The following is a 72,089-nucleotide window of genomic DNA, read 5'->3' on the forward strand; positions in this document are numbered from 1 at the left end:
CAACACATCTGAGGTAAATGTTGACGTTCGGGATGACTCTGTCATTTCCACTGTCACTGTGTTAGCAGTTTGATGTTAAGTGTAATTACAGTGTAATTTAAGTATTTTCATAATAATTTTTCAATGCATCTGAGGTAAATGTTGACGTTCTGCATGACTCTGTCATTTCCACTGTCACTGTGTTAGCAGTTTGATGTTAAGTGTAATTACAGTGTAATTTAAGTATTTTCATAATAATTTTTCAACACATCTGAGGTAAATGTTGACATTCGGGATGACTGTCATTTCCACTGTCACTGTGTTAGCAGTTTGATGTTAAACGTTATTACAGTGTAATGTAGGTATTTTCTCATTAATTTTTCAACATATCTGAGGTAAATGTTAACATTGTAGGTAATTCTGTGTCATTTCCACTGTCACTGTGTTAGCAGTTTGATGTTAAGTGTAATTACAGTGTAATTTAAGTATTTTTGTAATAATTTTTCAACACATCTGAGGTAAATGTTGGCGATCGGGATGACTCTGTCATTTCCACTGTCACTGTGTTAGCAGTTTGATGTTAAGTGTAATTACAGTGTAAGTTAAGTATTTTCATAATAATTTTTCAATGCATCTGAGGTAAATGTTGACGTTCTGCATGACTCTGTCATTTCCACTGTCACTGTGTTAGCAGTTTGATGTTAACTGTAATTACAGTGTAATTAAAGTATTTTCGTAATAATTTTTCAACACATCTGAGGTAAATGTTGACGTTTGGGATAACTCTTTGTCATTTCCACTGTCACTGTGTTAGCAGTTTGATGCTAAATGTTATTACAGTGTAATGTAGGTATTTTCTTATTAATTTTTCAACATATCTGAGGTAAATGTTAACATTGTAGGTAATTCTGTGTCATTTCCACTGTCACTGTGTTAGCAGTTTGATGATAAGTGTCATTACAGTGTAATTTAATTATTTTCGTAATAATTTTTCAACACATCTGAGGTAATTGTTGACGTTCTGGATGACTCTGTCATTTCCACTGTCACTGTGTTAGCAGTTTGATGCTAAATGTCATTACAGTGTAATGTAGATATTTTATGATTAATTTTTCAACATATCTGAGGTAAATGTTAGCATTGTTGGTAATTCTGTGTCATTTCCACTGTCACTGTGTTAGCAGTTTAATGTTAAGTGTAATTACAGTGTAATTTAAGTTTTTTCGTAATAATTTTTCAACAAATCTGAGGTAAATTTTGACGTTCTCGATGACTGTCATTTCCACTGTCACTGTGTTAGCAATTTGATGCTAAATGATATTACAGTGTAATGTACGTATTTTCTTATTAATTTTTCAACATATCTGAGGTAAATGTTAACATTGTAGGTAATTCTGTGTCATTTCCACTGTCACTGTGTTAGCAGTTTGATGTTAAGTGTAATTACAGTGTAATTTAAGTAATTTCGTAAAAGAATTTCAACACATCTGAGGTAAATGTTGACGTTCTGGATGACTGTCATTTCTACTGTCACTGTGTTAGCAGTTTGATGTTAAGTGTAATTACAGTGTAATTTAAGTATTTTTGTAAAAATTTTTCAACACATCTGAGGTAAATGTTGACGTTTGGGATGACTCTATGTCATTTCCACTGTCACTGTGTTAGCAGTTGATGCTAAATGTTATTACAGTGTAATTTACGTATTTTTGTATTAATTTTTCAACATATTTGAGGCAAATGTTAACATTGTCTGTTATTGTGTCATTTCCACTGTCACTGTGTTAGCAGTTTGATGATAAGTGTCATTACAGTGTAATTTAAGTATTTTTGTAAGAATTTTTCAACACATCTGAGGTAAATGTTGATGTTCTGGATGACTCTATGTCATTTCCACTGTCACTGTGTTAGCAGTTTGATGCTAAATGTTATTTCAGTGTAATGTAGGCATTTTCTTATTAATTTTTACACATTTCAGAGGTAAATGTTAACATTGTAGGTAATTCTGTGTCATTTCCACTGTCACTGTGTTAGCAGTTTGATGTTAAGTGTAATTACAGTGTAATTTAAGTATTTTCATAAAAAATTTCAACAAATCTGAGGTAAATGTTGACGTTCGGGATGACTCTGTCATTTCCACTGTCACTGTGTCAGCAGTTGATGCTAAATGTTATTACAGTGTAATTTACGTATTTTCCTATTAGTTTTTCAACATATCTGAGGTAAATGTTAACATTGTAGGTAACTGTGTCATTTCCACTGTCACTGTGTTAGCAGTTTGATGTTAAGTGTAATTACAGTGTAATTTAAGTATTTTCATAATTTTTCAAAACATCTGAGGTAAATGTTGACGTTCTGGATGACTCTGTCATTTCCACTGTCACTGTGTTAGCAGTTTGATGCTAAATGTTATTACAGTGTAATGTAGGTATTTTCTGATTAATTTTTCAACATATCTGACGTAAATGTTAACATTGTTGGTAATTCTGTGTCATTTCCACTGTCACTGTGTTAGCAGTTTAATATTAAGTGTAATTAGAGTGTAATTTAAGTATTTTCGTAAAAAAAATTTCAACAAATCTGAGATAAATGTTGACGTTCGAGACGACTCTATGTCATTTCCACTGTCACTGTGTTAGCAGTTGATGCTAAATGTTATTACAGTGTAATTTACGTATTTTCCTATTAATTTTTCAACATATCTGAGGTAAATGTTAACATTGTAGGTAATTGTGACATTTCCACTGTCAATGTGTTAGCAGTTTGATGCTAAATGTTCTTACAGTGTAATGTAGGTATTTTCTTATTAATTTTTCAATATATCTGAGGTAAATGTTAACATTATAGGTAATTCGGTGTCACTTCCACTGTCACTGTGTTAGCAGTTTGAGGTTAAGTGTAATTACAGTGTAATTTAAGTACTTTCGTAATAATTTTTCAACACATCTGAGGTAAATGTTGATGTTATGGATGACTCTGTCATTTCCACTGTCACTGTGTTAGCAGTTTGATGTTAAGTGTCCTTACATTGTAATTTAAGTATTTTTGCAAGAATTTTTCAACACATCTGAGGTCAATGTTGACGATCGGGATGAATCTATGTCATTTCTACTGTCACTGTGTTAGCAGTTTGATGTTAAGTGTAATTACAGTGTAATTTAAGTATTTTCTTAATAATTTTTCAACACATCTGAGGTAAATGTTGATATTCGGGATGACTCTGTCATTTCCACTGTCACTCTGTTAGCAGTTTGATGTTAAGTGAAATTACAGTGGAATTTAAGTATTTTTGTAATAATTTTTCAATACATCTTTGGAAAATTTGACGTTCTGGATGACACTATGTCATTTCCACTGTCACTGTGTTAGCAGTTTGATGTTAAGTATAATTACAGTGTAATTTATGTATTTTCGTAATAATTTTTCAACACATCTAGGGAAATGTTGACGTTCGGGATGACTCTGTCATTTCCACTGTCACTGTGGTAGCAGCTTGATGCAAAACGTTATTACAGTGTAATGTAGGTATTTTCTTATTAATTTTTCAACATATCTGAGGTAAATGTTAACATTGTAGGTAATTCTGTGTCATTTCCACTGTCACTGTGTTCGCAGTTTGATGATAAGTATCATTACAGTGTAATTTAAGTATTTTTGTAAGAATTTTTCAACACATCTGAGGTAAATGTTGATGTTCTGGATGACTTTATGTCATTTCCACTGTCACTGTGTTAGCAGTTTGATGCTAAATGTTATTACAGTGTAATCTAGGCATTTTCTTATTAATTTTTCGACATATCTGAGGTAAATGTTAACATTGTAGGTAATTATGAGTCATTTCCACTGTCACTGTGTTAGCAGTTTGATGTTAAGTGTAATTACAGTGTAATTTAAGTATTTTCATCGTAATTTTTCAAAACATCTGAGGTAAATGTTGACATTCTGGATGACTCTGTCATTTCCACTGTCATTGTGTTAGCAGTTTGATGCTAAATGTTATTACAGTGTAATGTAGGTATTTTCTGATTAATTTTTGAACATATCTGACGTAAATGTTAACATTGTTGGTAATTCTGTGTTATTTCCACTGTCACTGTGTTAGCAGTTTAATGTTAAGTGTAAATAGAGAGTAATTTACATATTTTTGTAATAATTTTTCAACACATCTGAGGTAAATGTTGGCAATTGGGATGACTCTGTAATTTCCACTGTCACTGTGTTAGCAGTTTGATGTTAAGTGTAATTACAGTGTAATTTAAGTATTTTTGTAATAATTTTTCAACACATCTGAGGTAAATGTTGGCGATCGGGATGACTCTGTCATTTCCACTCTCACTGTCTTATCAGTTTGATGTTAAGTGTAATTACAGTGTAATTTAAGTATTTTCGTAATAATTTTTCAACACATCTGAGGTAAATGTTGACGTTCGGGATGACTCTGTGTCATTTCCACTGTCACTGTGTTATCAGTTTGATGTTAAGTGTAATTACAGTGTAATTTAAGTATTTTCGTAAAAAAATTTCAACACATGTGAGGTAAATGTTGACGATCGGGATGACTCTATGTCATTTCCACTGTCACTGTGTTAGCAGTTGATGCTAAATGTTATTTCAGTGTAAGTTACGTATTTTCGTATTAATTTTTCAACATATCTGAGGTAAATGTTAACATTGTAGGTAATTCTGTGTCATTTCCACTGTCACTGTGTTAGCAGTTTGATGATAAGTGTCATTACAGTGTAATTTAATTATTTTCGTAATAATTTTTCAACACATCTGAGGTAAATGTTGACGTTCTGGATGACTCTGTCATTTCCACTGTCACTGTGTTAGCAGTTTGATGCTAAATGTCATTACAGTGTAATGTAGATATTTTATGATTAATTTTTCAACATATCTGAGGTAAATGTTAACATTGTAGGTAATTCTGTGTCATTTCCACTGTCACTGTGTTAGCAGTTTAATGTTAAGTGTAATTACAGTGTAATTTAAGTTTTTTCGTAATAATTTTTCAACAAATCTGAGGTAAATTTTGACGTTCTGGATGACTGTCCTTTCCACTGTCACTGTGTAAGCAATTTGATGCTAAATGATATTACAGTGTAATGTACGTATTTTCTTATTAATTTTTCAACATATCTGAGGTAAATGTTAACATTGTAGGTAATTCTGTGTCATTTCCACTGTCACTGTGTTAGCAGTTTGATGTTAAGTGTAATTACAGTGTAATTTAAGTATTTTCGTAAAAAAATTTCAACACATCTGAGGTAAATGTTGACGTTCTGGATGACTCTGTCATTTCTACTGTCACTGTGTTAGCAGTTTGATGTTAAGTGTATTTACAGTGTAATTTAAGTATTTTTGTAAAAATTGTTCAACACATCTGAGGTAAATGTTGACGTTCGGGATGACTCTATGTCATTTCCACTGTCACTGTGTTAGCAGTTGATGCTAAATGTTATTACAGTGTAATTTACGTATTTTCGTATTAATTTTTCAACATATCTGAGGCAAATGTTAACATTGTCTGTTATTGTGTCATTTCCACTGTCACTGTGTTAGCAGTTTGATGATAAGTGTCATTACAGTGTAATTTAAGTATTTTTGTAAGAAGTTTTCAACACATCTGAGGTAAATGTTGATGTTCTGGATGACTCTGTCATTTCCACTGTCACTGTGTTAGCAGTTTGATGTTAAGTGTAATTACAGTGTAATTTAAGTACTTTCGTAATAATTTTTCAACACATCTGAGGTAAATGTTGATGTTATGGATGACTCTGTCATTTCCACTGTCACTGTGTTAGCAGTTTGATGGTAAGTGTCCTTACATTGTAATTTAAGTATTTTTGCAAGAATTTTTCAACACATCTGAGGTAAATGTTGACGATCCGGATGAATCTATGTCATTTCTACTGTCACTGTGTTAGCAGTTTGATGTTAAGTGTAATTACAGTGTAATTTAAGTATTTTCTTAATAATTTTTCAACACATCTGAGGTAAATGTTGATATTCGGGATGACTCTGTCATTTCCACTGTCACTCTGTTAGCAGTTTGATGTTAAGTGTAATTACAGTGGAATTTAAGTATTTTTGTAATAATTTTTCAATACATCTTTGGAAAATTTGACGTTCTGGATGACACTATGTCATTTCCACTGTCACTGTGTTAGCAGTTTGATGTTAAGTATAATTACAGTGTAATTTAAGTATTTTTGTAAAAATTTTTCAACACATCTGAGGTAAATGTTGACGTTCGGGATGACTCTATGTCATTTCCACTGTCACTGTGTTAGCAGTTGATGCTAAATGTTATTACAGTGTAATTTACGTATTTTCGTATTAATTTTTCAACATATCTGAGGCAAATGTTAACATTGTCTGTTATTGTGTCATTTCCACTGTCACTGTGTTAGCAGTTTGATGATAAGTGTCATTACAGTGTAATTTAAGTATTTTCGTAAAAATTTTTCAACACATCTGAGGTAAATGTTGATGTTCTGGATGACTCTGTCATTTCCACTGTCACTGTGTTAGCAGTTTGATGCTAAATGTTATTTCAGTGTAATGTAGGCATTTTCTTATTAATTTTTCGACATTTCTGAGGTAAATGTTAACATTGTAGGTAATTCTGTGTCATTTCCACTTTCACTGTGTTAGCAGTTTGATGTTAAGTGTGATTACAGTGTAATTTAAGTATTTTCGTAAAAATTTTTCAACACATCTGAGTCAAATGTTGACGTTCTGGATTACTCTATGTCATTTCCACTGTCACTGTGTTAGCAGTTTGATGTTAAGTCTAATTATCGTGTAATTTATGTATTTTAGTAATAATTTTTCAACACATCTGAGGTAAATGTTGACGTTCGCGATGACTGTCATTTCCACTGTCACAGTGTTAGCAGTTTGATGCTAAACGTTATTACAGTGTAATGTAGGTATTTTCTTATTAATTTTTCAACATATCTGAGGTAAATGTTAACATTGTAGGTAATTCTGTGTCATTTCCACTGTCACTGTGTTCGCAGTTTGATGATAAGTATCATTACAGTGTAATTTAAGTATTTTTGTAAGAATTTTTCAACACATCTGAGGTAAATGTTGATGTTCTGGATGACTGTCATTTCCACTGTCACTGTGTTAGCAGTTTGATGCTAAATGTTATTACAGTGTAATCTAGGCATTTTCTTATTAATTTTTCGACATATCTTAGGTAAATGTTAACATTGTAGGTAATTCTGTGTCATTTCCACTGTCACTGTGTTAGCAGTTTAATGTTAAGTGTAATTACAGTGTAATTTCAGTATTTTTGTAATAATCTTTCAACACATCTGAGGTAAATGTTGACGTTCGGGATGACTCTGTCATTTCCACTGTCACTTTGTTATCAGTTTGATGTTAAGTGTAATTACAGTGTAATTTAAGTATTTTCGTAAAAAAATTTCAACACATCTGAGGTAAATGTTGACGATCGGGATGACTCTATGTCATTTCCACTGTCACTGTGTTAGCAGTTTGATGCTAAATGTCATTACAGTGTAATGTAGATATTTTATGATTAATTTTTCAACATATCTGAGGTAAATGTTAGCATTGTTGGTAATTCTGTGTCATTTCCACTGTCACTGTGTTAGCAGTTTAATGTTAAGTGTAATTACAGTGTAATTTAAGTTTTTTCGTAATAATTTTTCAACAAATCTGAGGTAAATTTTGACGTTCTGGATGACTGTCATTTCCACTGTCACTGTGTTAGTAATTTGATGCTAAATGATATTACAGTGTAATGTACGTATTTTCTTATTAATTTTTCAACATATCTGAGGTAAATGTTAACATTGTAGGTAATTCTGTGTCATTTCCACTGTCACTGTGTTAGCAGTTTGATGTTAAGTGTAATTACAGTGTAATTTAAGTATTTTTGTAAAAATTTTTCAACACATCTGAGGTAAATGTTGACGTTCGGGATGACTCTATGTCATTTCCACTGTCACTGTGTTAGCAGTTGATGCTAAATGTTATTACAGTGTAATTTACGTATTTTCGTATTAATTTTTCAACATATCTGAGGCAAATGTTAACATTGTCTGTTATTGTGTCATTTCTACTGTCACTGTGTTAGCAGTTTGATGTTAAGTGTAATTACAGTGTAATTTAAGTATTTTCTTAATAATTTTTCAACACATCTGAGGTAAATGTTGATATTCGGGATGACTCTGTCATTTCCACTGTCACTCTGTTAGCAGTTTGATGTTAAGTGAAATTACAGTGGAATTTAAGTATTTTCGTAATAATTTTTCAATACATCTTTGGAAAATTTGACGTTCTGGATGACACTATGTCATTTCCACTGTCACTGTGTTAGCAGTTTGATGTTAAGTATAATTACAGTGTAATTTATGTATTTTCGTAATAATTTTTCAACACATCTAGGGAAATGTTGACGTTCGGGATGACTCTGTCATTTCCACTGTCACTGTGGAAGCAGCTTGATGCAAAACGTTATTACAGTGTAATGTAGGTATTTTCTTATTAATTTTTCAACATATCTGAGGTAAATGTTAACATTGTAGGTAATTCTGTGTCATTTCCACTGTCACTGTGTTCGCAGTTTGATGATAAGTATCATTACAGTGTAATTTAAGTATTTTTGTAAGAATTTTTCAACACATCTGAGGTAAATGTTGATGTTCTGGGTGACTTTATGTCATTTCCACTGTCACTGTGTTAGCAGTTTGATGCTAAATGTTATTACAGTGTAATCTAGGCATTTTCTTATTAATTTTTCGACATATCTGAGGTAAATGTTAACATTGTAGGTAATTATGAGTCATTTCCACTGTCATTGTGTTAGCAGTTTGATGCTAAATGTTATTACAGTGTAATGTAGGTATTTTCTGATTAATTTTTGAACATATCTGACGTAAATGTTAACATTGTTGGTAATTCTGTGTTATTTCCACTGTCACTGTGTTAGCAGTTTAATGTTAAGTGTAAATAGAGAGTTATTTACGTATTTTTGTAATAATTTTTCAACACATCTGAGGTAAATGTTGGCAATTGGGATGACTCTGTAATTTCCACTGTCACTGTGTTAGCAGTTTGATGTTAAGTGTAATTACAGTGTAATTTAAGTATTTTTGTAATAATTTTTCAACACATCTGAGGTAAATGTTGGCGATCGGGATGACTCTGTCATTTCCACTCTCACTGTGTTATCAGTTTGATGTTAAGTGTAATTACAGTGTAATTTAAGTATTTTCGTAATAATTTTTCAACACATCTGAGGTAAATGTTGACGTTCGGGATGACTCTGTGTCATTTCCACTGTCACTGTGTTATCAGTTTGATGTTAAGTGTAATTACAGTGTAATTTAAGTATTTTCGTAAAAAAATTTCAACACATGTGAGGTAAATGTTGACGATCGGGATGACTCTATGTCATTTCCACTGTCACTGTGTTAGCAGTTGATGCTAAATGTTATTTCAGTGTAAGTTACGTATTTTCGTATTAATTTTTCAACATATCTGAGGTAAATGTTAACATTGTAGGTAATTCTGTGTCATTTCCACTGTCACTGTGTTAGCAGTTTGATGATAAGTGTCATTACAGTGTAATTTAATTATTTTCGTAATAATTTTTCAACACATCTGAGGTAAATGTTGACGTTCTGGATGACTCTGTCATTTCCACTGTCACTGTGTTAGCAGTTTGATGCTAAATGTCATTACAGTGTAATGTAGATATTTTATGATTAATTTTTCAACATATCTGAGGTAATTGTTAGCATTGTTGGTAATTCTGTGTCATTTCCACTGTCACTGTGTTAGCAGTTTAATGTTAAGTGTAATTACAGTGTAATTTAAGTTTTTTCGTAATAATTTTTCAAGAAATCTGAGGTAAATTTTGACGTTCTGGATGACTGTCATTTCCACTGTCACTGTGTAAGGAATTTGATGCTAAATGATATTGCAGTGTAATGTACGTATTTTCTTATTAATTTTTCAACATATCTGAGGTAAATGTTAACATTGTAGGTAATTCTGTGTCATTTCCACTGTCACTGTGTTAGCAGTTTGATGTTAAGTGTAATTACAGTGTAATTTAAGTATTTTCGTAAAAAAATTTCAACACATCTGAGGTAAATGTTGACGTTCTGGATGACTCTGTCATTTCTACTGTCACTGTGTTAGCAGTTTGATGTTAAGTGTAATTACAGTGTAATTTAAGTATTTTTGTAAAAATTTTTCAACACATCTGAGGTAAATGTTGAGGTTCGGGATGACTCTATGTCATTTCCACTGTCACTGTGTTAGCAGTTGATGCTAAATGTTATTACAGTGTAATTTACGTATTTTCGTATTAATTTTTCAACATATCTGAGGCAAATGTTAACATTGTCTGTTATTGTGTCATTTCCACTGTCACTGTGTTAGCAGTTTGATGATAAGTGTCATTACAGTGTAATTTAAGTATTTTTGTAAGAATTTTTCAACACATCTGAGGTAAATGTTGATGTTCTGGATGACTCTGTCATTTCCACTGTCACTGTGTTAGCAGTTTGATGTTAAGTGTAATTACAGTGTAATTTAAGTACTTTCGTAATAATTTTTCAACACATCTGAGGTAAATGTTGATGTTATGGATGACTCTGTCATTTCCACTGTCACTGTGTTAGCAGTTTGATGGTAAGTGTCCTTACATTGTAATTTAAGTATTTTTGCAAGAATTTTTCAACACATCTGAGGTAAATGTTGACGTTCGGGATGAATCTATGTCATTTCTACTGTCACTGTGTTAGCAGTTTGATGTTAAGTGTAATTACAGTGTAATTTAAGTATTTTCTTAATAATTTTTCAACACATCTGAGGTAAATGTTGATATTCGGGATGACTCTGTCATTTCCACTGTCACTCTGTTAGCAGTTTGATGTTAAGTGTAATTACAGTGGAATTTAAGTATTTTTGTAATAATTTTTCAATACATCTTTGGAAAATTTGACGTTCTGGATGACACTATGTCATTTCCACTGTCACTGTGTTACCAGTTTGATGTTAAGTATAATTACGGTGTAATTTAAGTATTTTCGTAATAATTTTTCAACACATCTAGGGAAATGTTGACGTTCGGGATGACTCTGTCATTTCCACTGTCACTGTGGTAGCAGTTTGATGTTAAGTGTAATTACAGTGTAATTTAAGTATTTTCATCATAATTTTTCAAAACATCTGAGGTAAATGTTGACATTCTGGATGACTCTGTCATTTCCACTGTCATTGTGTTAGCAGTTTGATGCTAAATGTTATTACAGTATAATGTAGGTATTTTCTGATTAATTTTTCAACATATCTGACGTAAATGTTAACATTGTTGGTAATTCTGTGTCATTTCCACTGTCACTGTGTTAGCAGTTTAATGTTAAGTGTAAATAGAGAGTAATTTACGTATTTTTGTAATAATTTTTCAACACATCTGAGGTAAATGTTGGCAATTGGGATGACTCTGTAATTTCCACTGTCACTGTCTTAGCAGTTTGATGTTAACTGTAATTATAGTGTAATTAAAGTATTTTCGTAATAATTTTTCAACACATCTGAGGTAAATGTTGACGTTCGGGATGACTGTGTCATTTCCACTGTCACTGTGTTAGCAGTTTAATGTTAAGTGTAATTACAGTGTAATTTAAGTATTTTTGTAATAACTTTTCAACACATCTGAGGTAAATGTTGGCGATCGGGATGACTCTGTCATTTCCACTGTCACTGTGTTATCAGTTTGATGTTAAGTGTAATTACAGTGTAATTTAAGTATTTTCGTAATAATTTTTCAACACATCTGAGGTAAATGTTGACGTTCGGGATGACTCTGTGTCATTTCCACTGTCACTGTGTTAGCAGTTGATGCTAAATGTTATTTCAGTGTAAGTTACGTATTTTCGTATTAATTTTTCAACATATCTGAGGTAAATGTTAGCATTGTTGGTAATTCTGTGTCATTTCCACTGTCACTGTGTTAGCAGTTTAATGTTAAGTGTAATTACAGTGTAATTTAAGTTTTTTCGTAATAATTTTTCAACAAATCTGAGGTAAATTTTGACGTTCTGGATGACTGTCATTTCCACTGTCACTGTGTAAGCAATTTGATGCTAAATGATATTACAGTGTAATGTACGTATTTTCTTATTAATTTTTCAACATATCTGAGGTAAATGTTAACATTGTAGGTAATTCTGTGTCATTTCCACTGTCACTGTGTTAGCAGTTTGATGTTAAGTGTAATTACAGTGTAATTTAAGTATTTTCGTAAAAAAATTTCAACACATCTGAGGTAAATGTTGACGTTCTGGATGACTCTGTCATTTCTACTGTCACTGTGTTAGCAGTTTGATGTTAAGTGTAATTACAGTGTAATTTAAGTATTTTTGTAAAAATTTTTCAACACATCTGAGGTAAATGTTGAGGTTCGGGATGACTCTATGTCATTTCCACTGTCACTGTGTTAGCAGTTGATGCTAAATGTTATTACAGTGTAATTTACGTATTTTCGTATTAATTTTTCAACATATCTGAGGCAAATGTTAACATTGTCTGTTATTGTGTCATTTCCACTGTCACTGTGTTAGCAGTTTGATGATAAGTGTCATTACAGTGTAATTTAAGTATTTTTGTAAGAATTTTTCAACACATCTGAGGTAAATGTTGATGTTCTGGATGACTCTGTCATTTCCACTGTCACTGTGTTAGCAGTTTGATGTTAAGTGTAATTACAGTGTAATTTAAGTACTTTCGTAATAATTTTTCAACACATCTGAGGTAAATGTTGATGTTATGGATGACTCTGTCATTTCCACTGTCACTGTGTTAGCAGTTTGATGGTAAGTGTCCTTACATTGTAATTTAAGTATTTTTGCAAGAATTTTTCAACACATCTGAGGTAAATGTTGACGTTCGGGATGAATCTATGTCATTTCTACTGTCACTGTGATAGCAGTTTGATGTTAAGTGTAATTACAGTGTAATTTAAGTATTTTCTTAATAATTTTTCAACACATCTGAGGTAAATGTTGATATTCGGGATGACTCTGTCATTTCCACTGTCACTCTGTTAGCCGTTTGATGTTAAGTGTAATTACAGTGGAATTTAAGTATTTTTGTAATAATTTTTCAATACATCTTTGGAAAATTTGACGTTCTGGATGACACTATGTCATTTCCACTGTCACTGTGTTACCAGTTTGATGTTAAGTATAATTACGGTGTAATTTAAGTATTTTCGTAATAATTTTTCAACACATCTAGGGAAATGTTGACGTTCGGGATGACTCTGTCATTTCCACTGTCACTGTGGTAGCAGCTTGATGCAAAACATTATTACACTGTAATGTAGGTATTTTCTTATTAATTTTTCAACATATCTGAGGTAAATGTTAACATTGTAGGTAATTCTGTGTCATTTCCACTGTCACTGTGTTCGCAGTTTGATGATAAGTATCATTACAGTGTAATTTAAGTATTTTTGTAAGAATTTTTCAACACATCTGAGGTAAATGTTGATGTTCTGGATGACTTTATGTCATTTCCACTGTCACTGTGTTAGCAGTTTGATGCTAAATGTTATTACAGTGTAATCTAGGCATTTTCTTATTAATTTTTCGACATATCTGAGGTAAATGTTAACATTGTAGGTAATTCTGAGTCATTTCCACTGTCACTGTGTTAGCAGTTTGATGTTAAGTGTAATTACAGTGTAATTTAAGTATTTTCATCGTAATTTTTCAAAACATCTGAGGTAAATGTTGACATTCTGGATGACTCTGTCATTTCCACTGTCATTGTGTTAGCAGTTTGATGCTAAATGTTATTACAGTATAATGTAGGTATTTTCTGATTAATTTTTCAACATATCTGACGTAAATGTTAACATTGTTGGTAATTCTGTGTCATTTCCACTGTCACTGTGTTAGCAGTTTAATGTTAAGTGTAAATAGAGAGTAATTTACGTATTTTTGTAATAATTTTTCAACACATCTGAGGTAAATGTTGGCAATTGGGATGACTCTGTAATTTCCACTGTCACTGTGTTAGCAGTTTGATGTTAATTGTAATTATAGTGTAATTAAAGTATTTTCTTAATAATTTTTCAACACATCTGAGGTAAATGTTGATATTCGGGATGACTCTGTCATTTCCACTGTCACTCTGTTAGCCGTTTGATGTTAAGTGTAATTACAGTGGAATTTAAGTATTTTTGTAATAATTTTTCAATACATCTTTGGAAAATTTGACGTTCTGGATGACACTATGTCATTTCCACTGTCACTGTGTTACCAGTTTGATGTTAAGTATAATTACGGTGTAATTTAAGTATTTTCGTAATAATTTTTCAACACATCTAGGGAAATGTTGACGTTCGGGATGACTCTGTCATTTCCACTGTCACTGTGGTAGCAGCTTGATGCAAAACATTATTACACTGTAATGTAGGTATTTTCTTATTAATTTTTCAACATATCTGAGGTAAATGTTAACATTGTAGGTAATTCTGTGTCATTTCCACTGTCACTGTGTTCGCAGTTTGATGATAAGTATCATTACAGTGTAATTTAAGTATTTTTGTAAGAATTTTTCAACACATCTGAGGTAAATGTTGATGTTCTGGATGACTTTATGTCATTTCCACTGTCACTGTGTTAGCAGTTTGATGCTAAATGTTATTACAGTGTAATCTAGGCATTTTCTTATTAATTTTTCGACATATCTGAGGTAAATGTTAACATTGTAGGTAATTCTGAGTCATTTCCACTGTCACTGTGTTAGCAGTTTGATGTTAAGTGTAATTACAGTGTAATTTAAGTATTTTCATCGTAATTTTTCAAAACATCTGAGGTAAATGTTGACATTCTGGATGACTCTGTCATTTCCACTGTCATTGTGTTAGCAGTTTGATGCTAAATGTTATTACAGTATAATGTAGGTATTTTCTGATTAATTTTTCAACATATCTGACGTAAATGTTAACATTGTTGGTAATTCTGTGTCATTTCCACTGTCACTGTGTTAGCAGTTTAATGTTAAGTGTAAATAGAGAGTAATTTACGTATTTTTGTAATAATTTTTCAACACATCTGAGGTAAATGTTGGCAATTGGGATGACTCTGTAATTTCCACTGTCACTGTGTAAGCAGTTTGATGTTAACTGTAATTATAGTGTAATTAAAGTATTTTCGTAATAATTTTTCAACACATCTGAGGTAAATGTTGACGTTCGGGATGACTCTGTCATTTCCACTGTCACTGTGTTATCAGTTTGATGTTAAGTGTAATTACAGTGTAATTTAAGTATTTTCGTAATAATTTTTCAACACATCTGAGGTAAATGTTGACGTTCGGGATGACTCTGTGTCATTTCCACTGTCACTGTGTTATCAGTTTGATGTTAAGTGTAATTACAGTGTAATTTAAGTATTTTCGTAAAAAAATTTCAACACATCTGAGGTAAATGTTGACGATCGGGATGACTCTATGTCATTTCCACTGTCACTGTGTTAGCAGTTGATGCTAAATGTTATTTCAGTGTAAGTTACGTATTTTCGTATTAATTTTTCAACATATCTGAGGTAAATGTTAACATTGTAGGTAATTCTGTGTCATTTCCACTGTCACTGTGTTAGCAGTTTGATGATAAGTGTCATTACAGTGTAATTTAATTATTTTCGTAATAATTTTTCAACACATCTGAGGTAAATGTTGACATTCTGGATGACTCTGTCATTTCCACTGTCATTGTGTTAGCAGTTTGATGCTAAATGTTATTACAGTGTAATGTAGGTATTTTCTGATTAATTTTTCAACATATCTGACGTAAATGTTAACATTGTTGGTAATTCTGTGTCATTTCCACTGTCACTGTGTTAGCAGTTTAATGTTAAGTGTAAATAGAGAGTAATTTACGTATTTTTGTAATAATTTTTCAACACATCTGAGGTAAATGTTGGCAATTGGGATGACTCTGTAATTTCCACTGTCACTGTGTTAGCAGTTTGATGTTAATTGTAATTATAGTGTAATTAAAGTATTTTCGTAATAATTGTTCAACACTTCTGAGGTAAATGTTGACGTTCGGGATGACTGTGTCATTTCCACTGTCACTGTGTTAGCAGTTTAATGTTAAGTGTAATTACAGTGTAATTTAAGTATTTTTGTAATAACTTTTCAACACATCTGAGGTAAATGTTGGCGATCGGGATGACTCTGTCATTTCCACTGTCACTGTGTTATCAGTTTGATGTTAAGTGTAATTACAGTGTAATTTAAGTATTTTCGTAATAATTTTTCAACACATCTGAGGTAAATGTTGACGTTCGGGATGACTCTGTGTCATTTCCACTGTCACTGTGTTAGCAGTTGATGCTAAATGTTATTTCAGTGTAAGTTACGTATTTTCGTATTAATTTTTCAACATATCTGAGGTAAATGTTAGCATTGTTGGTAATTCTGTGTCATTTCCACTGTCACTGTGTTAGCAGTTTAATGTTAAGTGTAATTACAGTGTAATTTAAGTTTTTTCGTAATAATTTTTCAACAAATCTGAGGTAAATTTTGACGTTCTGGATGACTGTCATTTCCACTGTCACTGTGTAAGCAATTTGATGCTAAATGATATTACAGTGTAATGTACGTATTTTCTTATTAATTTTTCAACATATCTGAGGTAAATGTTAACATTGTAGGTAATTCTGTGTCATTTCCACTGTCACTGTGTTAGCAGTTTGATGTTAAGTGTAATTACAGTGTAATTTAAGTATTTTCGTAAAAAAATTTCAACACATCTGAGGTAAATGTTGACGTTCTGGATGACTCTGTCATTTCTACTGTCACTGTGTTAGCAGTTTGATGTTAAGTGTAATTACAGTGTAATTTAAGTATTTTTGTAAAAATTTTTCAACACATCTGAGGTAAATGTTGAGGTTCGGGATGACTCTATGTCATTTCCACTGTCACTGTGTTAGCAGTTGATGCTAAATGTTATTACAGTGTAATTTACGTATTTTCGTATTAATTTTTCAACATATCTGAGGCAAATGTTAACATTGTCTGTTATTGTGTCATTTCCACTGTCACTGTGTTAGCAGTTTGATGATAAGTGTCATTACAGTGTAATTTAAGTATTTTTGTAAGAATTTTTCAACACATCTGAGGTAAATGTTGATGTTCTGGATGACTCTGTCATTTCCACTGTCACTGTGTTAGCAGTTTGATGTTAAGTGTAATTACAGTGTAATTTAAGTACTTTCGTAATAATTTTTCAACACATCTGAGGTAAATGTTGATGTTATGGATGACTCTGTCATTTCCACTGTCACTGTGTTAGCAGTTTGATGGTAAGTGTCCTTACATTGTAATTTAAGTATTTTTGCAAGAATTTTTCAACACATCTGAGGTAAATGTTGACGTTCGGGATGAATCTATGTCATTTCTACTGTCACTGTGATAGCAGTTTGATGTTAAGTGTAATTACAGTGTAATTTAAGTATTTTCTTAATAATTTTTCAACACATCTGAGGTAAATGTTGATATTCGGGATGACTCTGTCATTTCCACTGTCACTCTGTTAGCCGTTTGATGTTAAGTGTAATTACAGTGGAATTTAAGTATTTTTGTAATAATTTTTCAATACATCTTTGGAAAATTTGACGTTCTGGATGACACTATGTCATTTCCACTGTCACTGTGTTACCAGTTTGATGTTAAGTATAATTACGGTGTAATTTAAGTATTTTCGTAATAATTTTTCAACACATCTAGGGAAATGTTGACGTTCGGGATGACTCTGTCATTTCCACTGTCACTGTGGTAGCAGCTTGATGCAAAACATTATTACACTGTAATGTAGGTATTTTCTTATTAATTTTTCAACATATCTGAGGTAAATGTTAACATTGTAGGTAATTCTGTGTCATTTCCACTGTCACTGTGTTCGCAGTTTGATGATAAGTATCATTACAGTGTAATTTAAGTATTTTTGTAAGAATTTTTCAACACATCTGAGGTAAATGTTGATGTTCTGGATGACTTTATGTCATTTCCACTGTCACTGTGTTAGCAGTTTGATGCTAAATGTTATTACAGTGTAATCTAGGCATTTTCTTATTAATTTTTCGACATATCTGAGGTAAATGTTAACATTGTAGGTAATTCTGAGTCATTTCCACTGTCACTGTGTTAGCAGTTTGATGTTAAGTGTAATTACAGTGTAATTTAAGTATTTTCATCGTAATTTTTCAAAACATCTGAGGTAAATGTTGACATTCTGGATGACTCTGTCATTTCCACTGTCATTGTGTTAGCAGTTTGATGCTAAATGTTATTACAGTATAATGTAGGTATTTTCTGATTAATTTTTCAACATATCTGACGTAAATGTTAACATTGTTGGTAATTCTGTGTCATTTCCACTGTCACTGTGTTAGCAGTTTAATGTTAAGTGTAAATAGAGAGTAATTTACGTATTTTTGTAATAATTTTTCAACACATCTGAGGTAAATGTTGGCAATTGGGATGACTCTGTAATTTCCACTGTCACTGTGTAAGCAGTTTGATGTTAACTGTAATTATAGTGTAATTAAAGTATTTTCGTAATAATTTTTCAACACATCTGAGGTAAATGTTGACGTTCGGGATGACTCTGTCATTTCCACTGTCACTGTGTTATCAGTTTGATGTTAAGTGTAATTACAGTGTAATTTAAGTATTTTCGTAATAATTTTTCAACACATCTGAGGTAAATGTTGACGTTCGGGATGACTCTGTGTCATTTCCACTGTCACTGTGTTATCAGTTTGATGTTAAGTGTAATTACAGTGTAATTTAAGTATTTTCGTAAAAAAATTTCAACACATCTGAGGTAAATGTTGACGATCGGGATGACTCTATGTCATTTCCACTGTCACTGTGTTAGCAGTTGATGCTAAATGTTATTTCAGTGTAAGTTACGTATTTTCGTATTAATTTTTCAACATATCTGAGGTAAATGTTAACATTGTAGGTAATTCTGTGTCATTTCCACTGTCACTGTGTTAGCAGTTTGATGATAAGTGTCATTACAGTGTAATTTAATTATTTTCGTAATAATTTTTCAACACATCTGAGGTAAATGTTGACATTCTGGATGACTCTGTCATTTCCACTGTCATTGTGTTAGCAGTTTGATGCTAAATGTTATTACAGTGTAATGTAGGTATTTTCTGATTAATTTTTCAACATATCTGACGTAAATGTTAACATTGTTGGTAATTCTGTGTCATTTCCACTGTCACTGTGTTAGCAGTTTAATGTTAAGTGTAAATAGAGAGTAATTTACGTATTTTTGTAATAATTTTTCAACACATCTGAGGTAAATGTTGGCAATTGGGATGACTCTGTAATTTCCACTGTCACTGTGTTAGCAGTTTGATGTTAATTGTAATTATAGTGTAATTAAAGTATTTTCGTAATAATTGTTCAACACTTCTGAGGTAAATGTTGACGTTCGGGATGACTGTGTCATTTCCACTGTCACTGTGTTAGCAGTTTAATGTTAAGTGTAATTACAGTGTAATTTAAGTATTTTTGTAATAATTTTTCAACACATCTGAGGTAAATGTTGGCGATCGGGATGACTCTGTCATTTCCACTGTCACTGTGTTATCAGTTTGATGTTAAGTGTAATTACAGTGTAATTTAAGTATTTTCGTAATAATTTTTCAACACATCTGAGGTAAATGTTGACGTTCGGGATGACTCTGTGTCATTTCCACTGTCACTGTGTTATCAGTTTGATGTTAAGTGTAATTACAGTGTAATTTAAGTATTTTCGTAAAAAAATTTCAACACATCTGTGGTAAATGTTGACGATCGGGATGACTCTATGTCATTTCCACTGTCACTGTGTTAGCAGTTGATGCTAAATGTTATTTCAGTGTAAGTTACGTATTTTCGTATTAATTTTTCAACATATCTGAGGTAAATGTTAACATTGTAGGTAATTCTGTGTCATTTCCACTGTCACTGTGTTAGCAGTTTGATGATAAGTGTCATTACAGTGTAATTTAATTATTTTCGTAATAATTTTTCAACACATCTGAGGTAAATGTTGACGTTCTGGATGACTATGTAATTTCCACTGTCACTGTGTTAGCAGTTTGATGCTAAATGTCATTACAGTGTAATGTAGATATTTTATGATTAATTTTTCAACATATCTGAGGTAAATGTTAGCATTGTTGGTAATTCTGTGTCATTTCCACTGTCACTGTGTTAGCAGTTTAATGTTAAGTGTAATTACAGTGTAATTTAAGTTTTTTCATAATAATTTTTCAACAAATCTGAGGTAAATTTTGACGTTCTGGATGACTGTCATTTCCACTGTCACTGTGTAAGCAATTTGATGCTAAATGATATTACAGTGTAATGTACGTATTTTCTTATTAATTTTTCAACATATCTGAGGTAAATGTTAACATTGTAGGTAATTCTGTGTCATTTCCACTGTCACTGTGTTAGCAGTTTGATGTTAAGTGTAATTACATTGTAATTTAAGTATTTTCGGAAAAAAATTTCAACACATCTGAGGTAAATGTTGACGTTCTGGATGACTCTGTCATTTCTACTGTCACTGTGTTAGCAGTTTGATGTTAAGTGTAATTACAGTGTAATTTAAGTATTTTTGTAAAAATTTTTCAACACATCTGAGGTAAATGTTGACGTTCGGGATGACTCTATGTCATTTCCACTGTCACTGTGTTAGCAGTTGATGCTAAATGTTATTACAGTGTAATTTACGTATTTTCGTATTAATTTTTCAACATATCTGAGGCAAATGTTAACATTGTCTGTTATTGTGTCATTTCCACTGTCACTGTGTTAGCAGTTTGATGATAAGTGTCATTACAGTGTAATTTAAGTATTTTTGTAAGAATTTTTCAACACATCTGAGGTAAATGTTGATGTTCTGGATTACTCTGTCATTTCCACTGTCACTGTGTTAGCAGTTTGATGCTAAATGTTATTTCAGTCTAATGTAGGCATTTTCTTATTAATTTTTTGACATTTCTGAGGTAAATGTTAACATTGTAGGTAATTCTGTGTCATTTCCACTTTCACTGTGTTAGCAGTTTGATGTTAAGTGTGATTACAGTGTAATTTAAGTATTTTCGTAAAAATTTTTCAACACATCTGAGTCAAATGTTGACGTTCTGGATTACTCTATGTCATTTCCACTGTCACTGTGTTAGCAGTTTGATGTTAAGTGTAATTATCGTGTAATTTATGTATTTTAGTAATAATTTTTCAACACATCTGAGGTAAATGTTGACGTTCGCGATGACTGTCATTTCCACTGTCACAGTGTTAGCAGTTTGATGCTAAACGTTATTACAGTATAATGTAGGTATTTTCTTATTAATTTTTCAACATATCTGAGGTAAATGTTAACATTGTAGGTAATTCTGTGTCATTTCCACTGTCACTGTGTTCGCAGTTTGATGATAAGTATCATTACAGTGTAATTTAAGTATTTTTGTAAGAATTTTTCAACACATCTGAGGTAAATGTTGATGTTCTGGATGACTGTCATTTCCACTGTCATTGTGTTAGCAGTTTGATGCTAAATGTTATTACAGTGTAATCTAGGCATTTTCTTATTAATTTTTCGACATATCTTAGGTAAATGTTAACATTGTAGGTAATTCTGTGTCATTTCCACTGTCACTGTGTTAGCAGTTTAATGTTAAGTGTAATTACAGTGTAATTTCAGTATTTTTGTAATAATCTTTCAACACATCTGAGGTAAATGTTGACGTTCGGGATGACTCTGTCATTTCCACTGTCACTGTGTTATCAGTTTGATGTTAAGTGTAATTACAGTGTAATTTAAGTATTTTCGTAAAAAAATTTCAACACATCTGTGGTAAATGTTGACGATCGGGATGACTCTATGTCATTTCCACTGTCACTGTGTTAGCAGTTTGATGCTAAATGTCATTACAGTGTAATGTAGATATTTTATGATTAATTTTTCAACATATCTGAGGTAAATGTTAGCATTGTTGGTAATTCTGTGTCATTTCCACTGTCACTGTGTTAGCAGTTTAATGTTAAGTGTAATTACAGTGTAATTTAAGTTTTTTCGTAATAATTTTTCAACAAATCTGAGGTAAATTTTGACGTTCTGGATGACTGTCATTTCCACTGTCACTGTGTTAGCAATTTGATGCTAAATGATATTACAGTGTAATGTACGTATTTTCTTATTAATTTTTCAACATATCTGAGGTAAATGTTAACATTGTAGGTAATTCTGTGTCATTTCCACTGTCACTGTGTTAGCAGTTTGATGTTAAGTGTAATTACAGTGTAATTTAAGTATTTTTGTAAAAATTTTTCAACACATCTGAGGTAAATGTTGACGTTCGGGATGACTCTATGTCATTTCCACTGTCACTGTGTTAGCAGTTGATGCTAAATGTTATTACAGTGTAATTTACGTATTTTCGTATTAATTTTTCAACATATCTGAGGCAAATGTTAACATTGTCTGTTATTGTGTCATTTCCACTGTCACTGTGTTAGCAGTTTGATGATACGTGTCATTACAGTGTAATTTAAGTATTTTTGTAAGAATTTTTCAACACATCTGAGGTAAATGTTGATGTTCTGGATGACTCTATGTCATTTCCACTGTCACTGTGTTAGCAGTTTGATGCTAAATGTTATTTCAGTGTAATGTAGGCATTTTCTTATTAATTTTTCGACATTTCTGAGGTAAATGTTAACATTGTAGGTAATTCTGTGTCATTTCCACTTTCACTGTGTTAGCAGTTTGATGTTAAGTGTGATTACAGTGTAATTTAAGTATTTTCGTAAAAAATTTCAACAAATCTGAGGTAAATGTTGACGTTCGGGATGACTCTGTCATTTCCACTGTCACTGTGGTAGCAGCTTGATGCAAATCGTTATTACAGTGTCATGCAGGTATTTTCTTATTAATTTTTCAACATATCTGAGGTAAATGTTAACATTGTAGGTAATTCTGTGTCATTTCCACTGTCACTGTGTTCGCAGTTTGATGATAAGTATCATTACAGTGTAATTTAAGTATTTTTGTAAGAATTTTTCAACACATCTGAGGTAAATGTTGATGTTCTGGATGACTTTGTCATTTCCACTGTCACTGTGTTAGCAGTTTGATGCTAAATGTTATTACAGTGTAATCTAGGCATTTTCTGATTAATTTTTCGACATATCTTAGGTAAATGTTAACATTGTAGGTAATTCTGTGTCATTTCCACTGTCACTGTGTTAGCAGTTTAATGTTAAGTGTAATTACAGTGTAATTTAAGTATTTTTGTAATAATCTTTCAACACATCTGAGGTAAATGTTGACGTTCGGGATGACTCTGTCATTTCCACTGTCACTGTGTTATCAGTTTGATGTTAAGTGTAATTACAGTGTAATTTAAGTATTTTCGTAAAAAAATTTCAACACATCTGAGGTAAATGTTGACGATCGGGATGACTCTATGTCATTTCCACTGTCACTGTGTTAGCAGTTTGATGCTAAATGTCATTACAGTGTAATGTAGATATTTTATGATTAATTTTTCAACATATCTGAGGTAAATGTTAGCATTGTTGGTAATTCTGTGTCATTTCCACTGTCACTGTGTTAGCAGTTTAATGTTAAGTGTAATTACAGTGTAATTTAAGTTTTTTCGTAATAATTTTTCAACAAATCTGAGGTAAATTTTGATGTTCTGGATGACTGTCATTTCCACTGTCACTGTGTTAGCAATTTGATGCTAAATTATATTACAGTGTAATGTACGTATTTTCTTATTAATTTTTCAACATATCTGAGGTAAATGTTAACATTGTAGGTAATTCTGTGTCATTTCCACTGTCACTGTGTTAGCAGTTTGATGTTAAGTGTAATTACAGTGTAATTTAAGTATTTTTGTAAAAATTTTTCAACACATCTGAGGTAAATGTTGACGTTCGGGATGACTCTATGTCATTTCCACTGTCACTGTGTTAGCAGTTGATGCTAAATGTTATTACAGTGTAATTTACGTATTTTCGTATTAATTTTTCAACATATCTGAGGCAAATGTTAACATTGTCTGTTATTGTGTCATTTCCACTGTCACTGTGTTAGCAGTTTGATGATAAGTGTCATTACAGTGTAATTTAAGTATTTTTGTAAGAATTTTTCAACACATCTGAGGTAAATGTTGATGTTCTGGATGACTCTATGTCATTTCCACTGTCACTGTGTTAGCAGTTTGATGCTAAATGTTATTTCAGTGTAATGTAGGCATTTTCTTATTAATTTTTCGACATTTCTGAGGTAAATGTTAACATTGTAGGTAATTCTGTGTCATTTCCACTTTCACTGTGTTAGCAGTTTGATGTTAAGTGTGATTACAGTGTAATTTAAGTATTTTCGTAAAAATTTTTCAACACATCTGAGTCAAATGTTGACGTTCTGGATTACTCTATGTCATTTCCACTGTCACTGTGTTAGCAGTTTGATGTTAACTGTAATTACAGTGTAATTAAAGTATTTTCATAATAATTTTTCAACACATCTGAGGTAAATGTTAACGTTCGGGATGACTCTCTCATTTCCACTGTCACTGTGTTAGCAGTTTGATGCTAAACGTTATTACAGTGTAATGTAGGTATTTTCTTATTAATTTTTTAACATATCTGAGGTAAATGTTAACATTGTAGGTAATTCTGTGTCATTTCCACTGTCACTGTGTTAGCAGTTTGATGTTAAGTGTCATTACAGTGTAATTTAAGTATTTTCGTAATAATTTTTCAACACATTTGAGGTAAATGTTGATGTTCTGGATGACTCTATGTCATTTCCACTGTCACTGTGTTAGCAGTTTGATGCTAAATGTTATTACAGTGTAATGTAGGCATTTTCTTATTAATTTTTCGACATATCTGAGGTAAATGTTAACATTGTACGTAATTCTGTGTCATTTCCACTGTCACTGTGTTAGCAGTTTGTTGCTAAATGTTATTACAGTGTAATGTAGGTATTTTCTCATTAATTTTTCAACATATCTGAGGTAAATGTTAACATTGTACGTAATTCTGTCATTTTCACTGTCACTGTGTTAGCAGTTTGATGTTAAGTGTAATTACAGTGTAATTTAAGTATTTTCCTAATAATTTTTCAACACATCTGAGGTAAATGTTGATGTTCTCGATTACTCTCAGGGGTGGACTTACCATTAGGCAAACCAAGGTGGTTGCCTCGGGCCCCCAAAAATTGGTGGCCCCTAACAGTCAGCTCCGTCATGGTAAACACCAACAATATATATCTAATCTTAATTTGTCTCTGATATTAAGTAGTCAACGATGTAAATGGAAAAACACACCAAAATAGTATCAGAATATTGAATTCATGTGTATGTAGTATTTGTCCCAGCACACACACACACCCTGGTTGTTTTACATTGGACTAGTCCATGATCTGACGACGTAGACAGATGCACGCAGGAAATTCAAACCAAAGCAGCGGGAACTGTAAACAAGATGAAGCGCAGTTATGAGAGTGGTTGCGCTAAACGGAAAAAAAAGGGCACAAAGCAAAAAGAATGCAGCTGCACTTCTGAAACTAACTACAGTTTTCAAATTACATTTCTTATGTATAATCTGGAATATCAAGAGTATTAGCTGAAGTAGCCTGTTTATTTATTTATTCAAATCAATCTAATTATTATAGCTGTCAGTCAAATATGCAACCTTTTTCAAGAAACAACTTTAAAGCAATCTTTTTATTGTTGCAAGTTAGAGCATAAGTGGATATTGATTCAAATTGTGACTGAGGGGGAAAAGGTATCAGTCATAGCTTGACGGTTTTAGTTGCGGCGGCATCGTGGCAGCAGTTGACTTTCTACCATTTTTACACTCTTTTCTGGAGACCAGAAAGACAATAACAATAGGATTATATAGATGATGAAAGCCAGGAGAAGTACATGGAGAAGAGACAAGCAAGAAAGGCACAAAGGAGAGAGGGAGACCTGAAACATAAAGGCAAAACAGACACACAGATAAAGAAAAACAGGGATACAGACAAAGAAATGGAAGACAGGGACAAAGAGAAGGTATTCATTTTAACAATACATTTTGGGTATTTATTTCTACTGTTCCATGATTGATTTGCTGTTGTCTTGTGTCACAGTAGTGAAAGATAATACGAGACAAGACGGATGGACAACACCAACTTCTGCCAGTGAGCCCTTGCTGAACAAGGTATGCGATTTGACAAAGGATTACTTGTGTTCATAGATCATATCATCAAAGAAAAAAGTGTATTGAGTTGTTTTGTTATAATGCTATGTTGTTTATTGTAGTTTGGGTTCCATATCTCTGCACACCACCTTTCTATGAAGACTTTGGAGAAGCCAGCAACAAGTAGGACTTTCTTTCTCATATGATTATGATGAACAGTGGACATTTGGAGATTAAGGACTTTTCAGTAATGTACTGGCTGCAACCTTTAAAAACTCATACCTCTCTCTTTCTCTACCCCCCCCCCCCCCCCCCCCGCACACACACAAACTCTCTCTCTCTCTCTCTCTCTCACACACACACTCACCCACCCACCTACACCCCATTATGGAATGGTGATGGAATACATGAACAATGGAATTTTGAAGATTAAGGACATTTCAATAATGTACTGGCTGCATCCTTTACAAACTCACAATCCCTCTGTATCTGTCTCTCAACCACTGTATTGCCTGTCACTAAATGGCTCTCTCCCTCCCTCCCTCCCTCCCTCCCTCCCTCCCTCTCACACACACAAACTCTCTCTCTCTCTCTCTCTCTCTCTCTCTCTCTCTCTCTCTCATACATTTATCTTAGCATCAGTCTTATCCCATTGAAATGTAGAGGTTTCGATAGAGTAATATCCATTTGTGTTGTAGTTCTGATAACAGTAAGATCATTTTGTATCTCTGGTAATGTGTATCTGGTAATATGTATCCATTTGTGTTCTACTTCTGATAAGAATAAAATCATTTTACATTTCTGAATTTACAGCAAGGAGATATGGCATGTGCCAAGTAGGGATGACCATTCTGTATGTGTGTTTCAAGACTGACTTTTGAGGGCCCCATGTCTGTATTTCACCTAGGGCCCCAAAATGGCTAGAACCGCCCCTGATACTGATAGAGCTAGTTTTGGTGTGGCGATGTTCTAAAGCAGCCTGCAAAGCAGCTCATCTAGAATGACGAATCTGCACGACTTGCAGTTGCTGCTCTCTAACAGCTCCAATACAGCTAGTCAGCTGTTTGGCCCAGAACACGACACATCGGGAGTTTGTCATTTTCATCTTCGGCGCTGGGTCCATCTTAGAAACTCACTGCGCTCGCGACATCATTTGCTCTCGGACGTCATTTCCGTGGATTGAGCGGGACAGAAACTGCCCCTCCCCCACCTGGTGTTTTCCTCTGCTCTACACCAAAATCATAGCGGACATACTTTCTTATTTTCCACACAGAATGGCGAATTTGGCCGAAAATTGAGGGAAATATATAAAGTTTTCCAGGTGTTCGGTTGAAATGTTTCCCCTCGTGGGCCAAGTTGCAACAGGAGCCAAACCGTGCAGGCGATATTAAAGCTAAGCTAATGGAGCATGCGCAGTGCGCAGGCAGCTTTTTGCCACCACTTTACCATCAGCTGCCCTGTCGCTAGTGTATTGCTGTTTTCTTTCCTTGTCCAGACCGTTTGAATTGATCAGTAGAACTGGTTTCATAAGCCATGCTCGGCATTAATCACTGTTTGCCATCACTTCATCTTCATGTGCTGTGGGGAGAGCGGGGAAAGGCCCAGCGCCATTTTTGGATCCCAATTGTTTGTCATGTCTCGTTCACAGGGCTTTACACTAACTTTTTTTTTCAGCAGCACACGTGCTCCTAAGTTAAAAATTTTAGGAGCACAGGGAAAAAAATGGGGGCACAAGCACAAGTAGGTTTTCATTTTAAAGGTTTATTGCAGCGCAAACCTTAGACACACCAACACATAAAATGCAAAATTCAATTGAGAATGAATGAATGAATAACAAACAACTGAATGAATGAACAAACAGTAGCTAAACAGAGAGCAGAGCTAACAACATCATCAAGGACAGCTCCCACCCTGGCTCTGAGTTCTTTGACTTGCTGCCCTCAGGCAGGCGTTACAGGTGCATCAAAGCAAGGACCAACAGACTCAAAAACAGTTTTTTCCCACAGGCCATAACCACCTTGAACAATTAGCCTTTTTCACATTACGTCACTTGCAGGGGAACTCATATCCGTTTTCAGCCTTTTGAATGGAAGAAGAGGTATATGGCGGCAACATATGTTAACAAAACTGTGTCATTCACAGATAAGATTGATAATATTATTGCGCATTGTTGTTTATCATTACGTATTGTTAGCGACCATTCCAGTCACCTATCTGCCTTGTTTTGGAAAGAAAGTTTACTGACTTTCTATGGTTGCTACTTGTTAGCCAGCAGATTCGCATGCCGCCTCTTCTTCCATTCAAAAGGCTGAAAACGGATGTGAGGTTCTTCTGCAAGTGACGTAATGTGAAAAAGGCTAATTACACGCACTGACTGATGCCACTTCTGGCAAGTGTAACAATGCACCAACAAGGACCTAAAAGGAAAATATTCTCACACTGACCTGATACAGTGCAATACTTATTACAGTGCAACCTCACAGAGCAACTTTTTAGTTTTTATCGCTTTTGTATATTTTATGTTTATATTTCTACACTTTTACATCCATACCCAATACAATGCAATACCAAATACAGTGCAATATCCTGAGTTTTGTAGCTGAACTGAGTTTCTATAACTAATGTGCAATTAACATCTGCAACTCAACACGCCCAGTTGTATATATACTTTGTTTTTCTGCTGTGTTGTGACATGCACCATTTGTATATACTGTATATTATTTGTTTTTCTGCTGTGTTGTATGTTCCCATCTAAATGTTTGCACTGGGGTGTGTGCTTTCCATCTCATTATATAATTTTCCTGCACCTTCTCCCATTGTTCTAGCTTTCTTCACTACACTTTCTTCCTCGTCCATTCTTTTATTCTTGTTTCCACCATCATTGCTTTTAAAAAACGCCGTTATTCTCTGCATAGCGAATATATTTCTCAGCTCGGTCCGAACCAGCTCTCAGTTATCTCTCAGCTGAATGGTCTGATGAATCCCTAAAAAGCACTTTTCCCACCTAATGCCACACCCACAACATACAACCGTGGGAAAGAGGGGTAATCACAGAAAGATGAGTAGAAAATATTTATAGAAAATATTTATTGTGATAGTAGGCTATTGTAGCGTCAGCACAAAAGCACCAGACTCAACTTTAACTGAAAGTGTTATTCAGTAGCCTAAACTTATTCAAGCTACAGACCGAGAAGAATTAAAATGCTGAAATCTCATGTCCTGGTAAAACGCACGAGCATGGCAGAACGGCAAAAAAAAAAATGTAACTTTTTCACTCCCCCCCACGGCTACCGTGGGAACCACCGCAGTGCAAGACAGAGGCAATGCACGCAACTACAGACAGGGAGCAAGGCGCAGGCAGAACACACACACACACAACACTGAACACACACACTTACAACAATACAGGCCGTTACTCGTTACACTGCCATGAGGCTACAAGCATGTGTCTCTCTAAGAGGGAGCAGCCCCTCCCTCATGTGTGTGTGTGTGAGAGGGAGCAGCCCCTCCCTCGTGTGTGTGTGTGTGAGAGCGAGCAGCCCCTCCCTCATGTGTGTGCGTGTGAGAGCGAGCAGCCCCTCCCCCACCCGCGCGCTGAGCGCAGAGACACAGAGAGGCACAAAGAAAGTGAAGGATTTTCTCAGAGTGCTCCCTCCAAACAACGGGGATTTACACGAAAACGGAAGGAGATATTCACAAATTTCTTTCACATTGAGCACTACAAGTCTCTGATGAACACATTGATGTAATTTTCTTGTCTCGAGTGTAAAAAGTGATATTAGGTAGGCTATCCAGCGCTGGATTTACATACTTTGCAGTTTAACGTTTGATACATTTTAGAATGTTAACTCGTCGCGTCTGTGCTCAGTGCTTTCCTAAATTGTCGGCCGCAAGAAGCCCTCGCATGAATGCGCGTGTTTTTTTTTCGTCGTTCATGTGCCGAAAAATTTGCTCGCAAATGCGAGTGAAATGTGCGCACTGTAGAGCCCTGCTCGTTCAAAATGCTCATTTCATGCTCATTGTCATTTTACATCTCTCATCTGTGTTCACTTTGGCTAATATCAAGAAATGCAAATGTACACACGGGCTGTGAAAAACACCCTCATTTATTGGGTAAAACTTTGTGATGACATTTCCGTCTTCACTTTACTCACCGGCATTCAAACTCCGCTACTTCTGGGTTTAGGGGGGACCGAGGGACTGAACCACTTGGGTCAGATAGAGGGGTTTGGTGGGTTGAACCATTTTGACAGGGGTGGGATTTACAGCAAAATGTGTTGAAAACAAAAGAGAGAGGATTCATGAAAACACAGAGTGGATTCAGGGCAACTTGTCAGATCCCGAAGGATTTCGCAGTGATTTCAAAATCAGCATCACTATTTAGAATTAAATTCCTACAACTCATCATTTCTATTCATTCATTTTTTACCCATTTTCTTTCTCTTTCAGCTTGTGGCTTTTCTTGTGAAAGATTTCTTGGCCTTTCTCTCACTCTTTCACTGCTTCTTTCCTTCTCTTCCTCTGGCAAAACTCTCTTTCTCTTCCCGGGTTTCACTTCATCTTTCTCACCTTGGTGAACTGGTTCTGACATCTTTTTAAAGTGTGTATTAAAGTGTGTGAAAAGATTATTATTGTGTTGCGTGTTGTGTTACATCATAGCCAGACTCTTATAATATACATCATCTCCAAGGTTTTAACAGCAGGAGGCACTCTTCTGTTTTTTTTTAGACTATCACAGTTTTTCTCGATTGCTAAGACACATTTCTTGAAAGCTGCTCTCCTTTTCTCTAAACTGTGAACACAAAACCCAATTCTCTAGCTACATTCACAAAACCTCAGACTCTTCTTGCAAAACCAAACTTTCACCTCAAAACAGTTCAATCTGTGCTCAAAACTGAACTATGTTGTCAAATCGTGCCCCGAGTCAATCAAAATTAAAAACACTACTGAGCAGTCACTAAACACTACATAGAAAAATAGAAAACACAATGCTCAGGACATGAAGCTGGAGAAATAAATGTTTATTGTTCACTGTAGGCTAAATGCATGTTGCAAAACAAAAAACTGCATTTAGCACTTGTACAAAAAGACAAAAAGCAGAAATCTTGTTTTTACAAGTGCTACATGTAAATGCACAAGCAGAAATCTTGTGCATTTGCCACTTGGGTACAGTAAGCCCATGTAAAAATAAAGTACAAAAATATACAAATTAGTGCATTACTCAGCCACAGCATCATGTCTCCATACTGGGTCAGGCCACAGGACTTCATTCACATCACAGGCCACATTTTGTCTGGCCAGGCAACGGGGGAAAAAAACCCTGGCATGCCGTATCCAGGCTTGGCATGCCTCCACACCTATGTCACCACAGGCAAGTTCCATGGCTTGCAGGAGATTTACCCTGGTGTAAGGTTGGCGTTCATATACCTTCCACCGCCATGAGGAGAAGAATTCCTCAATGGGGTTTAGGAAAGGGGAGTACGGTGGAAGGCAAAGATTGATAAAACCTTGGTTCAGATTGAACCACTCTCTAACCTGGAGGGCTCTGTGAAAACTCACATTGTCCCAAACAACAACATAGATGGGATGCTCATCCTGCTGCCCTAACAGAGCATCTCGCATATGACTGAGGAAAATGAGGAGTTGGTGAGTGTTGTAGGGCCCCTGGTTGGCATGATGGTGGACAACCCCATGATTGCTGATGGCAGCACATAATGTGACATTGCCACCACACTGCCCAGGGACACCAACAATGGCCCAATGGCCAATCACATTACGGCCTCTTCTTCTCCTTTTGGTGAGATTAAACCCAGCTTCATCCATGTAGATGTATTCATGGGGTCTTTCCATTGCATCCAGTTGAAAAACCCTCTGTAGAAATAGATATAGTTTTGTAAGTGATACAGAAAAAGTGACTTAGGCCACTACAGTAAATCACTACTTAGAGTAATCAACATTGAATGTGTCTGGATATATACCAACCTGTACATACTGGAATCTTTGCTCTTTGACTCTGAGTTGCGATCAAAGGGTACTCTGTACAGCTGTTTCATGCGCAGTCTGTTGTGCTTGAGGACACGATCAACAGTAGAGAGGCTGACACTGTTGATACCCTCAAAATTTACATGGTCTTCAATGATCTTCTGCTCAATTTCACTCAGTTTAACGGCGTTGTTCTTATGGACCATATCAACAATTAGGGTCTCTTGGTGTGGGGAGAACATACCTGTCCTCCCACCCCCATGTGGCAGTCTTTCAATTCTACAAAAAGAGAACATGCAGTTACAAAAAATATACATGGAATACTAGGCCTACAAACAGTCAGACCAACCCTCCATTACAATACTACAGTACATTGGTACAGTGATGTACTGAAACATATATTTACTTAAAGTATACTGTGGTACAGTATATAGCATGTCATACAGTAATTGCTGACAACATTTACATACTGTACTATAATGTCAAAAAAGGTAATTATCTGTTCTCTTCTCTAAGTCTTCGGATTATAGTGGACACAGTGAATCTACTGATGTTTGGTTGTACCCTTTCTCCAGCCTCCCTCATGCTCATACCATGGACAAGAACATGGTCAATCACAGTAGCTCTGATTTCATCAGATATTACTGTTCTTTGTCTTCGCTGACCACCTCGACCTCCTCTCATGCAAACTCTTCCTCTCAGATTTCTATCCATTGTAGGGCCTCACAAACCAGTGCTCTCTGAACTGGCTTATATGTTCCCTCACATCATTAGCCAAATGTGTGATCAATTTTGAGTAGTTGTGTTCAAGTAGTGACACCTGTGCTTTAATTGCGTTTGACTTTTGTCACCTGTGCCCACCATTATGCAGCACGGGTGCATCACAATGAAAATGTGTTGGCAAGTTGTGTCTAAACAGGTGAAAAGTGCTTATGGTTTTGCCAAAAGAGTGATTGATTCAATCAGTGGGTTCAAGCAACTGAGCATTTGGTTCAGACAATAGGGTTTAGTGTTTTAGCAATTGAGAAAAACTGTATTATCATCACAAAGTGTACACATCTTTACACTATCAGCATTTAGAGTTCCACATAGATTTCAAATAAATTACAGATCTCTGTAGTTTTAATTTAGTTTTTATTGAGTCAGTGTAAAATGCCATTTACAAGACCTATGCAACAAGGTTTGATCAAAGCTTCTATGGTAAGCGGTCCGAGCTGAGTTAATAAAAAGCCAAGAGTTAACACTGTTGGGCCCATTGTTTCTGTGGTAAGCGCTAGTTTGCTTTGAAAACACTCTCTCATCTCATCATCTCTAGTCGCTTTATCCTGTTCTACAGGGTTGCAGGCAAGCTGGAGCCTATCCCAGCTGACTACGGCCGAACGGCAGGGTACACTGGTTAGGTTAACTGGTGAAAACACTATAATAAATAGAAACACACTTCTCCTCATTGGGCCCAACATTTCACAGTTGGAATGAGGTTTCTAGCACAAAAACTACAGGAGGAGTTGGGTGCTAAACCTATGGCAATAATAATAATAAGCGGAAGAAAAACATGTGAGAGAACATCCTGTGATTTCTGTCAGCAGCAATCACACAACTATCAGAAAGCAATAATGCATTTGCTTCAGTCACACTGATAAGCTGCTGTTACTGAGTAAATATAACTTTATTTATAGTTTTAGCACAACAAATAAGGTTACATTTAATGAATGTCAACATATTTAATTTTTCTTTGTTTCTAAATATATAGATTCATAAATAGCTGCTGTTAAGTAAATTTTACTATTTATCTATAATTGAACTTACATATTACATAGTTAACACATCATAACGCAAACCTATATGGCTGTTTAATGTTTATTGGCTCAAAAAAGATGAGATGTTGTAATAGAATATACAGTATAATAAAGTTTTTGTAACCTGTCATCTCGACTGCAAGTGCAGTTCTGCAGGGATTGTAGTGCTGCTGTTGGAGTGAAGTAGTAAGTCACCTCAACTACAAATACTAACAGCGCAAGGTTTTGAAAAATCCATGATCTTCCCACATGAAGAAAATGAGAATATCATTGAGACAAACATTTACATAGCTGTTGAATTCTGGACTGTGATTGATCAGAAGGTGTTGATAAATTTTCTCTAGTATAAATATGCAGGTGATTTATAGAAAATTGCACACACTGATTATCAAGAAATAGTCTGAATTTCTTGATAATGACCTCGAGCGACTCAGTAAAATGGCAGCCAATCGCTTCATCAATGTAAGTGAGGAAGATTTACAAATGATGAAAGAAAATGCTGTTACTAAAAGCACTAAAGATGCTGCAAAGTTTGGTCTAAAACTATTCAAAGGTGGGGTGGAATTGGGATTTACAGTGGTGCAGTAAATTTAAATTTACAGTGGTGCAGTAAATGACCAAGTATAATATTTTTGTCTCATTTGTTTAACTGGGTTCTCTTTATCTACTTTTAGGACTTGTGTGAAAATCTGATGATGTTTTAGGTCATATTTATGCAGAGATATAGAGAATTCTAAAGGGTTCACAAACTTTCAAGCACTACTGTATTTTATTGGCTTCAAAACAAAATATTTTATTTGACGGCGTGGATAAGTGACAAGTCTGCACCACGACATTATTACATTTACATACTGCTTTTAAAGTTTTAAATAAATTTACATTCTTTAAGACTATTCCCAGCTAGCATGTATATAGTGGACCACTGGTGGCTTTTGGATGGCAAGCCGTTGGTGGTATGCCAGCCGTGGTCCGAAGTCAGGCCGCTGCCTAGCACAAATCACAGCTCGGGGCGTGAGTCGCTTTTGTTTGGCGCCCCGCGATGGTGCGCGAGGATTCGAATCCACTATGCGCAAGATAGTGGCAGCTCGCCATCCTTGGACCGCTGAAGGACCGCTACCCATAGACGACAACGGACGGAAGAACCAGCCACAACTTAATAGGACTAGGTAAGTACACCATCTTCTTATCTCTTCTAAAATTATCATATACAAAAACTTTAGTAAACGTAATGCTAGCCTACACTTCAAAACTTCGTGAACTGTTGTGGTATGACGTTTCTGACAGCAAGACAGAGACAAACTCATTAATTAGGACTCGTTCAGAAAACGGGCATGATGGCTTACCATAGTTTGACATAATTAGCCAACGAAGGATAAATAAAGTAGCCTACATATCACCCTCGTATATGTACCTGGGGTGAAGTGTTTTTATTCACATATGAGAAAGGGGGGAAATTACTTTGGCTATCCGAAAGTGTACTCGCCTGTATTAAGACACCCTCTGCCCCTTGGCTGTGCCTAGAAATTCTGTCCACGAAACTTTACTTAATTACACTAAACTTCACCTCAATAATGGTAACCTCTACCTCAGTAACTCTCCTTTACCTCAGTAAGGCTAAACTTTACCTCATTATTGCTAACCTTTATGAAATAACACTTTTTTGCCTCAGTAACACTAACATTTACCTCAGTAATGCTAAGTGTTATCTTAATGCTAACCTTTATTTAATAACACTAATTTTTACCTCAGTAACACTAACCTTTACTCAATAACACTAACATTTACCTCAGTAATGCTGTTATCTTAATAATGCTAACCTTTATTTAATAACACTAATTTTTACCTCAGTAACACTAACCTTTACTCAATAACACCAACATTTACCTCAGTAATGCTAAGTGTTATCTTAATAATGCTAACCTTTATTTAATAACACTAATTTTTACCTCAGTAACACTAACCTTTACTCAATAACACCAACATTTACCTCAGTAACGCTAATCTCTAATTTATTAACACTAAACTTACTAATTCTTCGTTACCCTAACTGACAATCAGTTTTGCATGTAGATTGATGTAGCCTTTGCTAGGCAAACCTGTCCGACTTTTTAAAAATGAAGGCAACTTTATTGGTTAATAGATGACAGGTGGGGTTTAACATTTGTCCTGTGACAAAAAAAAAGTTTCAGGTCAGCACAGCAACTTTCCTTGCCTTGGCTGTCCATGGTTGTTAGCCTAGCTATCATAGCTATCGCCCCGATATTGTTTTGTTTCTGGAGTTCATGTCTGCATCCACTGGTGTTTTGAGGCAGCTACTGCAACTGATGTGTAGACAACATCGGGGTTCCCGCGGGGTCTTAAAAACCCTTAAAACATTGAATTGAAGCGTTTGGAAACGATACAAATGCCAGCCAGTGTCAGTGTATTGCCAGCAGTGATTTGTTCTACAGGCTACTAGACGTGAACGAGTATAAAATTATAAAGAAGGAAGAACAGGACTAGGCATGTAAACCTGTTCACTTTACCACAGAAATTTTAAGGAATAATAGGGCTGTGACTTTACTCACTCCTTACACCAACTCTTCTTCAATGTCGTGCACCAAAATATCACAGTATCACAGTATCAATATTTCAGGTAGGCCTTCTTCTACCGGCAGTTATGCAGTAAGCTGTAACCAAAACACGACATATGTATTTGACAGAATTTAAAATATACGCCACTCAACATGATCCCAAATGCTGATTCACATATTTAATGTTTATGAACGTAGTAAAAAGAAATGTATAAAAAACATTTTGTGAACCTAGGTGATGAGAGAGAGAGAGAGAGAGAGAGAGAGAGAGAGAGTGTGTGTGTGTGTGAGAGAGAGAGAGAGAGAGAGAGAGAGAGAGAGAGAGAGAGAATGTTGATGCAGCTTTGTAATAAGACAGATGGTAATATGTTGTCTCTTTTCCCTTTACAGGTCACCAAGAGTACAAGTCTGTAAGGTAATTTGGGGTAATTTAAGGTAATAGGCAACACTTGTGGCGCAATGTCTAGTTACTGGAGTAAGAGAAGAAGGATTGCTAAAGGCGTTGAATCAGACTTACTGAGTATAGGCCTAACTTCAGCAGAGTGTGGGGGGGAAGGGGTGTCATGAAGTGACTGAGGTCCAATTTACTCATGGGGGCAGTGGGGTAGAACCCCTACCAGGACATAGTGCCCATTCAGGACAGAGCAGTGGTGGAGTTAGTGAGCAGGTCCATTCAGGACAGAGCAGTGGTGGAGTGAGTGAGCAGGTCCATTCAGGACAGAGCAGTGGTGGAGTGAGTGAGGATGAACAGTCCAGTGAACATGCACATGACAGTGATGGCAGCGAGGAAATCTGTTCTTCAGGCGAAGACACACGAAGTCACCTTGCTCAATGGGCAGTTAGGAGAAGGATAAGCCATGCTGCTTTGGCAGATTTATTATCTTTTCTCTCTGGAAAATTGCATGGCTTGCCAAAAAATCCTAGAACGTTACTAAAAACAAAAACCACGTATCATGTTAAAAATATTTCAGGCGGTAGCTACTATCATTTTGGCTTCGATCATGGCATTTCCTCTCATCTTGCTAACAAAAAAACTCCTTTGACTTGCTCGTCTTTAACAATCCAAGTGAACATAGATGGCCTGCCCCTCTATAAAAGCTCAAATGCACAGTTCTGGCCTATTTTAGGGCTCATTGAATGTTTTGAGAATCGGGTACAGACAAACAGGGAGCCATTTGTTATCAGGATCTACTTTGGAAATCAGAAACCTACAACACTAGAGTTTCTAGATGAGTTTGTCAGTGACGCACATGTTCTTGAGAGAGATGGCTTTTTTTACCAGGGTGCTTCTATCGCTCTAGCATTGTCAGCAGTGGTCTGTGACGCGCCTGCATGGGCATTTATCCGAAGGTCAAAGGGACACACTGGGTTCTACAGTTGTCACAAATGCCATCAAAAGGGAGTGACATACCAAGGAAGAATGACCTTTCCACAATCAGATGCACCACCTAGACTGGACAGCGAAACATTTGATGAGTTTAGTGATGAGCAGCATTTCACAGGATTTAGTCCATTCAATCTTTTGTCAGTTGGAATAGTCACGCAGTTTCCTCATGACTATATGCATGTGGTGTGCTTAGGGGTAGTGCGGAAACTGTTATACTTCTGGATGAGGAAGCCATTGCACACTCGAGTAGGTACAGCTGTCGTGCAGGAGGTGTCAACTACGCTTTTGGGTTATCGCTCATATTTCCCCATTGAATTCAACCGGAAGCCCCGAACTCTTACTGATTTTGAGAGGTGGAAAGCTACTGAGCTTCGCTCATTCCTGCTATACACTGGGCCAGCTTGCTTAAAGGGCAGAGTACCAGCAGCAATTTACAACAACTTCATGTTGCTGTCTGTGGCCATGACTATTTTACTTAGTGTATCTTTAGTGGGAGATTATGCTGACTATGCACACAGTCTACTCTTGGCATTTGTGAAACACTGCAACCAACTGTATGGTAGGGAGTACATTGGGTACAATATGCATGCCTTACTCCACCTCAGTGAGGAAACAAAGACATATGGAGCGTTAGACAACATATCCTACTTCCCTTTCGAAAATTTCCTCGGCCAGCTAAAAACAACGATCCGGAAACCCAACAAGCCCCTAGAGCAGGTCATTCGTCGCTTGTCTGAAAAAAGGTTTAAGTCCAGCGAGTGTCTAAGTATCGAGTCAGGCCTAACAATGGAACATTACAGTGGCCCTGTACCACTGCATCTTACTGCCATAAAACAATTTAAAAGAATGCATGTTCAGAGGGTCATCATTCAGGTCTCAACAAGTGACAGTTGTGTGGAGTTAGCGGGGGGAAGGATAGTGGTCATCGAAAACATCATAGTTGACAACAAGGCAGAAGTGCACATAGTGTTTAGGTCCTTCTCAAAGCTCTGCAACCTCTTTGACTACCCACTCGAGTCATCTGAAGTTGGCATCTACCATCTGTCTGCCCTGACACCTCAACTGCATCACACTCTAGCTGCACACATAGAGAGAAAATATGTCCTCCTTCCAGTTAAGGATGGCTTTGCTGGGCTACCGATGTTGCATCAGTAGGATTGCTGTTTTTTATGTTGGTGTAAGTGTTCAAATCACAATTTTGTTCAGGTGATATATTCAGGTTTCCCATCTCATTTAGGAAATGCTGTAGCTGTAGGAATTGATTATTAAGATGCCTTGGCAAGCCCACTTAAGTGTAACTATTTCTTCTTTCCACAGAAATGTATGTAGTCGTTTCCTTCCCCGCGGAGGGCTTGTTTTTTGTGGTGCCTGTTTCATGGATCATAGAAGATAAATGTTACTGGCCTCCCTTTAAAACGCTGGACAAGGTAAAAAAGGCTGCCCTACAAAATGAAACCCCTGACCCCAATTGTTGGACACTTCATCCAGTTGAGGTGCTTAAAGTTAAAGGTAGGCTCGGTTGTATATTTAAATATCATAATGCAGCATTTTGATTTGGGAGAAAAGGAGACAATTCAACTATTTGAATTTTGCTTGTTTGCTATTGTTGTTTTTTTTATGTAGACACATACGAAAAGGCCCACGGCCACTACCTTAAAGCAAAAAGAGGAGAGAAGCTGGAGACAGATGAGGAGACCATGAAAAGAAAAAGAAAGTAAGATAATATTTGCATCATACTAGTCACTAATATATAAACGGAGGTAGATTGACTGAATTACATAGGCAGCATGTGATCTAGACAGGTTTGACACAATCTACCAAATAACTACTGAATTACTCACAAATATATCAAAATATGCATAAATACTAAGTCAACTCAATCAATACAACAATATTTAATTACTTTGGTCATTTATGCAAAGAAATACTGGATTCGCTTAGATGAGGTAACAAACTTCTCAAAGTGAGGTGAAGCTGAATCATGGCATCTGAGTAAGTAACCAACATGCAGGAGCCTCCTGTTCGATGTTCTACATCGACCTACATTGCTTGGCAGACATGAGGTCATATCCTGAAACTAGAAATATCAACATAAGGGTTCTTCAAGGTGAACTAAGGAAGTGGACTATATAAACCAGACTACTTGTCTGGTTTATATAGCCTTTTCTATATTTTTAACTAACCATAAATATTATTTGTACCAATGATATTGCCCTCAATGTCACATTCTTTAACATTTTGTAACTTGTGTAATCTCTAGGCCAAACATGAAATTCATCCAATCCAGTGATGAAGAAGATGACCGTCCCTATTTCCCTCCGGCTCCAAAAATTCGGCGACTGCCAGAGAAAATTTCTGTACCAAATTCAGGTTAGTGATATCTCTGAAAAGAAATTCATTTTTCTTTTTTCATGGTCTCTGTTACTTTTCATTTTGTGTTGCCTTACATTTCATGCACCCACATTTGACACAGGCCTTCTGCATATCTTCCTTTGTTTATTTTTTATGTTGCATTTGGACAAAAGTGTCAGTTAAGTATAATGTCATACCATTGCATTAAGTGTAATCATAGCATTGTATCATCTCACTAAACACGCCTTTTCATTTCCAATCTATTCAACAGAGTTTACCAGTCAGGCACCACAGGTCCCAACCACCACCACCCTGCCTCTACCACCACCACCACAACTCCCACCTCTACCACCACTACCGCAGCGCCCACCCAGCCATGAAGGTAAATGGGTCAATGTCATTGTCAATGTCATTTATTGTGCTCTGATATCAGGTGGTACAACCACTGCTAATGCTCATAAATTAATTAGTAATTGGTAATTAATGTACTGCAATGAATATGCTTCTTAGATAACCATTTAAGTCTTAATCTCTTTCAAACAGTATACAGTCAATCACACAGAACCCCTTCAGTCACCAGGACCAGTACTTACCCTGCAGGTAATATTGGCCACTGTGTACTTAGTACCATGATTTGGTCTTCTAATTACCATGAATACTTGCATATCATGTGTCTTTTCACTCTGTTTGCAGTGTTGTCCAACCAAGCAGCCAGTCCCCCGTTGGAAACCTCACATCTTTTTCTGACATCCAGCCATGGAGGTATACACATAATACATTGGCTATTGAAAGTCTACACCCCTGTTCAAATGCCAGGTGTTCATGATGTAAAAAAAAATGACAAAAAGAAACTATTTAACGTCATGACAACCTGGCACTTGAACAGGGGTATGTAAACTCATCTCATCTCATTATCTCTAGCCGCTTTATCCTTCTACAGGGTCGCAGGCAAGCTGGAGCCTATCCCAGCTGACTACGGGCGAAAGGCGGGGTACACCCTGGACAAGTCGCCAGGTCATCACAGGGCTGACACATAGACACAGACAACCATTCACACTCCCATTCACACCTACGCTCAATTTAGAGTCACCAGTTAACCTAACCTGCATGTCTTTGGACTGTGGGGGAAACCGGAGCACCCGGAGGAAACCCACGCGGACACGGGGAGAACATGCAAACTCCACACAGAAAGGCCCTCGCCGGCCCCGGGGCTCGAACCCAGGACCTTCTTGCTGTGAGGCGACAGCGCTAACCACTACACCACCGTGCCGCCCCATGTAAACTCATATGTGTACTTTATAAGTTGCTTTGGGTTTGGACAAAAGTTGCAGTAATAATCAATAATAATCATTGCCGTAATAATCTCACTAAACACGCCTTTTCATTTCCAATCTGTTCAACAGAGTTTACCAGTCAGGCACCACAGTTCCCCACCACCACCACCATCACCTCTACCACCACTACCACAGCTTCCAACGATTTCGCCTCTGCCAGCACCACCACAGCTTCCATCGAAGTCACCTCTTTTTCGAACATCCAGCCATGGAGGTAAATACATAATACAGTGCCTACTGAAAATGTACACACCCCTGTTCAAATGCCAGGTGTTCATGATGTAAAAAAATGACAAAAAAGACAAACTATTTTATGTCATGAAAACCTGGCATTTGAACAGGGGTATGTAACCTTATCATACCCACTGTACACTGCGTTCCAAATTATTATGCAAATGACATTTTCACTGGTTTTCCTAAATAAATAACTAAATGACAAGTCATCATAATTTTCAAGTCATCAACCGTTAGAGTACAAAGCAAATATTTTTGAACGAACCTTCCAATGATAACGGTATTTTTTTAAAAATTGAAAAACTGAAAATGCACTGTTCCAAATTATTATGCAAAGCAGAGTTTCAAAAGATGTTGTTCTTGTAAAGAACTGAAAATGGCCATTTATGAAATTTGAAGCATTAGCAGGTGATAATTACTGGAATCAAAACCTAGTTCAATCAAAAAAATCTTACAGTTCAAGTTGCATTACTGGATGTGTAGCTGATTCAGAGCACACACAGGTTTGTGCAGATAAAGGCACATTAAGAAAGGTTCTTCCAGATAAATACATCAGAACAAGAGAGTAAATGATAAAATACTATTACAAAGCAACAAACAAGTCACTTTTGAAGCTGCTGGTAGCTCTGGAGTCTAAGAAACACCAAGGTGTAGATATGCAGTTATGTATAAACCTTCTATTTGGTCATCCTTAACCAATGCTCACAAGCAGAAACGACTCCAGTAGGCCTAGAAATACATAAAGACTACTTTTCAAACAGTCTTGTTCACTGTTGAGTGTCCTTGCACTGTTGAGTGCCCTGGATGCTCCAGGTGGATGGTTGGTGAATGACCACCATGTCCTAATAAGGCTACTACATCAGCAAAGAGGAGACAGAGTCATGATTTGGGCTGGAATCATGGGGAGACACCTGGATGCCTCCTTTAGGGTACCCAAATGTGTGAAAATGATGTTTGGGAAGTATGTTCAGTTTAAGACTGACTACTGACCACTTTATATCGTCTTCATGTATGGGCATGGCAGTGCACCATCTCATGCTGTTAAGAATACCTATGCACTCATGCATGTGGTTTTCTTGTATTTCTAGGTTGTTTCTGCTTGTGAGCATTAGTTAAGGTGGGCCAAATAGAAGGTTTCTTCATAACATCTTCTTGGTGTTTGTGGGACTCCAGAGCTACCAGCAGCTTCAAATTTGAACTGTTTCACCTTTTTCCTCCTTTGTAATATATTTTAGCATATATTCTCTTAATCGAATGTATTTATCAGACAGAAACCTTTCTTAATGCGCCTTAATCTGCACAATTATGTGTGTGCTGTGAGTCAGCTACAAATCCAGTAATGGAACTAGAACTGTAAGATGTTTTTGAGTAATTATCACCTGCTGATGCTTCCAATTTCACAAATGGCCATTTTTAGTTCTTTACAAGAACAAAATCTTTTAAAACTCTGCTTTGCATAATAATTTGGAACAGTGCATTTTCAATTTTTTCAGTTTTTCAATTTTTAAAAAAATACAGTTATCATTGGAAGGTTCGTTCAAAAACATTTGCTTTGTACTCTAACGGTTGATGACTTGGAAAATTATGATGACTTGTCATTTAGTTATTTATTTTGGAAAACCAGTGAAAAATGTCATTTGCATAATAATTTGGAACGCAGTGTATGTTACTTTGTTCATTTTCTATTTTATAAGTTGCTTTGGACAAAAGTATCAGTTAAGTATAATGCCATAACATTGCATTCAGTGTAATCATAGCATTGCACCATCTCACTATTTACTAACCACATTTCCAATCTGTTCAACAGAGTTTACCAGTCAGGCACAGCATCATCCATCAAATCAGCAAATCAGCATCCAGCAAGGTAGAACTGAATTATCATTCATCTGGCACCAATATTAAAGGAGAAGCAAACTAACCCCTTAAGATACAGCCCCTGTTATAAATTAGCTGAATAGCTGTTACCAGAATGGCAATGACCAAGTCGTAATGTATTACTAAAGGCCCTATGCACTGTCATAGTGGTACTATGGCAGTAAAGTTTTTCTCAGTGGCCATTACAGCATCCTTTTGGTGGAATGGCATGTGTTCAGGGGCTACGAAAGTTTTGTTTGTTTTTGTTTTGAAAAGGACACCATACATTCATCCTTGATTATGTCAATTTCAGTAACACAGATGTTGATGTTGTTTGAAAGCTGTGTAAATGGAAACTAAGTATCTGAATTACTACATCTATACTTATACCATTTCTAATCTGTTGTCTTTGATTCATAGATTTTTGCAGACTTGTTCTGCAGCACCTCCGGACGATTGAGGAGGAGGTTAAGGAGGTTAAGCAGCAGGTGGCTGCAAATACGGCCATTCTGCAGAAGCTAGGGGGTGCTGGTGTGGCAGACCTTTGCCTCGTCCAGGAAACCAACATGCCCCTCAGTAACCTGGAGGAACTGGAGGAGCTGGAGAGGCAGCTTGGGTCTGACATTGACCTGAAAAACCAACTGGTAAGTCTGGATTTTAAAATGTTGCAATATGAATTTGAAGGCATACAAGTCTTAACCTGGCTCTCGTGACGAATGTTGCTCTGAGTTGCTCAACAAACATTTATCTGTAACTATGGCCGAAGTGCGCTTAGCCAAAGTTCCTGTCTTAAAATACCGTCTCTGGCTTAGCTCTCCAAATGTTTTATCAAAAATCCTTGCACATGATTGGAAAAACCACTTGTCTGACAATTAAAGCACTACTGTAACATTTCTGGAAATGAGTTCATTTTACACCTCTCCCTGAATTAAGTGATTTGTCGACAACGTTACATCTACGAAAGCCCTGCGAGCCAGATTGGTCAGGCTGCCTGGGTAAATCTGAAAATCCACCCAGATCCACGAGTAGCTCATAAAGCTGTGCGGAAACACACAGATCTGGCGAGAGCCAGGTGATCCCACTGATTGAGCATTGCTAAAATTGATCCCATTCCCAAGGGGAGCGATGTGTGCACAATAAATCATATATATGTTTCCAATTTTCAACATCATACCCACTGTATTTGAAGGTTACAGATGAACTATCAAACAGCTAAGATGTTTGACTGAATGTTATGCCATTGTAATTTTGGTCTTTGTATTCCAGGTGAACATACTTGCTGTTTTGGGGGGGGAAACCACCAAAGACGCGGTGAAGAGGATGTTGGGCCGTATTTTGAGGAAGTCCCTGGCGCTTCAAATAAATTGGACTGGTGCTGGAGGAAAGGTGGCGTTCAAGTCTTTACACCTGAAGAATGTGTTGCACAGTAAGCTAAAAAAAAACCTTTTTTTTACATTTTGAATCATTATTGTGAAGTATTTACAACCCCTGGCAAAAGCATTTTTTTTTACTTACTCCTTGTTTTACAACAGGAGCTGTTAGGAGAGTGGTGCACACAGCAACAGAAGAGGACCTGCAAAAAGAAGTTGCGATGTACCTAAAGGGGGCAGCTGACCGAGAGGGAGGGAGAAAAGACAGGCAGAAAAAAGTGGGCAATGGGGAGATGGGGAATATTTGAACTAGTCATTTTATATTTATGTATTATATATTTATTATAAATTGTTCATATTTATTTATTTATTTACTTCAAACTGTAAAAACATAAAAAAATATTGAACCTGGCTGATCTTTAAATGTGATATTGTAATTTATTTATTTAAAACCGTAAACACATAAAAAAATTTATTGAACCTGCCTGATCTTTAAATGTGATGTTGTTAATTGTTATTTATTTGTTTGTTTATTTATTTATTTAAAACCGTAGACACATTGAAAAAACAAAAATGTATTGAACCTGGCTGGTCTTTAAATGTGATATTATAAATTATTAATTGTTATTTAGTTATTTATTTATTCATATAAAAACCGTTAACACGTTAAAAATAAACAAAATGTATTGAACCTTATGTGTGGTCAGTCTGTGGGATAATATGTTTACATGTATACATTTATATTAATTTAGATCATAAATTGAATTCCATTTATATTCATTTTAATGCCTTGTTTGAATTATATGGCCATAATAAGGCTATTAAAAAATGGTGGGTAACAATCGGTAAAAAGGCGGCCCTTTATCTGAAACCGCTTTTGAGCCGCCGGCGGACCGCCAAAGAACCGATGAGCAAAACGCCAGTGGGCCACTGGTGGGAGCTGCCGTTGGACCGACAACTCTGCCACTGGTGGGCCACCAGTGGGCCACTGACCTATTGCTATCTGGGTTTTTTTAAATGATCACCTGTGCATTTATAGTAGAAACTGCAGGCACTGTTCCTGCCATTCAGGTGAATGCTGCATGATGAGAAACCATTTCTTTTTCATCTCAGTGAGGTTTTATTGCTTAACACAGTACAGTTCACTTCTGTCTTCTCTGGAATTCATAAAGCATTCTTATCTGTCAAACAGAACCTGTGACGAATAAAGAGTGATTGCAAACTGGCAGACAAATCCAAATCATGAAGCAGCTGCTATAGAAAACCTAATGGAAATCCTGTAGAAATTTAGTACCAAGTTTGAGAAGAAAAAGTTCTATAGATGAAAAGTTCTGAAAATAGATGAAGACAAATAGCTTGAAAAGTGTCATACATTGCTGTTTGTTATTTATTGATTTGTTTGGTCAATTCAATTTTATTGTCTAGGCAATTTCTGGGCATAGAGATTTGTTATATACTTTTTTTCACACATTTTGGTGCTCAAGATTTCAATTATATGACGAAGGCTGGTGCATGCCTTTTTGTGAGGAAAGCTGTGGGCAATACCCTCAAAAACCCATGTGTAACAGATCCTGATGTGGGTGGAGCACAGAAGCACAGCAGGTGAGAGTTGGTGTTCACACAGACACTTTATTTTACTTTTTTTCTTTAGCTTTCCAGCTTTTCTCACTTACACAGTCACACATGCAACACACACCTGTTCTGGTCAGGAGAGACTAGGGTTGCCACCTGTGTCTGACAAAAATCCTGGACATTTCGACCATCCAATCGACCTTTTTGCTTGTAAGCAACTGCGCCCTTCGCATAGAAGACAAAAATCGCCCTTCTATGCTGAAATTGTATTGCTCTAATTAGTAAAAATGATGTTTTTGCTAGTTATTTGTTTAGTTAATTGCTTTACATAATATAGCAGGTCTTCATTATTTTGGTTTATTTCCAACAGTTTTTGGTTGTGGACACCTGGGGGCAGTAGTGGGCACAGGTAAAAGGGGAATACATACTGTAATTAAATTCTGTTTGTCTGCTTATGTGGAATAAAAATAAATAATCTAATTTTTCATTGTATCTAAGAATACCTGAATGTAACAATGTAAGGTGTAGTGTCAAACAGCTTACCTGATTGCTTAGAGTGTGGTGTGTGCTTTGCTTGTGCTTGCCTGTGCCTCTGCTGCTCTTGGCTAAACAAATACATAGGAGGACATGTAACTGATATAACTGGGCACATACAGGAGTATGTACTACACTACACTATTTCATTTAATTCACCAAAACCTTACCTAATCTTCCATTTATATTTGGTGTTTTTCTTTGCTGCTGCTATGAGTCCTGGCTGATTTTCAATGAATGTCTTGAACTCAGTACAGGACAACTGAAAGTTTAGCCTGACTTGAAGCTCAGCCTTCATCATTGCAACAGAGAGTCTGTTTCTTTTATCAGTCCAAGCATCCTCCATTGCCCCTTTTCCACCAAAGCAGTTCCAGGGCTGGTTCGGGGCCAGTGCTTAGTTTGGAACCGGGTTTTCTGTTTCCACTGACAAAGAACTGGCTCTGGGGCCAGAAAAACCGGTTCCAGGCTAGCACCAACTCTCTGCTGGGCCAGAGGAAAGAACCGCTTACGTCAGCGGGGGGGCGGAGTTGTTAAGACCAACAACAATAAAAAAGACCGCGAAAGATCGTCATTTTTAGGCGATGAGAAGCAGCAGCTCTACAAACGCGAAGTCATCCATTATTATTATTATTGTTGTTGTTGTTGCTGCTGCTTCTTCCGTGTTGTTTTTGCTTTGATATTCGCGCCAAGGTTTATGCAAACGTAGCGCCGTAACTGACGTATACAGCGATGTAAGTGACGTATACAGCGACGTAATGACGTATTCAGCGACGTAATGACGTGGCTCCGCTTAGCACGGCGAGCTTGGAAAAGCAAACTGGTTCTCAGCTGGCTCGCAAGTTGAAATACACATTTTGCCCATTATGTACAAAAAAACGGGACATTCAGTGTCCCGGATTTTTTTTTTTTTTTTTTCCGGGACAGACCATGAAAATCCGGGACAATCAGGAAAAACCGGGACAGGTGGCAACACTAGGAGAGACTCTTCTCTGCTCTCCTCCTCCTTTTATGCTCCATCCTTGCAACAAACACAAACTGCCGCTTTTTCAACACATCTGAGGTAAATATTGACGTTCTGGATGACTATGTCATTTCCACTGTCACTGTGTTAGCAGTTTGATGCTAAATGTTATTACAGTGTCATGTAGGTATTTTCTGATTAATTTTTCAACATATCTGAGGTAAATGTTAACATTGTAGGTAATTCTGTGTCATTTCCAATGTCACTGTGTTAGCAGTTTGATGGTAAGTGTAATTACAGTGTAGTTTAAGTATTTTTGTAATAATTTTTCAACACATCTGAGGTAAATGTTGATGTTCTGGATGACTGCTATGTCATGTCCACTATCACTGTGTTAGCAGTTTGATGCTACCGTAAATGTTATTACAGTGTAGTTTAGGTATTTTCTTATTAATTTTTCAACATATCTGAGGTAACTGTTAACATTGTAGGTAATTCTGTCGCATTTCCATGCTCGCTGTGTTAGCAGTTTGATGTTAAGTGTAATTACAGTGTAATTTAAGTATTTTCATAATAATTTTTCAACACATCTGAGGTAAATATTGACTTTCTGGATGACTGTCATTTCCACTGTCACTGTGTTAGCAGTTTGATGTTAAATGTTATTACAGTGTCATGTAGGTATTTTCTGATTAATTTTTCAACATATCTGAGGTAAATGTTCACATTGTAGGTAATTCTGTGCCATTTCCACTGTCACTGTGTTAGCAGTTTGATGTTACGGGCAATTACAGTGTAATTTAAGGATTTTCGTAATAATTTTTCAACACATCTGAGGTAAATGTTGACGTTCTGGATGACGCTATGTCATTTCCACTGCCACTGTGTTAGCAGTTTGATGTTAAATGTTATTACAGTGACATGTAGGTATTTTCTGATTAATTTTTCAACATATCTGAGGTTAATGTTAACATTGTAGGTAATTCTGTGGCATTTCCATGCTCGCTGTGTTAGCAGTTTGATGTTAAATGTTATTACAGTGTAATGTAGGTATTTTCTGATTAATTTTTCAACATATCTGAGGTAAATGTTAACATTGTAGGTAATTCTGTGTCACTTCCACTGTCACTGTGTTAGCAGTTTGATGTTAATTGTAATTACAGTGTAATTTAAGTATTTTCGTAATAACTTTTCAACACATCTGAGGTAAATGTTGATGTTCTGGATGACTGCTATGTCATGTCCACTATCACTGTGTTAGCAGTTTGATGCTACCGTAAATGTTATTACAGTGTAGTTTAGGTATTTTCTTATTAATTTTTCAACATATCTGAGGTACCTGTTAACATTGTAAGTAATTCTGTGGCATTTCCATGCTCGCTGTGTTAGCAGTTTGATGTTAAGTGTAATTACAGTGTAATTTAAGTATTTTCATAATAATTTTTCAAAACATCTGAGGTAAATATTGACGTTCTGGATGATTGTCATTTCCACTGTCACTGTGTTAGCAGTTTGATGTTAAGTGTCATTACAGTGTAATTTAAGTATTTTCATAATAATTTTTCAACACATCTGAGGAAAATGTTGACGTTCTGGATGACTCTATGTCATTTCCACCGTCAGTGTGTTAGCAGTTTGATGTTAAGTGTAATTACAGTGTAATTTAAGTATTTTCATAATAATTTTTCAACACATCTGAGGTAAATATTGACTTTCTGGATGACTGTCATTTCCACTGTCACTGTGTTAGCAGTTTGATGTTAAATGTTATTACAGTGTCATGTAGGTATTTTCTGATTAATTTTTCAACATATCTGAGGTAAATGTTCACATTGTAGGTAATTCTGTGTCATTTCCACTGTCACTGTGTTAGCAGTTTGATGTTACGGGCAATTACAGTGTAATTTAAGGATTTTCGTAATAATTTTTCAACACGTCTGAGGTAAATGTTGACGTTCTGGATGACTCTATGTCATTTCCACTGTCACTGTGTTAGCAGTTTGATGTTAAATGTTATTACAGTGACATGTAGGTATTTTCTGATTAATTTTTCAACATATCTGAGGTTAATGTTAACGTTGTAGGTAATTCTGTGGCATTTCCATGCTCGCTGTGTTAGCAGTTTGATGTTAAGTGTAATTACAGTGTAATTTAAGTATTTTCGTAATAATTTTTCAACACATCTGAGGTAAATGTTGATGTTCTGGATGACTGCTATGTCATGTCCACTATCACTGTGTTAGCAGTTTGATGCTACCGTAAATGTTATTACAGTGTAGTTTAGGTATTTCTTATTAATTTTTCAACATATCTGAGGTACCTGTTAACATTGTAAGTAATTCTGTGGCATTTCCATGCTCACTGTGTTAGCAGTTTGATGTTAAGTGTAATTACAGTGTAATTTAAGTATTTTCATAATAATTTTTCAAAACATCTGAGGTAAATATTGACGTTCTGTATGACTATGTAATTTCCACTGTCACTGTGTTAGCAGTTTGATGTTAAGTGTCATTACAGTGTAATTTAAGTATTTTCATGATAATTTTTCAACACATCTGAGGTAAATATTGACGTTCTGGATGACTATGTCATTTCCACTGTCACTGTGTTAGCAGTTTGATGTTAAGTGTAATTACAGTGTAATTTAAGTATTTTCATAATAATTTTTCAACACATCTGAGGTAAATGTTGACGTTCTGGATGACTCTATGTCATTTCCACTGTCAGTGTGTTAGCAGTTTGATGATAAGTGTAATTACAGTGTAATTTAAGTATTTTCGTAATAATTTTTCAAAACGTCTGAGGTAAATGTTGACATTCTGGATGACTGTCATTTCCACTGTCACTGTGTTAGCAGTTTGATGTTAAATGTTATTACAGTGTCATGTAGGTATTTTCTGATTAATTTTTCAACATATCTGAGGTAAATGTTAACATTGGAGATAATTCTGTGTCATTTCCACTGTCACTGTGTTAGCAGTTTGATGTTAAGGGTAATTACAGTGTAATTTAAGGATTTTCGTAATAATTTTTCAAAACATCTGAGGTAATTGTTGACGTTCTGGATGACTCTATGTCATTTCCACTGTCACTGTGTAAGCAGTTTGATGTTAAATGTTATTACAGTGACATGTAGGTATTTTCTGATTAATTTTTCAACATATCTGAGGTAAATGTTAACATTGTAGGTAATTCTGTGGCATTTCCATGCTCGCTGTGTTAGCAGTTTGATGTTAAGTGTAATTACAGTGTAATTTAAGTATTTTCGTAATAATTTTTCAACACATCTGAGGTAAATGTTGATGTTCTGGATGACTATGTCATTTCCACTGTCACTGTGTTAGCAGTTTGATTTTAAGTGTCATTACAGTGTAAATTAAGTATTTTCATAATAATTTTTCAACACATCTGTGGTAAATGTTGACGTTCTGGATGACTCTATGTCATTTCCACTGTCAGTGTGTTAGCAGTTTGATGTTAATTGTAATTACAGTGTAATTTAAGTATTTTCTGATTAATTTTTCAACATATCTGAGGTAAATGTTAACATTGTAGGTAATTCTGTGTCACTTCCACTGTCACTGTGTTAGCAGTTTGATGTTAATTGTAATTACAGTGTAATTTAAGTATTTTCGTAATAACTTTTCAACACATCTGAGGTAAATGTTGATGTTCTGGATGACTGCTATGTCATGTCCACTATCACTGTGTTAGCAGTTTGATGCTACCGTAAATGTTATTACAGTGTAGTTTAGGTATTTTCTTATTAATTTTTCAACATATCTGAGGTACCTGTTAACATTGTAAGTAATTCTGTGGCATTTCCATGCTCGCTGTGTTAGCAGTTTGATGTTAAGTGTAATTACAGTGTAATTTAAGTATTTTCATAATAATTTTTCAAAACATCTGAGGTAAATATTGACGTTCTGGATGATTGTCATTTCCACTGTCACTGTGTTAGCAGTTTGATGTTAAGTGTCATTACAGTGTAATTTAAGTATTTTCATAATAATTTTTCAACACATCTGAGGAAAATGTTGACGTTCTGGATGACTCTATGTCATTTCCACCGTCAGTGTGTTAGCAGTTTGATGTTAAGTGTAATTACAGTGTAATTTAAGTATTTTCATAATAATTTTTCAACACATCTGAGGTAAATATTGACTTTCTGGATGACTGTCATTTCCACTGTCACTGTGTTAGCAGTTTGATGTTAAATGTTATTACAGTGTCATGTAGGTATTTTCTGATTAATTTTTCAACATATCTGAGGTAAATGTTCACATTGTAGGTAATTCTGTGCCATTTCCACTGTCACTGTGTTAGCAGTTTGATGTTACGGGCAATTACAGTGTAATTTAAGGATTTTCGTAATAATTTTTCAACACGTCTGAGGTAAATGTTGACGTTCTGGATGACGCTATGTCATTTCCACTGCCACTGTGTTAGCAGTTTGATGTTAAATGTTATTACAGTGACATGTAGGTATTTTCTGATTAATTTTTCAACATATCTGAGGTTAATGTTAACGTTGTAGGTAATTCTGTGGCATTTCCATGCTCTCTGTGTTAGCAGTTTGATGTTAAGTGTAATTACAGTGTAATTTAAGTATTTTCGTAATAATTTTTCAACACATCTGAGGTAAATGTTGATGTTCTGGATGACTGCTATGTCATGTCCACTATCACTGTGTTAGCAGTTTGATGCTACCGTAAATGTTATTACAGTGTAGTTTAGGTATTTCCTATTAATTTTTCAACATATCTGAGGTACCTGTTAACATTGTAAGTAATTCTGTGGCATTTCCATGCTCACTGTGTTAGCAGTTTGATGTTAAGTGTAATTACAGTGTAATTTAAGTATTTTCATAATAATTTTTCAAAACATCTGAGGTAAATATTGACGTTCTGTATGACTATGTAATTTCCACTGTCACTGTGTTAGCAGTTTGATGTTAAGTGTCATTACAGTGTAATTTAAGTATTTTCATGATAATTTTTCAACACATCTGAGGTAAATATTGACGTTCTGGATGACTATGTCATTTCCACTGTCACTGTGTTAGCAGTTTGATGTTAAGTGTAATTACAGTGTAATTTAAGTATTTTCATAATAATTTTTCAACACATCTGAGGTAAATGTTGACGTTCTGGATGACTCTATGTCATTTCCACTGTCAGTGTGTTAGCAGTTTGATGATAAGTGTAATTACAGTGTAATTTAAGTATTTTCGTAATAATTTTTCAAAACGTCTGAGGTAAATGTTGACATTCTGGATGACTGTCATTTCCACTGTCACTGTGTTAGCAGTTTGATGTTAAATGTTATTACAGTGTCATGTAGGTATTTTCTGATTAATTTTTCAACATATCTGAGGTAAATGTTAACATTGGAGATAATTCTGTGTCATTTCCACTGTCACTGTGTTAGCAGTTTGATGTTAAGGGTAATTACAGTGTAATTTAAGGATTTTCGTAATAATTTTTCAAAACATCTGAGGTAATTGTTGACGTTCTGGATGACTCTATGTCATTTCCACTGTCACTGTGTAAGCAGTTTGATGTTAAATGTTATTACAGTGACATGTAGGTATTTTCTGATTAATTTTTCAACATATCTGAGGTAAATGTTAACATTGTAGGTAATTCTGTGGCATTTCCATGCTCGCTGTGTTAGCAGTTTGATGTTAAGTGTAATTACAGTGTAATTTAACTATTTTCGTAATAATTTTTCAACACATCTGAGGTAAATGTTGATGTTCTGGATGACTATGTCATTTCCACTGTCACTGTGTTAGCAGTTTGATTTTAAGTGTCATTACAGTGTAAATTAAGTATTTTCATAATAATTTTTCAACACATCTGTGGTAAATGTTGACGTTCTGGATGACTCTATGTCATTTCCACTGTCAGTGTGTTAGCAGTTTGATGTTAATTGTAATTACAGTGTAATTTAAGTATTTTCTGATTAATTTTTCAACATATCTGAGGTAAATGTTAACATTGTAGGTAATTCTGTGGCATTTCCATGCTCGCTGTGTTAGCAGTATGATGTTAAGTATAATTACAGTGTAATATAAGTATTTTCGTAATAATTTTTCAACACATCTGAGGTAAATGTTGACGTTCTGGATTACTCTGTCATTTCCACGGTCACTGTGTCAGCAGTTTGATGGTAAGTGTAATTACAGTGTAATATAAGTATTTTCGTAATAGTTTTTCAGCACATCTGAGGTAAATGTTGATGTTCAGTATGACTGCTATGTCATGTCCTCTATCACTGTATTAGCAGTTTGATGCTACCGTAAATGTTATTACAGTGTAGTTTAGGTATTTTCTTATTAATTTTTCAACATGTCTGAGGTAACTGTTAACATTGTAGGTAATTCTGTCGCATTTCCATGCTCGCTGTGTTAGCAGTTTGATGTTTAGTGTAATTACAGTGTAATTTAAGTATTTTCATAATAATTTTTCAAAACATCTGAGGTAAATATTGACGTTCTGGATGACTGTCATTTCCACTGTCACTGTGTTAGCAGTTTGATGTTAAGTGTCATTACAGTGTAATTTAAGTATTTTCATGATAATTTTTCAACACATCTGAGGTAAATATTGACGTTCTGGATGACTGCTATGTCACAGGCCCGGCGCCAGGAACAGTTTACTAAGGGGGCAATTAGAAATCGCAAGGGGGCAAATATTTTTTCATATCGTGTGTAGTAGCGATGGCGGTCTGACAACGTGTTTCAAACAATTAACTGCGCCAACCACAAAACCACGGCCCCGAAGGTTGCTTTAGTCCGGGAAAATCATGTGGCATATTACCAGGGCAGTTGCGCTTTGTCAACTCCCGTGCCCACCTGTTAACCCTCCCCTCCAATTTTCTCACAGACACGCGTTACAACCGGAAAGATGCCAAACATAAAACAACACACACAAACCTACAGGCAAGTCCTTTACATTTAAAATACATACAAATAGCTCCGCGGCCTGAAAACAAAACGTCAATGCAAGTCTAAGGTACTTGGCTCGGCGGCCAAAATAATATTTTAAAAAATCAACAGACCCCGCGGCTGCACCAGTAATAGCCTTCCTGACTTGCACCGAGTCAACGCTAACCACTTAATCCGCGATCCCAGTTTAGGCGTGTAGGGGACTAAACACTCTGAAGTGATGAATTTTCACCCCTGCTGCATGGGGGGTGACGTCAACGACACATATTCTTACGCTATCTGCGCACAAAGCGGACCATATATGAACACATACACCAACATAAACGGAGATAAACTTAGCCTACAAAGAAAGAACATGGATTCACAATATTGTGATTGAATTCGTTTAATTCGGTGGGGGAAAGACTACTCCCCCAAACTGACTGCATATTGCAGGATATTGCAGAGACAGTGAACTTGTAAGTGTGCATGTAAAACCCCCACCTGCACGACCCCGCCCCTTGTCCTTATCACAGGTCTGTGTGTGCGCGGCTGTGTCAGCATTTCACACATACACCCACAATAACTAGTCCCCAGTAGTTAGGATTGATACATATGTCTAAACAGGGTCAATATTAAATTCAGGCTTTTTGAAATAATCCTACCTTAATACAGTTGAATTCTACGATTGCAACGTAAGAATCATAACAACCAATCAGATTTGTTCTACCCAGGCCCGGCGCCATGGGGGGGCGAAAGGGGGCATCGCCCCCTCGTGGCTACAGCCCCGCCCCCTCAACGGAGACTCAGATCACTTAATTGTTTTCTTATGAAAATATATTGTATTATAGACGTATTAATAATTTGCATTTTCAAATACGAAATATTAAGTGGTTGCGCATTGCACAAAAATACATTTCACATAAATCACTACTAAAACTGGCACGGTAGAACAAATCTGATTGGTTGTTATGATTCTTACGTTGCAATCGTAGAATTCAACTGTATTAAGGTAGGATTATTTCAAAAAGCCTGAATTTAATATTAACCCTGTTTAGACATATGTATCAATCCTAACTACTGGGGACTAGTTACTGTGGGTGTATGTGTGAAATGCTGACACAGCCGCGCACACACAGACCTGTGATAAGGACAAGGGGCGGGGTCGTGCAGGTGGGGGTTTTACATGCACACTTACAAGTGCACTGTCTCTGCAATATCCTGCAATATGCAGTCAGTTTGCGGGAGTAGTCTTTCCCCCACCGAATTAAACGAATTCAAGCACAATATTGTGAATCCATTTTCTTTCTTTGTAGGCTAAGTTTATCTCCGTTTATGTTGGTGTATGTGTTCATATATGGTCCGCTTTGTGCGCAAATAGCGTAAGAATATGTGTCGTTGACGTCACCCCCCATGCAGCAGGGGTGAAAATTCATCACTTCAGAGTGTTTAGTCCCCTACACGCCTAAACTGGGATCGCGGATTAAGTGGTTAGGGTTGACTCGGTGCGAGTCAGGAAGGCTATTACTGGTGCAGCCGCGGGGTCTGTTGATTTTTTAAAATATTATTTTGGCCGCCGAGCCAAGTACCTTAGACTTGCATTGACGTTTTGTTTTCATGCCGCAGAGCTATTTGTATGTATTTTAAATGTAAAGGACTTGCCTGTAGGTTTGTGTGTGTTGTTTTATGTTTGGCATCTTTCCGGTTGTAACGCGTGTCTGTGAGAAAATTGGAGAGGAGGGTTAACAGGTGGGCACGGGAGTTGACAAAGCGCAACTGCCCTGGTAATATGCCACATGATTTTCCCGGACTAAAGTAACCTTCGGGGCCGTGGTTTTGTGGTTGGCGCAGTTAATTGTATGAAACACGTTGTCAGACCGCCATCACAACTACACACTATATGAAAAAATATTTGCCCCCTTGCGATTTCTAAATGCCCCCTTAGTAAACTGTTCCTGGCGCCGGGCCTGGTTCTACCGTGCCAGTTTTAGTAGTGATTTATGTGAAATGTATTTTTGTGCAATGCGCAACCACTTAATATTTCGTATTTGAAAATGCAAATTATTAATACGTCTATAATACATTATATTTTCAGAAGAAAACAATTAAGTGATCTGAGTCTCCGTTTAGGGGGTGGGGCTGTAGCCACGAGGGGGCGATGCTCCCTTTCGCCGGGCCTGCTATGTCATGTCCACTATCACTGTGTTAGCAGTTTGAGGCTACCGTAAATGTTATTACAGTGTAGTTTAGGTATTTTCTTATTAATTTTTCAACATATCTAAGGGACCTGTTAACATTGTAAGTAATTCTGTGGCATTTCCATGGTCGCTGTGTTAGCAGTTTGATGTTAAGTATAATTACAGTGTAATTTAAGTATTTTCGTAAAAAATTTTCAACACATCAGAGGTAAATATTGACGTTCTGGATGACTGTCATTTCCACTGTCACTGTGTTAGCAGTGTTAGAGTCATCCCAAACGTCAACATTTACCTCAGATGTGTTGAAAAATTTTTACGAAAATACTTAAATTACACTGTAATTACACTTAACATCAAACTGCTAACACAGTGACAGTAGAAATGACAGAGTCATCCCGAACGTCAACATTTACCTCAGAAATGTTGAAAAATTAATAAGAAAATACCTACATTACACTGTAATAACATTTAGCATCAGACTGCTAACACAGTGACAGGGGATATGACATAGAGTCATCCCGAACGACAGAATTTACCTCAGATGTGTTGAAAAATTATTACGAAAATACTTAAATTACACTGTAATTACACTTAACATCAAACTGCTAACATAGTGACAGTGGAAATGACAGAACTACCTAAAATGTTAACATTTACCTCAGATATGTTGAAAAATTAATAAGAAAATACCTACATTACACTGTAATAACATTTAGCATCAAACTGCTAACACAGTGACAGTGGAAATAACATAGAGTCATCCCGAACGTCAATATTTACCTCAGATAGTTGAAAAATTATTAAGAAAATACTTAAATTCCACTGTAATTACACTTAACATCAAACTGCTAACACAGTGACAGGGGAAATAACATAGAGTCATCCAGAACGTCAACATTTACATCAGATGTGTTGAAAAATTATTACAAAAATACTTAAATTACACTGTAATTACACTTAACATCAAACTGCTAACACAGTGACAGTGGAAATGACAGAATTACCTACAATGTTAACATTTACCTCAGATATGTTGAAAAATTAATGAGAAAATACCTACATTACACTGTAATAACATTTAGCATCAAACTGCTAAAACAGTGACAGTGGAAATGACACAGAGTCATCCAGAACGTCAACATTTACCTCAGATTTGTTGAAAAAATTTTACGAAAATAATTAAATTACACTGTAATTACACTTAACATCAAATTGCTAACACAGTGACAGTGGAAATAACATAGAGTCATCCATAACGTCAATATTTACCTCAGATGTGTTGAAAAATTATTACGAAAATACTTAAATTACACTGTAATTACACTTAACATCAAAATGCTAACACAGTGACAGTGGAAATGACACTGAATTACCTACAATGTGATGTCGAAAAATTAATAAGCAAATGCCTACATTACACTATAATAACACTTAACATCAAACTGCTAACACACTGACAGTGGAAATGACACAGAATTACCTACAATGTTAACATTTACCTCAGATATGTTGAAAAACTAATAAGAAAATACCTACATTACACTGTAATTACAGTTAAAATCAAAGTGCTAATACAGTGACAGTGGAAAGGACACAGAATTACCCACAATGTTAACATTTACCTCAGATATGTTGAAAAATTAATAAGAAAATACCTACATTACACTGTAATAACACTTAGCATCAACTGCTAACACAGTGACAGTGGAAATGACACAGAATTACCTACAATGTTAACATTTACCTCAGATATGTTGAAAAACTAATAAGAAAATACCTACATTACACTGTAATTACAGTTAAAATCAAACTGCTAATACAGTGACAGTGGAAAGGACACAGAATTACCCACAATGTTAACATTTACCTCAGATATGTTGAAAAACTAATAAGAAAATACCTACATTACACTGTAATAACATTTAGCATCAACTGCTAACACAGTGACAGTGGAAATGACACAGAGTCATACCGAACGTCAACATTTACTACAGATGTGTTGAAAAAATTTTACAAAAATAATTAAATTAAACTGTAATTACACTTAACATCAAACTGCTAACACAGTGACAGTGGAAATGGCACAGAATTACCTACAATGTTAACATGTACCGTACCTCAGATATGATGAAAAATTAAAAAGAAAAATACCTACATTACACTGTAATAACATTTAGCATCAAACTGCTAACACAGTGACGGTGGAAATGACACAGAGTCATCCCGGACATCAACATTTACCTCAGACGTGTTGAAAAATTATTAAGAAAATACTTAAATTACACTGTAATTACACTTAACATCAAACTGCTAACACAGTGACAGTGGAAATGCCACAGAATTACCTACAATGTTAACATTTACCTCAGATATGTTGAAAAACTAAGAAGAAAATACCTACATTACACTGTGATAACATTTAGCATCAAACTGCTAACACAGTGACAGTGGAAATGCCACAGAATTACCTACAATGTTAACATTTACCCCCTCCTTGAACTGCCACCTTATTGTGGTGGAGGGGTTTGTGTGCTTGAATGATCCTAGGAGCTATGTTGTCGGGGGCATTATGCCCCTGTCAGGGTTTCCCAAGGCAGACAGGTCCTAGGTGACAGGCCAGACTAAGAGCAGTTCACCAAAACCCCTATGGAGAAAAATCCGAGGACCGTGACGTCGCCCGGGATGACGCAGCCGGGGCCCCACCCTGGAGCCAGGCCCGGGGTTGGGGCTCGTATGCGAGCGCTTGGTGGCCGGGCCTTTGCCCATGGGGCCCGGCCGGGCTCAGCCCGAAGAGCTGACGTGGGCCCGACCTCCTGTGGGTTCACCACCCACAGAGGTAGCAGTAGGGGACTGGTGCAATGTGGATTGGGTGGCAGTCGAAGGCAGGGGCTTCGACGACCTGATCCCCGGACACAGCGGCTGGCTGTTGGGACATGGAATGTCACTTCGCTGGGGGGGAAAGAGCCTGAGCTTGTGCGGGAGGTTGAGAGGTACCGGCTAGAGATAGTCGGGCTCACCTCCACGCACAGCTTGGGCTCTGGAACCCAGCTCCTCGAGAGGGGCTGGACTCTCCACTTCTCTGGAGTCGCCCGTGGTGAGCGGTGGCGGGCTGGTGTGGGCTTGCTTATAGCTCCCCAGCTCAGCCGCCATGTGTTGGAGTTTACCCCAGTGAACGAGAGGGTCGCCTCGCTGCGCCTTCGGATTGGGGAGAGGGCTCTTGCTGTTGTTTGTGCCTATGGCCCAAATAGCAGTATAGAGTATCCGGCCTTCTTGGAGTTCCTGGGAGAGGTACTGAGGAGTGCTCAGACTGGGGACTCCATTGTGTTACTGGGGGACTTCAATGCTCATGTGGGAGATGACAGTGACACCTGGAGGGGCGTGGTTGGGAGGAACGGCCTCCCCGATCTGAACCCGAGTGGTGATTTGTTATTGGACTTCTGTGCTAGTCACGGTTTGTCCATAACGAACACCATGTTCGAGCATAGGTGTGTCCATAAGTGCACGTGGCACCAGGACACCTTAGGTCGGAGGTCAATGATAGACTTTGTAGTCGTTTCATCTGATCTCCGGCCCTATGTCTTGGACACTCGGGTGAAGAGAGGGGCTGAGCTGTCAACTGATCACCACCTGGTGGTGAGTTGGATCCGCTGGCGGAGGAGGAAGCTGGACAGACCTGGCAGGCCCAAACGTATGGTGAGGGTCTGCTGGGAACGTCTGGCCGAGCACTCTGTCGGGGAGGTCTTTAACTCCCACCTCCGGGAGAGCTTTTCCCAGCTTCCGAGGGAGGCGGGGGACATTGAGTCTGAGTGGACCATGTTCTCTACCTCCATTGTGGACGCAGCTGTTCAGAGCTGTGGCCGCAAGGTCTCCGGTGCCTGTCGTGGCGGCAATCCCCGAACCCGGTGGTGGACACCAGAAGTAAGGGATGCTGTCAAGCTGAAGAAGGAGTCCTATCGGGCCATGTTAACCTCCAGGACTCCCGAGGCAGCTGACGGGTATCGGCAGGCCAGGCGTGCTGCAGCTCGGGCAGTTGCGGAGGCAAAAACTCGGAACTAGGAGGAGTTCGGGGAGGCCATGGAGAAGGACTATCGGTCGGCCTCGAAGAAATTCTGGCAAACCGTCCGGCGCCTCAGGAGGGGGAAGCAGTACTCTGCCAACACTGTTTACAGTGCGGGTGGGGAGCTGTTGACCTTGACTGGGGACATTGTCGGGTGGTGGAAGGAATACTTTGAGGATCTCCTCAATCCCACCATCATGTCTTCCACTGAGGAGACTGAGGCGGATGACTCAGAGGTGGACTTGTCCATTACCCAAGCCGAAGTCACTGAGGTGGTTTGCAAGCTCCTCGGTGGCAAGGCACCGGGGGTGGATGAGATCCGCCCTGAGTATCTCAAGTCTCTGGATGTTGTGGGGCTGTCTTGGTTGACACGCCTCTGCAACATCGCGTGGCGGTCAGGGACAGTGCCTCTGGAGTGGCAGACTGGGGTGGTGGTCCCTCTTTTTAAGAAAGGGGACCGGAGAGTGTGCCCCAATTATAGGGGAATCACACTTCTCAGCCTCCCAGGGAAGGTTTACTCCAGGGTACTGGAGAGGAGAATTCGACCAATAGTCGAACCTCGGATCCAGGAGGAACAATGCGGTTTTCGTCCTGGTCGCGGAACACTGGACCAGCTCTATACCCTTCATAGGGTGCTCGAGGGTTCATGGGAGTTTGCCCAACCAGTCCACATGTGCTTTGTGGATCTGGAGAAGGCATTCGACCGTGTCCCCCGTAGTATTCTGTGGGGGGTGCTTCGGGAGTATGGGGTTCGGGGCTCTTTGCTAAGGGCTGTCCGGTCCCTGTACGAACGGAGCAGGAGTCTGGTTCGCATTGCCGGCAGTAAGTCAGACCTGTTCCCAGTGCATGTTGGACTCCGGCAGGGCTGCCCTTTGTCACCGGTTCTGTTCATAATTTTTATGGACAGAATTTCTAGGCGCAGCCAGGGGCCAGAAGGAATCCTGTTTGGGAACCACAGGATTTCATCTCTGCTTTTTGCGGATGATGTTGTCCTGTTGGCTTCTTCAAACCAGGACCTTCAGCATGCACTGGGGCGGTTTGCAGTCGAGTGTGAAGCGGCTGGGATGAGAATCAGCACCTCCAAGTCCGAGGCCATGGTTCTCGACCGGAAAAGGGTGGCTTGCCCTCTCCAGGTTGGTGGAGAAGTTCTGCCTCAAGTGGAGGAGTTTAAGTATCTCGGGATCTTGTTCACGAGTGAGGGAAGGATGGAGCGTGAGATCGACAGGCGGATCGGTGCAGCCTCCGCAGTGATGCGGTCGCTTTACCGGTCCGTTGTGGTGAAGAAGGAGCTGAGCCAAAAGGCGAAGCTCTCAATTTACCGGTCGATCTACGTTCCGACTCTCACCTATGGTCATGAGCTTTGGGTAATGACCGAAAGGACAAGATCGCGGATACAAGCGGCCGAAATGAGTTTCCTTCGCAGGGTGGCTGGGCGCTCCCTTAGAGATAGGGTGAGAAGCACAGTCACTCGGGAGGAGCTCGGAGTAGAGCCGCTGCTGCTCCACATCGAGAGGAATCAGCTGAGGTGGCTCGGGCATCTTTTTCGGATGCCTCCTGGACGCCTCCCTGGGGAGGTGTTCCAGGCATGTCCCCCCGGGAGGAGGCCCCGGGGAAGACCCAGGACACGCTGGAGGGACTATGTCTCTCGGCTGGCCTGGGAACGCCTCGGTGTTCTTCCCGAGGAGCTGGCCGAGGTGTCTGGGGAAAGGGAAGTTTGGGCTTCCCTGCTTAGGCTGCTGCCTCCGCGACCCAGTCCCAGATAAAGCGGAAGAAGATGAGACGAGACGAGACGAGACGAGTTAACATTTAGCTCAGATATGTTGAAAAACTAAGAAGAAAATACCTACATTACACTGTAATTACAGTTAAAATCAAACTGCTAATACAGTGACAGTGGAAATGACACAGAATTACCCACAATGTTAACATTTACCTCAGATATGTTGAAAAACTAATAAGAAAATACCTACAATACACTGTAATAACATTTAGCATCTAACTGCTAACACAGTGACAGTGGAAATGACACAGAATTACCTACAATGTTAACATTTACCTCAGATATGTTGAAAAATTAGTGAGAAAATACCTACATTACACTGTAATAACACTTAGCATCAACTGCTAACACAATGACAGTGGAAATGACCTAGAGTCATCCTGAACGTCAACATTTACCTCAGATGTGTTGAAAAATTTTCACGAAAATACTTAAATTACACAGTAATTACACTTAACATCAAACTGCTAACACAGTGACAGGGGAAATGACAGAGTCATCCAGAACGTCAACATTTATCTCAGATGTGTTGAAAAATTATTACGAAAATACTTAAATTACACTGTAATTACACTTAACATCAAACTGCTAACACAGTGACAGTGGAAATGACAGAATTACCTACAATCTTAACATTTACCTCAGATATGTTGAAAAACTAAGAAAATACGTACATTACACTGTAATAACATTTAGCATCAACTGCTAACACAGTGACAGTGGAAATGACACAGAGTCATCCCGAACGTCAACATTTACTACAGATGTGTTGAAAAAATTATTACGAAAATCCTTAAATTACACTGTAATTGCCCGTAACATCAAACTGAGAACACAGTGAAAGTGGAAATGACAGAGTCATCCAGAACGTCAACATCTTCCTCAGATGTATTGAAAAATTATTACGAAAATAATTAAATTACACTGTAATTACACTTAACATCAAACTGCTAACACAGTGACAGTGGAAATGACAGAGTCATCCAGAACGTCAACATTTACCTCAGATGTGTTGAAAAATTTTCACAAAAATACTTAAATTACACTGTAATTACACTTAACATCAAACTGCTAACCCAGTCACAGTGGAAATGACACAGAATTACATACAATGTTAACATTTACCGTACCTCAGATATGATGAAAAATTAAAAAGAAAAATACCTACATTACACTGTAATAACATTTAGCATCAAACTGTTAACACAGTGACGGTGGAAATGACATAGAGTCATCCCGAACATCAACATTTACCTCAGACGTGTTGAAAAATTATTGCGAAAATACTTAAATTACACTGTAATTACACTTAACATCAAACTGCGAACACAGTGAAAGTGGAAATGACAGAGTCATCCAGAACGTCAACATTTTCCTCAGATGTATTGAAAAATTATAACGAAAATACTTAAATTACACTGTAATTACACTTAACATCAAACTGCTAACACAGTGACAGTGGAAATGACAGAGTCATCCAGAACATCAACATTTACCTCAGATGTGTTGAAAAATTTTTACAAAAATACTTAAATTACACTGTAATTACACTTAACATCAAACTGCTAACACAGTCACAGTGGAAATGACACACAATTACCTACAATGTTAACATTTACCTCAGATATGTTGAAAAATTAATAAGAAAATACCTACATTACACTGTCATAACATTTAGCATCAAACTGCTAACACAGTGACAGTGGAAATGACATAGTGTCATCCAGAACGTCAACATTTACCTCAGATGTATTGAAAAATTATTACAAAAATACTTAAATTCCACTGTAATTACACTTAACATCAAACTGCTAACTCAGTGACAGTGGAAATAACATAGAGTCATCCCGAACGTGAATATTTACCTCAGATGTGTTGAAAAATTATGACGAAAATACTTAAATTCCACTGTAATTACACTTAACATCAAACTGCTAACACAGTGACAGTGGAAATGCCACAGAATTACCTACAATGTTAACAGTTACCTCAGATATGTTTAAAAATTAATAAGAAAATACCTACCTTTCACTGTAATAACATTCAGCATCAAACTGCTAACACAGTGACAGTGGAAATGACATAGAGTCATCCAGAACGTCAACATGTACCTCAGATGTGTTGAAAAATTATTATGAAAATACTTAAATTACACTGTAATTACACTTAACTTCAAACTGCTAACACAGTGACAGTGGAAATGACACAGAATTACCTACAATTTTTACAATGACCTCAGATATGTTGAAAAATTAATCAGAAAATACCTACATTACACTTTAATAACATTTAGCACCAAACTGCTAACACAGTGACAGTGGAAATGACATAGAGTCATCCAAAACGTCAACATTTACCTCAGATGTGTTGAAAAATTATTACGAAAATACTTAAATTACACTGTAATTACACTTAACATCAAACTGCTAACACAGTGACCATGGAAATGACAGAGCAATCCAGAACGTCAACATTGACTTCAGATGTGTTGAAAAATTATTACGAAAAACATTAAATTACACTGTAATTACACTTAACATCAAACTGCTAACACAGTGACAGTGGAAATGACAGAGTCATCCAGAACGTCAACATTTACCTCAGATGTGTTGAAAAATTTTTACAAAAATACTTAAATTACACTGTAATTACACTTAACATCAAACTGCTAACACAGTCACAGTGGAAATGACACACAATTACCTACAATGTTAACATTTACCTCAGATATGTTGAAAAATTAATAAGAAAATACCTACATTACACTGTCATAACATTTAGCATCAAACTGCTAACACAGTGACAGTGGAAATGACATAGTGTCATCCAGAACGTCAACATTTACCTCAGATGTATTGAAAAATTATTACAAAAATACTTAAATTCCACTGTAATTACACTTAACATCAAACTGCTAACTCAGTGACAGTGGAAATAACATAGAGTCATCCCGAACGTGAATATTTACCTCAGATGTGTTGAAAAATTATGACGAAAATACTTAAATTCCACTGTAATTACACTTAACATCAAACTGCTAACACAGTGACAGTGGAAATGCCACAGAATTACCTACAATGTTAACAGTTACCTCAGATATGTTTAAAAATTAATAAGAAAATACCTACCTTTCACTGTAATAACATTCAGCATCAAACTGCTAACACAGTGACAGTGGAAATGACATAGAGTCATCCAGAACGTCAACATGTACCTCAGATGTGTTGAAAAATTATTATGAAAATACTTAAATTACACTGTAATTACACTTAACTTCAAACTGCTAACACAGTGACAGTGGAAATGACACAGAATTACCTACAATTTTTACAAGGACCTCAGATATGTTGAAAAATTAATCAGAAAATACCTACATTACACTTTAATAACATTTAGCACCAAACTGCTAACACAGTGACAGTGGAAATGACATAGAGTCATCCAAAACGTCAACATTTACCTCAGATGTGTTGAAAAATTATTACGAAAATACTTAAATTACACTGTAATTACACTTAACATCAAACTGCTAACACAGTGACCATGGAAATGACAGAGCAATCCAGAACGTCAACATTGACTTCAGATGTGTTGAAAAATTATTACGAAAAACATTAAATTACACTGTAATTACACTTAACATCAAACTGCTAACACAGTGACAGTGAAAATTACATAGAATTACCTACAATGTTAACATTATCTCAGATATGTTGAAAAATTAATAAGAAAATACCTACATTACACTGTAATAACATTTAGCATCAAACTGCTAACACAGTGACAGTGGAAATGATATAGCGTCATCCCGAACATCAACATTTACATCAGATGTGTTGAAAAATTATTATGAAATACTTAAATTACACTGTAAATACACTTAACATCAAACTGCTAACACAGTGACAGTGGAAATGACACTGTAATAACATTTAACATCAAACTGCTAACACAGTGACAGTGGAAATGACATAGTTATCCAGAACGTCAATATTTACCCCAGATGTGTTGAAAAATTATTATGAAAATACTTAAATTACACTGCAATTAAACTTAACATCAAACTGCTAGCACAGTCACATTGGAAATGACACAGAATTACCTACAATGTTAACGTTTACCTCAGATATCTTGAGAAATTAATCAGGAAATACGTACATGACACTGTAATAACATTTAATATCAAACTGCGAACACAGTGTCAGTGGAAATGACATAGCGTTATCCCGAACGTCAACATTTACCTCAGATATGTTGAAAAATTATTATGAAAATGCTTAAATTACACTGTAATTTCACTTACCATCAAACTGCTAACACAGTGACAGTGGAAATGACAGTCATCCTGAACGTCAATATTTACCTCAGATGTGTTGAAAAATTATTACAAAAATACTTAAATTACACTGTAATTACACTTAACATCAAACTGCTAACACAGTCGCAGTGGAAATGACACAGAATTACCTACAATGTTAACATTTACCTCAGATATGTTGAAAAATTAATCAGAAAATACCTACATGACACTGTAATAACATTTAACATCAAACTGCTAACACAGTGACAGTGGAAATGACATAGTTATCCAGAATGTCAATATTTACCCCAGATGTGTTGAAAAATTATTATGAAAATACTTAAATTACACTGTAATTACACTTAACATCAAAATGCTAACACACTGACAGTGGAAATGACATACAGTCATCCAGAACGTCAACATTTACCTCAGATGTGTTGAAAAATAATTATGAAAATACTAAAATTACACTGTAATGACACTTAACATCAAACTGCTAACACAGGGACAGTGGAAATGACATAGTCATCCAGAACGTCAATATTTACCTCAGATGTGTTGAAAAATTATCATGAAAATACTTAAATTACACTGTAATGACACTTAACATCAAACTGCTAATACAGTGACAGTGGAAATGACATACAGTCATCCAGAACGTCAACATTTACTTCAGATGTGTTCAAAATTTATGACGAAAATACTTAAATTACACTCATATTACACTTAACATCAAAGTGCTAACACAGTGACAGTGGAAATGACACAGAATTACCTACAATGTTAACATTTACCTCAGATATGCTGAAAAATTAATAAGAAAATACCTACATGACACTGTAATAACATTTAACATCAAACTGCTAAGACAGTGACAGTGGAAATGACATAGAGTCATCCCAAACGTCAACATTTACCTCAGATGTGTTGAAAAATTATTATGAAAATACTTAAATTACACTGTAATTACACTTACCATCAAACTGCTAACACAGTGACATTGGAAATGACATAGAGTCATCCAGAACGTCAACATTTACCTCAGATGTGTTGAAAAATTATTACAAAAATACTTAAATTACACTGTAATTACACTTTACATCAAACTGCTAACACAGTCGCAGTGGAAATGACACAGAATTACCTACAATGTTAACATTTACCTCAGATATGTTGAAAAATTAATCAGAAAATACCTACATGACACTGTAATAACATTTAATATCAAACTGCTAACACAGTGACAGTGGAAATGACATAGTTGTCCAGAATGTCAATATTTACCCCAGATGTGTTGAAAAATTATTATGAAAATACTTAAATTACACTGTAATTACACTTAACATCAAAATGCTAACACACTGACAGTGGAAATGACATACAGTCATCCAGAACGTCAACATTTACCTCAGATGTGTTGAAAAATAATTATGAAAATACTCAAATTACACTGTAATGACACTTAACATCAAACTGCTAACACAGTGACAGTGGAAATGACATAGTCATCCAGAACGTCAAAATCTTCCTCAGATGTATTGAAAAATTATTACGAAAATAATTAAATTACACTGTAATTACACTTAACATCAAACTGCTAACACAGTGACAGTGGAAATGACAGAGTCATCCAGAACGTCAACATTTACCTCAGATGTGTTGAAAAATTTTCACAAAAATACTTAAATTACACTGTAATTACACTTAACATCAAACTGCTAACCCAGTCACAGTGGAAATGACACAGAATTACATACAATGTTAACATTTACCGTACCTCAGATATGATGAAAAATTAAAAAGAAAAATACCTACATTACACTGTAATAACATTTAGCATCAAACTGCTAACACAGTGACGGTGGAAATGACATAGAGTCATCCCGAACATCAACATTTACCTCAGACGTGTTGAAAAATTATTACGAAAATACTTAAATTACACTGTAATTACACTTAACATCAAACTGCGAACACAGTGAAAGTGGAAATGACAGAGTCATCCAGAACGTCAACATTTTCCTCAGATGTATTGAAAAATTATAACGAAAATACTTAAATTACACTGTAATTACACTTAACATCAAACTGCTAACACAGTGACAGTGGAAATGACAGAGTCATCCAGAACATCAACATTTACCTCAGATGTGTTGAAAAATTTTTACAAAAATACTTAAATTACACTGTAATTACACTTAACATCAAACTGCTAACACAGTCACAGTGGAAATGACACACAATTACCTACAATGTTAACATTTACCTCAGATATGTTGAAAAATTAATAAGAAAATACCTACATTACACTGTCATAACATTTAGCATCAAACTGCTAACACAGTGACAGTGGAAATGACATAGTGTCATCCAGAACGTCAACATTTACCTCAGATGTATTGAAAAATTATTACAAAAATACTTAAATTCCACTGTAATTACACTTAACATCAAACTGCTAACTCAGTGACAGTGGAAATAACATAGAGTCATCCCGAACGTGAATATTTACCTCAGATGTGTTGAAAAATTATGACGAAAATACTTAAATTCCACTGTAATTACACTTAACATCAAACTGCTAACACAGTGACAGTGGAAATGCCACAGAATTACCTACAATGTTAACAGTTACCTCAGATATGTTTAAAAATTAATAAGAAAATACCTACCTTTCACTGTAATAACATTCAGCATCAAACTGCTAACACAGTGACAGTGGAAATGACATAGAGTCATCCAGAACGTCAACATGTACCTCAGATGTGTTGAAAAATTATTATGAAAATACTTAAATTACACTGTAATTACACTTAACTTCAAAATGCTAACACAGTGACAGTGGAAATGACACAGAATTACCTACAATTTTTACAATGACCTCAGATATGTTGAAAAATTAATCAGAAAATACCTACATTACACTTTAATAACATTTAGCACCAAACTGCTAACACAGTGACAGTGGAAATGACATAGAGTCATCCAAAACGTCAACATTTACCTCAGATGTGTTGAAAAATTATTACGAAAATACTTAAATTACACTGTAATTACACTTAACATCAAACTGCTAACACAGTGACCATGGAAATGACAGAGCAATCCAGAACGTCAACATTGACTTCAGATGTGTTGAAAAATTATTACGAAAAACATTAAATTACACTGTAATTACACTTAACATCAAACTGCTAACACAGTGACAGTGGAAATGACAGAGTCATCCAGAACGTCAACATTTACCTCAGATGTGTTGAAAAATTTTTACAAAAATACTTAAATTACACTGTAATTACACTTAACATCAAACTGCTAACACAGTCACAGTGGAAATGACACACAATTACCTACAATGTTAACATTTACCTCAGATATGTTGAAAAATTAATAAGAAAATACCTACATTACACTGTCATAACATTTAGCATCAAACTGCTAACACAGTGACAGTGGAAATGACATAGTGTCATCCAGAACGTCAACATTTACCTCAGATGTATTGAAAAATTATTACAAAAATACTTAAATTCCACTGTAATTACACTTAACATCAAACTGCTAACTCAGTGACAGTGGAAATAACATAGAGTCATCCCGAACGTGAATATTTACCTCAGATGTGTTGAAAAATTATGACGAAAATACTTAAATTCCACTGTAATTACACTTAACATCAAACTGCTAACACAGTGACAGTGGAAATGCCACAGAATTACCTACAATGTTAACAGTTACCTCAGATATGTTTAAAAATTAATAAGAAAATACCTACCTTTCACTGTAATAACATTCAGCATCAAACTGCTAACACAGTGACAGTGGAAATGACATAGAGTCATCCAGAACGTCAACATGTACCTCAGATGTGTTGAAAAATTATTATGAAAATACTTAAATTACACTGTAATTACACTTAACTTCAAACTGCTAACACAGTGACAGTGGAAATGACACAGAATTACCTACAATTTTTACAAGGACCTCAGATATGTTGAAAAATTAATCAGAAAATACCTACATTACACTTTAATAACATTTAGCACCAAACTGCTAACACAGTGACAGTGGAAATGACATAGAGTCATCCAGAACGTCAACATTTACCTCAGATGTGTTGAAAAATTTTCACAAAAATACTTAAATTACACTGTAATTACACTTAACATCAAACTGCTAACCCAGTCACAGTGGAAATGACACAGAATTACATACAATGTTAACATTTACCGTACCTCAGATATGATGAAAAATTAAAAAGAAAAATACCTACATTACACTGTAATAACATTTAGCATCAAACTGCTAACACAGTGACGGTGGAAATGACATAGAGTCATCCCGAACATCAACATTTACCTCAGACGTGTTGAAAAATTATTACGAAAATACTTAAATTACACTGTAATTACACTTAACATCAAACTGCGAACACAGTGAAAGTGGAAATGACAGAGTCATCCAGAACGTCAACATTTTCCTCAGATGTATTGAAAAATTATAACGAAAATACTTAAATTACACTGTAATTACACTTAACATCAAACTGCTAACACAGTGACAGTGGAAATGACAGAGTCATCCAGAACATCAACATTTACCTCAGATGTGT

The 72,089-nt window shown here is 36.3% G+C and overlaps 1 protein-coding gene across 2 annotated transcripts; it reads left to right on the forward strand.

The window, feature by feature from the left end:
- The first annotated feature begins 35,126 nt into the window (after nucleotides 1–35,126).
- LOC132887235 (cyclin-dependent kinase 12-like) lies at nucleotides 35,127–45,503 on the forward strand. 2 transcript variants are annotated; one of them, XM_060922745.1, is made up of 11 exons: nucleotides 35,127–35,203; nucleotides 37,001–37,025; nucleotides 39,315–39,506; nucleotides 39,621–39,711; nucleotides 40,258–40,367; nucleotides 40,621–40,731; nucleotides 40,893–40,949; nucleotides 41,043–41,111; nucleotides 41,753–41,897; nucleotides 43,725–43,781; nucleotides 44,192–44,319. In XM_060922745.1, exons 3-11 carry the CDS (start codon nucleotides 39,317–39,319, stop codon nucleotides 44,229–44,231), a joined length of 870 nt encoding a protein of 289 aa, XP_060778728.1. In that variant the 5' UTR covers nucleotides 35,127–35,203; nucleotides 37,001–37,025; nucleotides 39,315–39,316; the 3' UTR covers nucleotides 44,232–44,319. The 2 variants fall into 2 exon arrangements, with proteins under 2 accessions (XP_060778728.1, XP_060778729.1); XM_060922746.1 differs by lacking the exons at nucleotides 35,127–35,203; nucleotides 37,001–37,025; nucleotides 39,315–39,506; ... (1 more) ...; nucleotides 40,258–40,367; nucleotides 40,621–40,731 and adding exons at nucleotides 45,038–45,197; nucleotides 45,304–45,503 and having other exon boundaries at nucleotides 40,928–40,949; nucleotides 44,192–44,415.
- The last annotated feature ends 26,586 nt before the right edge of the window (nucleotides 45,504–72,089 follow it).

The sequence above is a fragment of the Neoarius graeffei genome, chromosome 5, assembly GCF_027579695.1.
Source record: "Neoarius graeffei isolate fNeoGra1 chromosome 5, fNeoGra1.pri, whole genome shotgun sequence".
Lineage (NCBI taxonomy): Eukaryota > Metazoa > Chordata > Actinopteri > Siluriformes > Ariidae > Neoarius > Neoarius graeffei.

Excerpts from the sequence above, each read along its gene's own strand:
- LOC132887235 (XM_060922745.1), top strand. The coding sequence starts at position 39,317 with ATGTATGTAGTCGTTTCCTTCCCCGCGGAGGGCTTGTTTTTTGTGGTG. Across the intron at positions 39,712-40,257 it reads ACCATGAAAAGAAAAAGAAA|GCCAAACATGAAATTCATCC; the intron begins GTAAGATAATAT and ends TGTAATCTCTAG. Across the intron at positions 40,950-41,042 it reads GACCAGTACTTACCCTGCAG|TGTTGTCCAACCAAGCAGCC; the intron begins GTAATATTGGCC and ends CTCTGTTTGCAG.